The 71,651-nt window shown below is 44.7% G+C and overlaps 3 protein-coding genes, 1 long non-coding RNA gene and 1 other non-coding gene across 7 annotated transcripts; 3 read left to right on the top strand and 2 right to left on the bottom strand.

Annotated features, from left to right (window-relative positions):
* Positions 1-42,868: 42,868 nt before the first annotated feature.
* LOC109760230 (DNA-directed RNA polymerases II, IV and V subunit 9B) lies at positions 42,869-44,488 on the top strand. Its single transcript, XM_020319066.4, has 4 exons — positions 42,869-43,180; positions 43,275-43,350; positions 43,771-43,929; positions 44,167-44,488. The coding sequence occupies exons 1-4, from the start codon at positions 43,152-43,154 to the stop codon at positions 44,245-44,247; spliced, it is 345 nt and encodes a 114-aa protein (XP_020174655.1). The 5' UTR covers positions 42,869-43,151; the 3' UTR covers positions 44,248-44,488.
* A 741-nt stretch (positions 44,489-45,229) lies between these two features.
* Positions 45,230-51,325, bottom strand: LOC109760232 (RNA pseudouridine synthase 1). The gene is made up of 2 exons (XM_020319070.4): positions 50,968-51,325; positions 45,230-46,326 (listed from the first exon to the last, which is right to left on the bottom strand). Exons 1-2 carry the CDS (start codon positions 51,323-51,325, stop codon positions 45,644-45,646), a joined length of 1,041 nt encoding a protein of 346 aa, XP_020174659.1. The 3' UTR covers positions 45,230-45,643.
* Positions 51,326-51,338: 13 nt separating this feature from the next.
* On the top strand, positions 51,339-61,847 carry LOC109760231 (uncharacterized). Of its 3 annotated transcripts, none has more exons than XR_012184259.1 (4): positions 51,339-51,687; positions 52,239-52,354; positions 53,093-57,594; positions 61,389-61,847. XR_012184259.1 is itself a non-coding variant. In XM_020319068.3 (4 exons), exons 1-3 carry the CDS (start codon positions 51,577-51,579, stop codon positions 53,427-53,429), a joined length of 564 nt encoding a protein of 187 aa, XP_020174657.1. In that variant the 5' UTR covers positions 51,339-51,576; the 3' UTR covers positions 53,430-53,437; positions 61,389-61,847. The 3 variants fall into 3 exon arrangements, 1 of the variants encoding a protein (XP_020174657.1); XM_020319068.3 differs by having other exon boundaries at positions 53,093-53,437; XR_002232324.4 differs by lacking the exons at positions 51,339-51,687; positions 52,239-52,354 and having other exon boundaries at positions 53,426-57,594.
* Positions 61,848-62,532: 685 nt separating this feature from the next.
* On the bottom strand, positions 62,533-62,640 carry LOC120965603 (U6 spliceosomal RNA). The gene has a single exon (XR_005758648.1). It is a non-coding gene; the product is annotated as a U6 spliceosomal RNA (small nuclear RNA).
* Positions 62,641-63,899: 1,259 nt separating this feature from the next.
* Positions 63,900-65,467, top strand: LOC120963879 (uncharacterized). The gene is made up of 2 exons (XR_005755578.2): positions 63,900-64,233; positions 65,091-65,467. It is a non-coding gene; the product is annotated as an uncharacterized lncRNA (long non-coding RNA).
* Positions 65,468-71,651: the final 6,184 nt, after the last annotated feature.

The raw sequence follows: 71,651 nt of genomic DNA, 5'->3' as shown, positions 1-71,651 counted from the left end.
AGCTCGTGGCGGGTATCATTATTTTCTCACCTTCACAGATGATTTGAGTAGATATGGGTATATCTACTTAATGAAACATAAGTCTGAAACATTTGAAAAGTACAAAGAATTTCAGAGTGAAGTGGAAAATCATCGTAACAAGAAAATAAAGTTTCTATGATCTGATCGTGGAGGATAATATTTGAGTTACGAGTTTGGTCTACATTTGAAACAATGCCGAATAGTTTCGCAACTCACGGCACCCGGAACACCACAGTGAAATGGTGTGTCCGAACATCGTAATCGTACTTTACTAGATATGGTGCGATCTATGATGTCTCTTACTGATTTACCGCTATCGTTTTGGGGTTGTGCTTTAGAGATGGCTGCATTCACTTTAAATAGGGCACCATCAAAATCCATTGAGATGACGCCTTATGAACTGTGGTTTGGCAAGAAACCAAAGTTGTTGTTTCTTAAAGTTTGGGGCTGCGATGCTTATGTGAAAAAGCTTCAACCTGATAAGCTCGAACCCAAATCGGAGAAATGTATCTTCATAGGATACCCAAAGGAAACTATTGGGTACACCTTCTATCACAGATCCGAAGGCAAGACATTTGTTGCTAAGAATGGATCCTTTCTAGAGAAGGAGTTTCTCTCGAAAGAAGTGAGTGGGAGGAAAGTAGAACTTGATGAGGTAACTGTACCTGCTCCCTTATTGGAAAGTAGTTCATCACAAAAACCGGTTTCTGTGACACCTACACCAATTAGTGAGGAAGCTAATGATATTGATCATGAATCTTCAGATCAAGTTACTACCGAACCTCGTAGGTCAACCAGAGTAAGATCCGCACCAGAGTGGTACGGTAATCCTGTTCTGTAGGTCATGTTACTTGACCATGACGAACCTACGAACTATGAGGAAGCAATCATGAGCCCAGATTCCACAAAATGGCTTGAGGCCATGAAATCTGAGATGGGATCCATGTATGAGAACAAAGTGTGGACTTTGGTTGACTTGCTTGATGATCGGCAAGCCATCGAGAATAAATGGATCTTCAAGAAGAAGACTGACGCTGACGGTAATATAATTTTCTACAAAGTTCGACTTGTTGCGAAAGGTTTTCGACAAGTTCAAGGGGTTGACTACGATGAGACTTTCTCACCCGTAGCGATGCTTAAGTCTGTCCGAATCATGTTAGCAATTGCCGCATTTTATGATTATGAAATTTGGCAAATGGATGTCAAAACTGCATTCCTGAATGGATTTCTGGAAGAAGAGTTGTATATGATGCAACCAGAAGGTTTTGTCGATTCAAAGGGTGCTAACAAGGTGTGCAAGCTCCAGCAATCCATTTATGGACTGGTGCAAGCCTCTCGAAGTTGGAATAAACATTTTGATAGTGTGATCAAAGCATATGGTTTTATACAGACTTTTGGAGAAGCCTGTATTTACAAGAAAGTGAGTGGGAGCTCTGTAGCATTTCTAATATTATATGTGGATGACATATTGTTGATTGGAAATGATATAGAATTTCTGGATAGCATAAAAGGATACTTGAATAAGAGTTTTTAATGAAAGACCTCGGTGAAGCTGCTTACATATTGGGCATCAAGATTTATAGAGATAGATCAAGACGCTTAATTGGACTTTCACAAAGCACATACCTTGGTAAAGTTTTGAAAAAGTTCAAAATGGATCAAGCAAAGAAAGGGTTCTTGCCTGTGTTACAAGGTGTGATGTTGAGTAAGACTCAATGCCCGACCACTGCAGAAGATAGAGAGAAAATGAAAAGTGTTCCCTATGCTTCAGCCATAGGATCTATCATGTATACAATGTTGTGTACCAGTCCTGATGTGTGCCTTGCTATTAGTTTAGCAGGGAGGTACCAAAGTAATCCAGGAGTGGATCACTGGACAGCGGTCAAGAACATCCTGAAATACCTGAAAAGGACTAAGGATATGTTTCTCGTTTATAGAGGTGACAAAGAGCCCGTCGTAAATGGTTTTATCGATGCAAGCTTTGACACTGATCCGGACGATTCTAAATCGCAAACCGGATACGTGTTTATATTGAACGGTGGAGCTGTCAGTTGGAGCAGTTCTAAACAAAGTGTCGTGGCGGGATCTACGTGTGAAGCAGAGTACATAGCTGCTTCAGAAGCACCAAATGAAGGAGTCTGGATGAAGGAGTTCATATCTGATCTAGGTGTCATACCTAGTGCATCGGGTCCAATGAAAATCTTTTGTGACAATACTGGTGCAATTGCCTTCGCAAAGGAATCCAGATTTCACAAAAGAACCAAACACATCAAGAGATGCTTCAATTCCATCCGCGATCAAGTCCAGGTGGGAGACATAGATATTTGCAATATACATACGGATCTGAATGTTGCAGACCTGTTGACTAAGCCTCTCTCACAAGCAAAACATGATCAGCACCAAGGCTCCATGGGTGTTAGAATCATTACTGTGTAATCTAGATTATTGACTCTAGTGTAAGTGGGAGACTGAAGGAAATATGCCCTAGAGGCAATAATAAAGTTATTATTTGTTTCCTTATTTCACGATAAATGATTATTATTCATGCTATAATTGTATTAACCGAAAACATAATACATGTGTGAATACATAGACAAACAAAGTGTCACTAGTATGCCTCTACTAGACTAGCTCGTTGATCAAAGATGGTTATGTTTCCTATCCATAGACATGAGTTGTCATTTGATAAACGGGATCACATCATTAGGAGAATGATGTGATTGACTTGACCCATTCCGTTAGCTTAGCACTTGATCGTTTTAGTTTACTGCTATTGCTTTCCTCATGACTTATACATGTTCCTATAACTATGAGATTATGCAACTCCCGATTACTGGAGGAACACTTTGTGTGCTACCAAACGTCACAATGTAACTGGGTGATTATAAAGGTGATCTACAGGTGTCTTTGATGGTGTTCGTTGAGTTGGCATAGATCAAGAATAGGATTTGTCACTTCGATTGTCGGAGAGGTATCTCTGGGCCCTCTCGGTAATGCACATCACTATAAGCCATGCAAGCATTGTAACTAATGAGTTATTTGTGGGATGACGCATTACAGAACGAGTAAAGAGACTTGCCGGTAACGAGATTGAGCTAGGTATTGAGATACCGACGATCAAATCTCGGGCAAGTAACATACCGATGACAAAGGGAACAACGTATGTTGTTATGCGGTTTGACCGATAAAGATCTTCGTAGAATGTGTAGGAACCAATATGAGCATCCAGGTTCCGCTATTGGTTATTGACCGGAGACGTGTCTCGGTCATGTCTACATACTTCTCGAACCCGTAGGGTCCGCACGCTTAAAGTTCTGTGACGATCGGTATTATGAGTTTTGTGTTTTGATGTACCGAAGGTAGTTTGGAGTCCCGAATGTGACCACGGACATGACAAGGAGTCTCGAAATGGTCGAGACATAAAGATTGATGTATTGGACGACTATATTCGGATACCGGAAGTGTTCTGGGTGATTTCGAAGAAAACCGGAGTGCCGGAGGGTTACCGGAAACCCCCCGGGAGAAGTAATGGGCCACATGGGCCTTAGTGGAGAGAGAGAGAGGGCTGGCCAGGGCAGGCCGCGTGCCCCTCCCCCTCTGGTCCGAATTGGACTAGGGAAGGGGGCGGCGCCCCCCTTTCCTTCTCCCTCTCCTCCTTCCTTTCCCCCTCCTAGTAGGAGTAGGAAAGGGGAGTCCTACTCCTACTAGGAGGAGGACTCCTCCTCCTGGCGTGCCTTGCAAGGGCTGGCCGGCCTCCCCCTTGCTCCTTTATATACGGGGGCAGGGGGCACCCTAGAACACACAAGTTGATCATTGATCTCTCTTAGCCGTGTGCGGTGCCCCCCTCCACAATAATCCACCTCGGTCATATCATAGCGGTGCTTAGGCGAAGCCCTGCGTCGGTAGCTTCATCAACACCGTCACCACGACATCGTGCTGATGAAGCTCTTCCCCAAAGCTCTACTAGATCGTGAGTTCGCGGGACGTCACCGAGCTAAACGTGTGCTAAACACGGAGGTGCCGTACATTCGGTACTGAGGGTCGGCCGATCGTGAAGACGTACGACTATCAACCGCGTTGTCATAACGCTTCCACTTACTGTCTACAAGGGTACATAGATGACACTCTCCCCTCACGTTGCTATGCATCACCATGATCTTGCGTGTGCGTAGGAATTTTTTTGAAATTACTACGTTCCCCAACAATAGTAGTAGCGAGTTTTCTCATCATTAGTGAATAGGGTGGCTATATCATTTAATTTAGTAAGATGTGCCACAACAGTTTCAGATTCATAGCCATAGAAAGGATCAGATTCAACCAAAGTAATTATCTCAGGATCGACAGAGAAATCATAATCCTTATCGGAAATACAGATAGGTGAAGTAGCAAAAGTAGGGTCATATTTAATTCTAGCATTCAAAGATTTTTCTTTCAGCTTAGCTAATAATTTCTTAAGATCATATCTATCACTGCAAGCAAGAAAATCTCTAGCAGTTTCTTCATCCATAACATAACCCTCAGGCACAACAGGCAATTCATATCTAGGGGGAGAATCTTCATCATCACTTTCATCAATATTATCAGTTTCAATAATTTCATTCTCTCTAGCCCTAGCAAGTTGTTCATCAAGAAATTCACCTAGTGGCACAGTAGTATCAAGCATAGAAGTAGTTTCATCATAAGTATCATGCAAAGCAGAAGTAGCATCATCAATAACATGCGACATATCAGAATTAATAGCAGAAGCAGGTTTAGGTGTCGCAAGTTTACTCAAAACAGAAGGTGTATCAAGTGCAGAGCTAGATGGCAGTTCCTTACCTCCCCTCGTAGTTGAGGGAAAAATCTTAGTTCTTTCGTCTTTCAAGTTCCTCATAGTAATCAGCAGATATAAATCCCAAGTGACTCAAAGAATAGAGCTATGCTCCCCGGTAACGGCACCAGAAAATAGTCTTGATAACCCACAAGTATAGGCGATCGCAACAGTTTTCCAGGGTAGAGTATTCAACCCAAAGTTATTGATTCGACACAAGGGGAGCCAAAGAATATTCTCAAGTATTAGCAGTTGAGTTGTCAATTCAACCACACCTGGATAACTTAATATCTGCAGCAAAGTATTTAGTAGCAAAGTAGTATGGAAGTAACGGTAACGGTGATAAAAGTAATAGTAGTAGTTTTGTAGTAATTGTAATAGTGGCAACGGAAAAGTAACTAAGCAAAGATCAATATGTGAAAAGCTCGTAGGCATTGGATCGGTGATGGATAATTATGTCGGATGTGATTCCTCATGCAATAGTTCTAACATAGGGTGACACAGAACTAGCTCCAGTTCATCAATGTAATGTAGGCATGTATTTCGAATATAGTCATACGTGCTTATGGAAAAGAACTTGCATGACATCTTTTGTCCTACCCTCCCGTGGCAGCGGGGTCCTATTGGAAACTAAGGGATATTAACGCCTCCTTTTAATAGAGTACCGGACCAAAGCATTAACACTTAGTGAATACATGAACTCCTCAAACTATGGTCATCACTAGTAAGTATCCCGATTATTGTCACTTCGGGGTTAACGGATCATAACACATAATAGGCGACTATAGACTTGCAAGATAGGATCAAGAACTCACATATATTCATGAAAACATAATAGGTTCAGATCTGAAATCATGGCACTCGGGCCCTAGTGACAAGCATTAAGCATAGCAAAGTCATAGCAACATCAATCTCAGAACATAGTGGATACTAGGGATCAAACCCTAACAAATCTAACTCGGTTACATGGTAAATCTCATCCAACCCATCACCGTCCAGCAAGCCTACGATGGAATTACTCACGCACGGCGGTGAGCATCATGAAATTGGTGATGGAGGAAGGTTGATGATGACGACGGCGACGGATTCCCCTCCCCGGAGCCCCGAACAGACTCCAGATCAGCCCTCCCGAGAGAGATTAGGGCTTGGCGGCGGCTCCGTATCATAAAACGCGATGAATCCTTCTCTCTGTTTTTTTTCTCCCCGAACGTGAATATATAGAGTTTGAGTTGAGGTCGGTGGAGCTCCAGGGGGCCCACGAGGCAGGGGGCGCGCCCAGGGGGTAGGCGCTCCCCCCACCCTCGTGGACAGAGTGTGGGCCCCCTAGTCTTGATTCTTTCGCCAATATTTTTTATATATTCCAAAAATATTCTCCGTGAAGTTTTAGGTCATTCCGAGAACTTTTATTTCTGCACAAAAATAACACCATGGCAATTCTGCTGAAAACAGCGTCAGTCCGGGTTAGTTCCATTCAAATCATGCAAGTTAGAGTCCAAAACAACAGAAAAGTGTTTGGAAAAGTAGATACGATGGAGACGTATCACCAGCGACGACCCGGTTTCCCGCCTCGTCATTTAAGGCCCGTGCCCCCCCCCCCCCCCCCGCGTCCGCCGCCTACCATCTTCGAGGCATGGGGGACACGTGGCGAGCAAGCCGAAATCGAGGAGACAAGTGAGGCGACTGTTTTCCACCCCGTGATCATGGGGGACGGGCGCCTTGAAGGCCGCGACTCGAGTCCACTTAGTAAATGAGCCACGCCCCTGCGTTTTCCTCTTTTTATGGGGAAGGCGCGAGCCGCCTCTTTACTACGATGTGACGCATGAGGGAAGCAACCGCCCCACACATGACCCCCACGTCACGCACGGCCCCCACATCGTGCATTCAACACGGGTCGTGGGGAAGCGCGACGAGCGAGGGAGTTACTGCAGTAAAAACTCGGCCCCGCATGCCCGCGCACCATTTTGGGCCTAGCCCAACAACGCATCGCGCTTATGTGTGGCCCAGGCCCAGGGGCGCCTATTTTGTACCCCTTTACTTGTGCGCGGGCAGTTGGAGCCGCGCCCACGGCCACACTTAGCGGAGCAGAGGAAGGAAGCAAAGCCACGAGACAACTAGAGCAACGCAAAGCCAGAAACACGAAGAGCAGAAGGGCGAGGTGAGCACCCCCAGCAAGGCCTTTGCCGGGGCGGCCTCCACAGCCCCGGCAAAAACCTTGCCGGGGCAACTTGCCCAACACCAGCAGAGCTTCCACCCTTGAGCCCAAGAGTTCCAACTCCATCAACCACATAGGAACTGAGGCTCGGGAGGCGCATCCATGGTGGCATGCAGATCTTTGTGAAGACCAAAAGCATGCAAGATTAGATGAGAATCAGAAGACAACGATCCTTGCCGAGGATACCCACGAGACCCCCGGAAACATCCTTGCCGGGGGTGACCACGATGCCACAGCAAGACCCTTGCCGGGGCCTCGGCAAGACTCTTGCCGGAGACATCCGCGGGGCCGTAGCCAGGCCCACATTTGCCAAGACTCCACCACCATTCCCATGCAGTTGCCAGCCCACCAACTAGGCGAGCACCTGCGTGGCGACGTGCGGCCTCTAGGCCAACTCAGCAAGCACCTGCGTGGTGGCATGCAGATCTTCGTGAAGACTCTGCCACTACACCAACTCAGCAGCCAGCCAGCCAGCCAGCGTGGCGCTACACGCCTCGTCAGCTCGGACGCGCGTCGAAGCCAGGCGAGGCGGCGACAGCTGGGACGAGCTTCCTTGCTGTCCCCGATAAAGCAAGAAGGGCACGTCGGCAGCGCATTAAATGTGTTTGTCCTACGGTGCCAGGAGATAGACTCGACTACTGTACAACTTTCCACCTCCTGTGTGCCACTGTTACAGCCCCTTTTGACTATAAAAGGAGGCCCGCGGTGTACTGAGGAAGGATTCGGACTTTTTGGACCCTGCATGCTTTGTAGCTAGTCCAAGAACACCAGATAAACATAAACCAGCAGGAGTAGGGTATTACGCATCACTAGCGGCCCGAACTTGGATAATCCCCCTGCGTTGATCTCTCAATCCCACTCTTTCCACAGCCCCGCGCCCGCCAACCATAGCAAAAGGGATTCCTCGTGATCCCGTAGGTGTTGTTTCCCCCGACAAATAGTTTTGAGATATGATGATGTGATATGTGAGTCATGTTGATGAGTAATTATGCTTTAGTAAGAATATTGGTGTTAAGGTTTGTGATTCCCTATGCAAGCACAAAAGTCAATAGTTATGCAATGAAATTACATCCTACTTGTGGTGCATTATTCGGTGTTAATTATGCTTAATGCTCGCTTATGAGATTTTTCGTTTCTTTGTTGGTCGCTTCTCAATCTTTTGCTAGCCTTCATTTTGCACTAGGTATGATCACTACTTGTGCATCCAAAATCCTTTAAACCAGTTTTGCCACATGAGTCCACTATACCTACCTATATGCGGTATTCTTTTGACGTTCTAAGCAAATTTGCATGTGCCATCTCTAATTTTCAAAATAAACTTCTCTTTTGTGTGCTCGTACCACTCATGAACCGGTAGGGGGTGGCTAATATATTTCCATGCTAGATATGTTATTCTCACGATGAGTGTTTATTCACTTGTCATTGCACGAGAGTAAGGAAAAGGTATTAGGGATGCCCTGTCCCGAAATGAAAAATGAATTTACTTTATGTTGTCAAATAATAAATTCCTTGGAAAGTGTTGGTATGGAAGGCACCCATAGATACGGCTAGCCATGGAAAGTGAAAGTATGGTTGAAAAAGGAATAAATTTTAATTTCTGTTTGGGAACCGCCTATGATATATCTAGCATGGAAAGTATTGGGAACTACTCGATCATTCTCGTTGACATGAAAAGCATGCCTCCCAAAATGTTTGTATCTCTATCTTTTCCGCTTTGAGCTCTCGCACCTCTACAAATCCCTACTTCCCTTTGCGAAGGGCCTTTCTTTTACTTTATGCAATTTTTATTTTTATTTCAGTCTCCATCTTCTCTTATAAAGCACCAACTAAGGGGCACTATGATCATACTTGAGCATTGGGTGTAGCTAATATGCGAGTGTGTTTCATGAATGGATTAATGATTGAGCATAATGGGCTAGGGAGAACTTATTTTAGGTTGATATTTTGAAAGACATGGTTGCTTGTTGGTATGCTTGAGTATTAATGTCCTCATGTCAAAACTATATTATTGCTTTGAACCATATAAAAGTCCAAATGTCCATGCTACAAAGAAAAGAATATGAGATGAGCATGTTAGGCAGCATTCCACATCAAAATTTCTGTTTTTATCATTTACCTACTCGAGGACGAGCAGGAATTAAGCTTGGGGATGCTGATACGTCTGCAACGTATCTATAAATTTTTATTGTTCCATGTTGTTATATTATCATTCTTGGATGTTTTACAATCATTTTATATCATTTTTTGGTACTAACCTATTGACATAGTGCCAAGTGCCAGTTGTTGTTTTCTGCATGTTTTTTACATCGCAGGAAATCAATACCAAACAGAGTCCAAACGCAGCGAAACTTTTTGTGGATTTTTTTGGACCAGAAGACATCCAGTGGGCCAAATAAGTACCGAAGAGGGAGCCCGAGGTGAGCACAAGACACTAGGGAGCGCCTGGAGGCCTAGGCGCGCCCTGGTGGGTTGTGCCCACCTCGGTGGCCTCCCGAACCGCCTCTTTGCTCTATAAATACCCCAATATTCTAGAAACCCTAAAGGAGTCGACGGAAATCAATTCCAGCCGCCGCAAGTTCCAAACCACCAAATCCAATCTAGACACCATCACAAAGGGGTTCATCATGTCCATTGGTGCCTCCCCGATGATGCGTGAGTAGTTCTTTGTAGACCTATGGGTCCGTAGTTAGTAGATAGATGGCTTCCTCCCTCTCTCTTTTGATTCTCAATACAATGGTCTCTTCGAGATCCATATGGTGTAACTCTTTTTGTGGTGTGTTTGTTGGGATCCGATGAAGTTTGAGTTTATGATCAGATCTATCTTTTTATCCATGAAAGTTATTTGAGTCTTGTTTGATCTCTTATATGCATAATTGCTTATAGCCTCGTATTTCTTCTCTGATATTTGGGTTTTGTTTGGCCAACTTGATCTATTTATCTTGCAATGGGAAGAGGTGCTTTGTGATGGGTTCGATCTTACGGTGCTTGATCCCAGTGATAGAAGGGGAACCAACACGTATGTATCGTTGATATTAAGGATACCAAGATGGGGTCTATTTCTACATAAATAGATCTTGTCTACATCATGTCATCGTTCTTATTGCATTACTCCGTTTCTCCATGAACTTAATACACTAGATGCATGCTGGATAGCGGTCGATGTGTGGAGTAATAGTAGTAGATGTAGGCAGGAGTCGGTCTACTAATCTTGGACGTGATGCCTATATAATGATCATTGCCTGGATATCGTCATGATTATTTGAAGTTTTATCAATTGCCCAACAGTAATTCATTTACCCACCGTTTGCTATTTTTCGAGAGAGAAGCCACTTGTGAAATCTACGGCCCCCGAGTCTCTTCCTTATTATATTTGCCTTTGCGGTCTATTTTTATTTGCATTTATTTTCAAATCTATCAAACCAAAAACCCAAAAATACCTTGCTGAACTTTATTTTATTTGGTGATCTATTTATCAATTATTACAACTTTCTCACGTCCACTTGCCAATTTCTGGCGTCGTTGCCCGAAAGGGATTGACAACCCCTTTAACACGCCGGGTTAAGAGTATTTGCTATTTGTGTGCAGGTGCCGTTCACGTAGTGTTGCATGATTCTCCGACTGGTTCGATAACCTTGGTGTCATCACTGAGGGAAATACCTGCCGTTGCTGAGCTGCATCATCCCTTCCTCTTTGGGGAAATACCGACGTAGTTCTAGCAGACATCAGATTGCAAGTATTTGTTGTTTGTGTGAAGGTGTTGTTTACGTAGTGTTGCTTGGTTCTCCTACTGGATTGATAACCCTGGTTTCATAACTGAGGGTAATAGTTATCTCTACTATACTGCATCATCCTCTCCTCTTCAGGGAAATCCCAACGCAACTCACAAGTAGCAGAGCGCACCGAGCCTGTAAGGCATAATGGCACGTGTCATACTGCGTTGTCAATGTCACCGCGGGCCATCTCAATCATCGTTAGGTAATCACTTAGCAAGTGGTTAGGCTTAGTGTCGCCGGAGTACTTCTCGACACCACGAACAATGAACGGTCGAGGGAACTGATGTGTGATCATTGCATACCGAAAGCATGGGGTTACTATGCCCGATGTGAGCCATGGCACTAGAGCCTTGTAGTCATGACCATAACGCTCCATTGCCCAAGCTAGCAGATGGCCCCAAAGGTTGGGTCCATGACCTAGACAGTACGTGACCGTCAAGCCCTTCGTCGCGGGCTGTGCTCGGTGTTGCACCATTATGGCCAACATGGGTTGGCGAAGATTCTCGGCTCATCAGTTGTGGCGATCTCTAGCTCCTACATGGAGCCCTGTCATTGATTGCGAGCTGGCTATACTGCTGCTGAGAGGACGCTGTGGGTGCCAGCTAATCTGGTTTGTGATTCAGCAGTGTTTTCCTAGAGCTCAACTATTCAATGGATGACTTGTGTTAGATTTTTCAGGAGGTATGGGTTTCCTGGTATGGCTTGCAGTCTGTCGACCAGTATTGCAGTTGTATGGAGGCCACGGGCCAGTGTTGTTGGATGTGCAGAATCCTTTTCACTCGATGAAGGTCACACTGAGCTCCTGCTCGCGGGGTGCAACGCCCTTGGCGGTGACTTGTGGCTAGCGACAGGGTCGGGGCTGGCGTTCATGCTCTGCGGTGTCCTGCTGGCGTGCGAAGGCCTCCAAAGTTTGTTGTAGGAGTCACACCTATGTGTTCAGCGTGGACACACGCTGGACTTATTGCTCGGGTCACCGGATCGTCACTCGGTATAGGTGTTGTGAGGATGCAGATGACTCTTGTGGTCATTATTAGAGGCCTTGTTGTTACGACGGCAAAGCATGACGCACCTGCTTGATACATCTTCAATGTATGTACAATTTTTTATTGTTCCATACTATTATATTATCAATATTTGATGCTTTATATGCATTTATATGCTATTTTATATTATTTTTTAAGACTAACCTATTAACCTACACTATAAAAAAACACTTTCGTGACGATACGTGTTTGTCACAGTAGGTCACGTTTTCTGTCATGCATGTACATCCGTGACAATTTATGACAGAATCAAGATAGTTGTGCCTGTGCTGTCGTAGAAGTGTTCCATGACAATACTCAAATTATCATCACAAAGGTGTCCACTTCCATGACGATAAATGATGTGTCATGGAAGTGCTTTTGTCAAGGGTAACCGACACGTGGCATCCACCATAGCGGGTCGACGTTAAGTTGTCGGGTTCCGGTTTGGATTCGATAACCTGTTAACAACCCGGACCAATGGGGATTTTCCACGCGTAAAATTGTCATTGGCCAGAGGAACCACATGTTAGCTCGACGTTGCAACAGATGTCATTCATCCCATGGACGAGACAGGCATCCCTATGATGCCACTTGCTGCCAAGGCGTCGATCCCGACCCCCGCTCATCCGGGCATGGGGTGTGTGCCGGAGGTGAGCAGGGTATGGCAGAAGGTGTTGCCCCGGCGTGGTCCGCATCGCCCGATGACACCAGCCCCAACAATGGCTCCTCGTCGCATCCCTACTTGGATGCACGGTAGATGCTGCAGATGCCTCACACCTGGGCATCGTGCGGCTAGCTGCAGAGATCTGCTTTGGTACTCCCATTTCTTGGAGAACGGTCATCTCGTGCACGAATGCCGCAAACCGTGGCGTCCTCTAAGATCTTTGACATGCCTTCTCATCCCGCCAATCCTCGGTATTGTTCATCGTCCTGCTCCATCTTCATGTGAAGGTCCGATATAATTTTCGCTCCCATCCAAGGCACTTTGCCATGGGTCTTGGGTGTCTGTCGTGTCTGCTACCGTTGGCTCGGCAACTTCGTCCAATGTGATTTTGTAGTCCTCTCTGGCTGATCAAAAAACCCTGCTGCAGGGTTGGCTGGCAAGGGTTCGGAGTTTTCTGGAGCGGGCGGAGGCTACTGTGAGCAGTCTCTCCCTTGCGTCGGCTATCTCGCAGACCACTCTGGCATCACGCCCTCCTAGTGTGGCCGATGTTAGCTCCACAAAGGAAGAGGGGAAATAGCTATATGGATGTTTCTCCCCTCGTGTTGGGGACAACCCATCATCATCATCAACGATGTCTCATGTGTTGCCTGCCACTGAGGGGGGGTCCATCGTCATGCTCAAGGCTCTAGTGCTGCAGGTCATGCCAGAGTTACGGGAGCTTTGTCTGAACCCTGCTTCACCTTTGTTTGTGGAGCATTTGGAGGTGAATGCACCGGTGACCTCATGTGAGGGACATGTTTCGCCTATGTCATGTGCGCACCTGAAGGTGTCTGAGTCCATCGGGTCGGTGGTTCATGTGGTCGATGATGTTGTGTCGGTGGTTCCCATGGTTGATGACGTCGTGTCGGTGGTTCCCCTAGTTGTGGATGTTGATGAAGCCTCTTGGTTGACGACGTCCACTCTTTGACATCAATTGGTGTCTGCTCAGAGTTAGTGCACGGCTTTTGTCGTTTGAGAGCAACCCACCTCCAAAGCCTTTGAGAGAGAGAGAGAGATCCTTGCGAGGACAAAGCCCAAAACACCCAGAGCCAAAGAGTGTTAGGCATCACTGAAGTCTTTCTGTCCGCGTGACCTGGAGACTTGTTACACTTGAGGACTGTGCATCCTCCAGCCGGTTAGGCGTCACGTTCTGAGCATCCAAGAGTCATTGTTGATCGCCAGTGAACGGAGTCTGTGAAGGTTTGGAAGTCTACCTTGAATACTTACCAGAGTGATTGGGCGAGGACTGGGTGTCCTTAGCTCAAGGGGAATAAGGTGAAGACACAGTCTTCTGAGTTCAATCTCAGCCTCCCTAATGAGACGTACAGTTGTCACAGCAACTGCAACTGGTCTACCAAACCCTTGTCTTCACCAAGCTACTGGTTCTATCCCCTACCTTCTTTACATTTCAGTTTGTCTTCGTGAAGTCATTGCTTGTTTGTCTGATCTGTTTGACTTCACTGTGCGAAGACTATTACCTGTTTGGCTTCATATTGTCTTCCATTTCGATCCGTACTACCTAGCTGCTATTAGTCTTCGTGCTTTCACCATATTTCTTACTTTACTATGGCTTGTCTAGTGTAGTTCATCTTCCGCCACATATCACATAGGTTCAATTACTTGTTTGTTTTCAAAGACCTCGTGCTTTGAAGACTTTCATAAAAATCGCCTATTCACGCCCTCTAGTCGATAACTAGCACTTTCAATTGGTATCAGATCAAGGTGCTCCCTTGTTCTGTGTGATTCGGTTTAACCACCTGGAGTTTTAGCTATGTCGACTGCAGGGATAATCAAGGTCTCTGCTGCGTGCCCAGTCTTCGATGGCACTGATTACCTCTACTGGAAGAATAAGATGCGTATGCATCTTGAAGCCATTAACATCGACCTCTGGTATGTCGTCAGGACAGGTGTTCCCAAGATCGGTGAAGGTGTCACTTCTGCTGATGTCAAGAGGTACATCATCTGTGGTCATATGACCAAAGGACAGTATGGCCGTGTGAGTGCTCTAGAAACTGCGAAGCTAGTCTGGGACTGGCTGTCCAAGGTCAACGAAGGCATATCAACTCAGAGAGACTCAAGGATTGATGTTCTTTGCAATCTCTTCAACCGCTTCAAGAGAAACGACAATGAGAATGTCCAGCTCACGTTTGATCGCCTAACAGATATCACCAATAAGCTTCGCACACTTGGCGCCACTGAGATCACCAAGCATGAAATCATGAAGAAGCTACTGAGATCACTTGACAACTCATTTGACACTTTGGCCCTAATGATTCAAGAACGCCCTGACTTCAAAGATCTTGATCCGTCTGACATACTTGAGAGGCTCAACACACATGAGTTCCAGCTATCTAAGAAGAGAGATATCTACGGCCCCAACTATGGTCGATCCCGTGCCTTGAAGGCAAAAGTTGTTTCCTCATCTGAAGAAGAATCTGACTGTAGTTCTGGTGATCCTGAAGACATTGGCAAAGAGCTATCAATGCTTGTGAGAAAGTTACAAAAGTTCTCCAAGAAGAATCGCTTCGGAAAGTCTTCAAGATCCAGCTCAAGAAATGATGAGGCTTCCTCTCGTGACTACAAGAAGAGAACATGCCACAAATGCAAGAAGCTAGACCACTACATATCTGAGTGTCCTCAATGGGGCAAGGAATATGATTCTGATGACAAGAAGAAGAAGAAATCTTCAAAGTCTTCTTCAAATTCTTTATCAAAATCTTTGTCTCATAAGAAGAGCTCATCTAGCAAGGCTCGTGCATTCATTGGCAAGGAGATGGATTCAGAGGAGGAGTCTACTTCTGTCACGCCCAATATGCGATACTATCCTAAAGAGACTCGAAGGTCCCACCAAGGATAGAACCGCATATTGACACGCTTTTGCAAGGTGGATATCATTACATCAACATTACATAATAGATGGGGATACATACAAGGCATACACATGCCGCAAGAATACATCAATACATCATACATAAGATCAACACCCGACTAGGGATGAAACACAAACAGAAGCTCAAACGACATCCACCCTGCTAGCCCAGGCTGCCGACCTGGAACCTATCCCCTGATAGAAGAAGAAGCAGAAGAAGAACTCCAAAACAAGAAACATCGCTCTCGCATCATGATCATCGCAAAACCTGTACCTGCAACTATTGTTGTAGTAAACTATGAGCCACGAGGACTCAGCAATCCCATTACCATGGGTGTCAAGACTAGCAAAGCTTAATGGGTAAGGAATGGGTAAAGTGGTGAGGTTGCAGCAGCGACTAAGCATGTATGGTGGCTAACATACGCAAAATAAGAGCGAGAAGAGAAGCAACGGAACGGTCGTCAACTAGTAATGATCAAGAAGTGATCCTAATCTCCTACTTACGTCAAACATACCCCAGAAACCGTGTTCACTTCCCGGACTCCACCGAGAAGAGACCATCACGGCTACACACGCGGTTGATGCATTTTACTTAAGTCAAGTGTCAAGTTCTCTACAACCGGACATTAACAAATTCCCATCTGCCACATAACCGCGGGCAGGGCTCTCGAAAGTTTATACCCTGCAGGGGTGTCCCAACTTAGCCCATTATAAGCTCTCACGGTCAACGAAGGATATTCCTTCTCCCGGGAAGACCCGATCAGTCTCGGAATCCCGGTTACAAGACATTTCGACAATGGTAAAACAAGACCAGCAAGACCGCCCGATGTGCCGACAATCCCGATTGGAGCTGCACATATCTCGTTCTCAGGGCAACACCGGATGAGATAGGCTACGAGTAAAACCAGACTTCGAGTTTCCCCGAGGTGGCCCCGCAGGCGGCTCGGTTCGTACCAACACTTAGAGAAGCACTGGCCCGGGGGGGCTAAATAAAGATGACCCTCGGGAGCGTGACTCCCTAGGGAAAAGAAATAGGTGGTAGGAAAATGGTAAGACCAAGGTTGGGACTTGCTGGAGGAGTTTTATTCAAAGCGAACTGTCAAGGGGGTCCCATAAATCACCCAACCGCGTAAGGGACGCAAAATCAAGGAACATAACATCGGTATGACGGAAACTAGGGCGGCAAGAGTGGAACAAAACACCAGGCATAAGGCCGAGCCTTCCACCCTTTACCAAGTATATAGATGCATTAATTAAATAAGAGATATTGTGATATCCCAACATAAACATAATCCAACAAGGAGCAATCTTCATCTTCACCTGCAACTAGCAACGCTATAAGAGGGGCTGAGCAAAGCGGTAACATAGCCAAACAACGGTTTGCTAGGAAGGGTGACAAAGGTTAGAGGTTCATGGCAATTTGGGAGGCTTGAAGAGCAAGTGATAGGTAGCGCAGCAAAGCGATAGAACGAAGCAGCTAGCATAGCAATGATAGTAGTGAGATCCAAGGTGACGGTCATCTTGCCTGAAATCCCGCTAGGAAGAAGACCGAGTCCATGAAGAATATGAAGCCACGAAGACGAACGAATCCTCACGATCGCAACGACACGGGAACTATCGAGAAGAAGCACACAACATGGTAAACACACCACACATGAACAAGGCATGATGCTCAACCAATTATGATGCATGACAAGGCTACATGAAGCTACTCATGTCCAGAGATGGTGCATACAAGAGCAACACATCAAAGCAAGTTTAAATGAGGCCGGAAACAACCTATAACAATTCTGGTAAGTCCTCATATGCAAATTTTAAAATCGGTCCAGATCTGAATAAACCTTATGTTCAAGTTGTTAAACAGCAATTTAAGATGCACCAAAACAATCTACACGAAATTCTAGTCAAGTTACATATAAAGTTCATTAGATTCGGAGCTACCGCCTAGAAGATATGAGCAAAACAAGTTAAACATGGCATTGATGCAAAATGCATACAAACATCAAGCAAACACCTCAAATCAAGGATGCAACAAGATAATATGGAACTACATGCAATTCTAAGCAAGTTACCTATAGAACATGCTCAAAACGGAGCAACGGTGCAACACATACACTCCAAACAAGACATAGCAACAATCTGTCCAAAACAGCAACTAGGCATATTGCAAGCATCATAAAAATATGCTACAGCATCTCAACATGAAAACAAAAGGCATGGACATGATTTACAGGTAAAGCATGACAAAACACGAACACTGAGCTATCTCCAGAAATCACAAGAACATGCTCAAAAGGACATGGCAAGATTGCAAATAATAACAGATTCACGGACTTGGCAGAATTCCAGGACATGACAGAAATAACATCAGGTTGCAATATTAGAGCTATCCAACCACATTCTACAGGAACAGATCGTAGCAAACAAAGGCATGGCATGAATCTACTAATTGCATAGAACAAAAGACCCTTACTGATCATGAGCCAAAAAGGCACAGAAGATATGATGGCACCCATGTAAACATAGCAAGTTTCATAAACAGATTCAGACTTAGAAGAAAAACAGAGCATGGCACAGAAGATATGGAGGCTACTTTGCATGCTTGTGCTATTCACCACATAAATCACAAAAATACAAGACAAGCACCACTGTAAAGATGGAATGATTTAGTTCAAAACACATGTAGATCTAATGCCCATAGGATGTACACACAAAATGCAATGAAAAAGACAAATCACCAAGTTATATCAAGTTTCAGCAGATAACATCATATAGCACTCTTGCAACGATGATTAGGGCATCAAGATGAACTCAAACAATCATGGCACAATGGAATGAAATGAAGAGCATCTCACAGTGAACATTTTGATATACTATATGCACAAATCGGAGCAACATGCATAGAGTTATGGCATGGCAAAGATGCCCACATAATATGAGGATTCAGGGACGACCATTTCCAGAAAAAAAACATATGAGCGTCATATAGTTAAAGTACGCACGGGCGAGATTTAGGAGGGGGGTGGCTCACCATCGGCTTCAGCCCACGTGAAGAGGAGGCCAGGCAAGCCGGATGGGGCGCTGGGCCGGACGGGATGCTAGGCCGGGGCGCCTGGGCTGGCCCTTGGCAGGGCCCACGCGCGCGAGCGGCTTGCGGGCGTCGCTCGGGCACCGGGGTGCCGGCGAGGAGACGGGGCGGCGGCGGCCATGAGCTTGGGCGGCAGAGGCCGGGGCAGAGACGAGCTCGATGGCGATCTCCGCAGGCGGCGGCGGAGGCGCGGACGGACGAGGCGGCGCGGGACGCGGGCAGCGGGGAGCCGCGCGGGGCGGCTCGGATCCGGCGCGGGCGGGCCGGCCGCGGGCCTCGCGGGCCGTGGCAGGGCGCGGGGATCCGGCGGGGTGAGGTGGCGCGTCGCTATTGGTTGGGGAGGCGGCGGTGATGACGTGGCGCGCCCTGATTCGTCGGGGTGACGCGTCCGGCGCGGGCGGACATGTCCGGCGGTGGAGTGGGAAGTTTGCTAGGGTTAGGGGTGGATTCAGAGCTCTCCGATCGCAATCGAACGGTTCCGGTCGGAGGGGGGTTTAGTGGGCTGGACTTGGGCTGTGTAGAAGGCCTCGGGCAATGGGGGAGAAGAGAAGGGTAGCCCGGCGACAGTTTCGGAGACCGAAACGTCCGACGATTAAACCGGCAACGGTGCCGCTACGGATGACGGTTGGGCTATCAAACGGACTCCGAATGCGATGAAATTTGGCAGGCGGCCTACCTACACTATAATAAGACCGCACGCCAATTTTCAACCCATTCCGAGAACATATAAATGCCACTCACGAAACGAGGTCTGAGAGGTGCAACGGGTGCGTGCGAGAGTGTCGGATCGCGAAACGGACAATGGGGAAAAGGACCAAATGCAAGTTTTGAAAAAAACATGATGATGCAATGTATATGATGACATGGCAAGATGCAACACGCAAGCAAATGATATGGCAACAACGACGAATAACTGGCAAACACCTGGCGCATCGGATCCGGGGCGTTACAGCTTCCGAGGAGGTGGAGGTGGAGTCTGAGGAGGAGTCTGATTCAAGCGTGGCAAGCCTAGCTCTAGCTTCGGCATTCGTCGCCAAGTCCATCTTCAACACTGAAGACAATGGTCACGTCACCGATGCTGAAGCCAATGATGAGGATGACTCTGCTCTGACCTACTGCTTCATGGCACAAGGTGCCAACGTAAACTCATGCGATGGTTACTTTCAAACCTCCAGTGAAGATGACTCTAAGTGTGAATCCAAACCTAGCTATTAAACTCTTGCTAAAATTGCAACTGAACAACAAACTGCTATGGAACACATTCAAAAGTTGCTAGACAAAAGCGATAACCTGTTGGACGCGGAAATGAATCGAACTCAGTCCTTAATCAAAGACATCAAAAATCTTTGTGTTAAGTACGAGGAACTTGAAAGTCATCATGAAACCCTCTCAGCCAATCATGAGAAGCTTTCCTACGATTATCTTCAAAGGAAGCAAGATCTTGAGAAACTGAGAGCATCTCATGAAGATCTTCAAAAGGAGAACGATTCACTACTCGCTCAACAGATCAGTTCCGCTCAGGAAGACTTTGTGCCACCATGTTTAAAATGTCGTGAGCCTGATAATGCTGCCTCTATTGCTGAATGTTCTACTACCTCTGATATTGCAATATCTTCAACTGCTGATGTGGTAACTAACCCCTCCACTGAGGATACCACTACTATTGCTAATGAGAATGCTAGGTTGAAGACATTGCTTGAAACAGGCATGTACAAAAGCCTCAAAGGGCATCAGACACTATGTGATGTCCTCAAGAAACAGATTCTGAACCAAAACCCTAGGAAAGAGGGTGTTCGGTTCGAGAGGAAAATGAATGTTGATGGTTCTTACCGAAAGCCTGAGCAGTACCCCAAAACCACATGGGTTGCTGCAAAGGGCCCTTTAGTGGACCTATCCACCTTATCTGGCTTCACTTGTGCTAACCCCATTATCATTAATGAATCCTTTGATGCTAATTATAAGCTCTTTAAGAATTATAATGGTGAAGTGTTTGCCAGGTTTATTGGTACTAACGGCAGGAATGGGCCCTTTGAAGAAGATCTGGGTGCCCAAAAGTTGTCTTGAGAAGCATCCCATGAATATCGTCATGAAACCACATGGGAAGAAGACAAACCCCAGACCAAAGGCTTCATATGGCCCAAAGGCTTCATATAGACAGAGGACCTCACAAGGTCACCCTAACGCCAACGTTTTGCCTCCTGCTATGTTCACAAATCAAAGAACTTTTCTGCATATTCTTATGAGTATTATTCACCTCCTGCAAAACTATTTGCTAGGGCTCCAAAGCCAAAGTTCTCAGATGCTGCACTTATACTAATTGCTTCTAAGCCACCCCTGAAGATCTGGGTGGTTAAGAAGAGTTAACTTCTCTTGCAGGGAAAGGTCTCCAGCTGGAAATCAAGGACTTCTAACGCCAATGCTGGGGACCTAAAACATCTTGTGGGACGCAAGATAAAGTTCTAGAATGGTCTTACCATTTACTCCGTCCTAGGGTTTCTTGACGAGCATCCTATCTTACCAAACAAGAATCTTAACTTCGATAGCATGCTTGTTCGCTATATGTTTGTGCTTCACAATACTCTTGGTGAAGCCTATCCCGCTAACTGCACTGTAGGGTACGACTCTGAAAGCTGCTGAGTGGATAATAGACAATGGATGCACTAACCACATGACTGGTGATCGAAGTCTTCTCATGGATTCAACCCTACATCCATATACTAAAAGCCACATCACATTCGCTGACACTGGTAAAAGCAAGGTATTGGGCCTAGGTAGAGTTGCTATCTCAAAGGATCAACACATGGATAAAGTGATGCTTGTTGAATCCCTTGGTTACAACTTAATGTCTGTCTCAATGCTTTGCGATCGGAACATGATTGTGATATTTGGAAAATATCGTTGCCTTGTGCTTATGGAAACTGACAAATCTCTAGTCTTTGAAGGTTATCGAAGAGGTGATCTGTATATGGTAGATTTCTCCGCGGGACCACAGCTTGTCATATGTCTTCTAGCAAAAGCCTCAGAGTGTTGGCTCTGGCATCGAAGGCTAGGACATGCGGGCATGATGAACTTGCACACTCTCATGAAGAAGAAGCATATCATTGGCATCGAGGGCATCAAATTCAAGAAAGATCATCTATGTCGTGCTTGTGAAGCCAGGAAGACGACTAGGGCCAAGCATCCCTCGAAGACAATCATGACTAAATCTCGCCCCTTCGAGCTGCTTCACATGGACTTATTTGGTCCCACTCACTACTCTACCCTTACTACCACTACACATCTCTATGGCTTTGTTATTGTTGATGATTATTCAAGATACACCTGGGTGCACATAATTCTCTATAAGACTGAAGTGCAGGATGTCTTCAGACGCTTCGCAAATCGTGCCATGACCAATTATGGCATCAAGATCAAGAACATCAGGAGTGACAATGGCACATAATTCAAGAACACTGGCCTCGACACTTATCTTAATACATTGGGCATCACACATGAGTTCTCTACTCCATACACACCTCAGCAGAATGGCATCATGGAGCGCAAGAACAGAACCCTCATTGAGATGGCACGCACAATGCTTGATGAGTACAAGACTCCAAGAAAGTTCTGGCCTGAAGCCATTGATATTGCTTGCCACATCATCAACAGAGTTTATCTTCATAAGTTCTTCAAGAAGCCATCCTATGAACTACTGACTGGTAAGAAGCCAAACATTAGCTATTTCAAAGTCTTTGGTGCCAGGTGTTGGATCAAGGATCCACATCACACGTCAAAATTTGCAACGAAAGCACATGAAGGTTTTATGCTTGGTTACGGAAAGGATTCACACACCTACAGAGTCTTCAACCGCTTTCACTATAAAGTGGTTGAAACTGTAGATGTGTGGTTTGATGAGACAAATGGCTCGCAAAGAGAGCACCTGCCAAATGTGCTAGATGAAGCTTCTCCTAGTGAATCTATCAAGCATATGGGTACTGGAGAAATCATACCCACTGAGGAACAGGCAGAAGAAGAAATCATCATTTCGGCACCTAATCAACATGAATACAATGCTCAGTCTGAAGACAAGGCTGAAGCTGAAGATGACAATAAACAAGAGCAAAGTCTTTGCCCAGCCCATCCTCAAATGGCCAATGAAGTACAAATTGAGAAGATCATCAATAGTATCAATGCACCTGGTCCTCTCACTCGTTCAAGAGCAACACAGCTAGCAAACTTCTGTGGGCATTTTGCATTTGTCTCTATATCTGAACCCAAGAAAGTTGATGAAGCCTTCATGGGACCTAAATGGATTCAATCTATGCAAGAAGAGCTTCAATAATTTGAGCTGAATAATGTCTGGGAGCTAGTCAAACGTCCTGATCCTTGCAAGCACAATATTATTGGCACCAAATGGATCTATCGCAACAAGCAAGATGAGCATGGTCAAGTTGTCAGAAACAAGGCTCGTCTCATTGCTCAAGGTTACACACAAGTGGAAGGAATTGACTTTGATGAAACCTTTGCTCCTGTGGCTAGACTTGAAGCCATTTGTATACCGCTATCCTATGCTAACCACAACAACATTCTTATGTACCAAATGGATGTGAAGAGTGCCTTCCTCAACGACAAAATTGAAGAAGAAGTATATGTTGCCCAACCTCCTGGTTTTGAAGATCCAAAGCGTCCTGATATGGTCTACAAACTCAACAAGGCACTGTATGGCCTCAAACAAGTACCTCGCGCTTGGTATGACACACTAAGACTTCCTGAAGAGCAAAGGCTTCAAACCTGGTTCGCTAGATCCCACTCTCTTCACGAAGACATATGATGGAGAACTGTTTGTTTGCCAAATCTATGTGATGACATTATCTTCGGCTGCACAAATAAAAGATACAGTGATGAGTTTGGGCATTAGATGCAAGAGCAATATCAGATGTCCATGATGGGAGAGCTAAAATTCTTTCTTGGTCTCCAAATCCGTCAACAAAGGAATGACATCTTCATATCACAAGAAAAATACCTCAAAGATTGCCTGAAGAAGTTTGGAATGCAAGACTGCAAAGGATACACGATGTCAATGCCAACCAAAGGCCAATTGGGCCCCGACGACAATGGTAAAGAGTTCGATCAAAAGGTATACCGCTCCATGATTGGTTCTTTATTGTACTTATGTGCATCTAGGCCAGATATAATGCTTAGCGTTTGCATGTGTGCCCGATTCCAAGTGGCACCAAAGGAATCGCATCACCTTGCGGTGAAGCGAATACTTTGATATTTGGCTCACACCCCAACGCCAGGATTATGGTATCCAAAGGGCTCAGAGTTTGATCTAGTCGGATTCTCAGATGTTGATTATGCTGGTGACAAGGTTCATCGCAAGTCCACATCGGTGACATGTCACTTTCTTGGACAATCTCTGGCCTGTTGGTCTTCAAAGAAGTAGAACTGTGTATCACTCTCTGCTGAATATGAATACATTGCTGCTGGATCTTGCTGCGCTCAGTTTCTCTGGATGAAGCCTCTCAAGGATTATGGCATCAACATGAAGCATGTGCCACTCTACTGCGACAATGAAAGTGCCATCAAGATTGCTAACAATCCAGTTCAGCACTCGAAGACAAAGCACATTCAGATCGGTCATCACTTTCTCAGAGATCATGTTCTGAAGGAAGACATTGGTATCATTCACGTCAACACTGAAGAGCAATTGGAAGATATCTTCACGAAGCCATTGGATGAGAAAAGGTTTTGCAAGCTGTGGTGTGAGCTAAATATCTTAGAATCCTCGAATGTCCTGTGAATGGACACACATTCTAACGCTTATGCATATTGATGACTTAGGTGCGCAACACACGTATATCTTCAATTCATGAAAACTTACCCTCTGAGTCTGAATACATTAATGTGGAATTTTACTTCAGAGCACCACGATAATTGTGCGTCGTGTCTGGGTCTAATATTTCCTATACGGTGGGTAATGCCACCACCAACCTTTCTTGAAGATTTCTCTTTGGCGTCATGATTGCATTATCTTCTTAATTGGTTTGTCTTCAACATTGGTTTGACTTCAAAGTTTATCTTCGCAATGTTGATTTGGTCTTCACACACACACACACACACACACACACACACACACACACACACACACACACATATATATATATATCTGTGTGTGTGTGTGTGTGTGTTCTGTCCTCTACAGCATTCACTTATAGCTATGTCTTCAAGTTGTCGTTTTTCTGCACTAAGTGAATGTGATCGGACCCTAACCCCTTCTGTGCTTATCTCTCAAATTCTCCTTGTCTCTTCATATGCATTCTGTTGACACATGTCGAATGTCTTCACTATGTCCTTGTCAGCTGAAGATACAGAGACACACATTTAAAATTGGTTTTAATGTTCTTATCCTTTTTGCCTGAATACCGGAGAAGTTGGAACGACCACCCAACAAACTAGGCGCACGTGGGGACATGGCTCAACCTTCAATAAGTTGCATGCCTGCCACATGTCCTTCAGATGTGAACCGCCAGGGGCACCTGCATAATTGCACTACGCCGCCCTCCTCCTTATAAATACTTCTCCCCTCGTGGTCATTATCTCTTCTCCCCCTCGCCGTCTCGCTCAAACCCTAGCACCACCGCTAGCATTAGTCGACGCTGGAGACGAAGTGCTTCGCTGCCGCAACCTCTCCGACGTTGTCTTCATGCCGGCCGCGGACATCGTCTTCTCCACCGCTGCCGTAGGTGTCTTCTGCCGCCAAGTTAGGGCGCGGGAGATTGGACTGCGCAGCCTCCTTCCGCCTCGTCTAGCGGTTCATTGAAGGAAATATGCCCTAGAGGCAATAATAAAGTTATTATTTATTTCCTTATTTCATGATAAATGTTTATTGTTCATGCTAGAATTGTATTAACCGGAAAATTGATACATGTGTGAATACATAGACAAACATAGTGTCACTAGTATGCCTCTACTTGACTAGCTCGTTAATCAAAGATGGTTGAGTTTTCTAGCCATTGACATGAGTTGTCATTTGATTAACGGGATCACATCATTAGGAGAATGATGTGATTGACTTGACTCATTCCGTTAGCTTAGCACACGATCGTTTAGTATGTTGCTAATGCTTGCTTCATGACTTATACATGTTCTATGACTATAAGATTATGCAACTCCTGTTTACCGGAGGAACACTTTGTGTACTACCAAACGTCACAACGTAACTGGGTGATTATAAAGATGCTCTACAGGTGTCTCCGAAGGTACTTGTTGGGTTGGCGTATTTCGAGATTAGGACTTGTCACTCCGATTGTCGGAGAGGTATCTCAGCGCCCACTTGGTAATGCACATCACTTAAAGCCTTGCAAGCATTGCAACTAATGAGTTAGTTGCGGGATGATGTATTACGGAACGAGTAAAGAGACTTGCCGGTAACGAGATTGAACTAGGTATTGAGATACCGACGATCGAATCTCGGGCAAGTAACATACCGATGACAAAGGGAACAACGTATGTTGTTATGCGGTTTGACCGATAAAGATCTTCGTAGAATATGTGGGAGCCAATATGAGCATCCAGGTTCCGCTATTGGTTATTGACCGGAGACGTGTCTCGGTCATGTCTACATAGTTCTCGAATCCGTAGGGTCCGCACGCTTAAAGTTAGATGACGGTTATATTATGAGTTTATGTGTTTTTATGTACGAAAGGAGTTCGGAGTCCCGGATGAGATCAAGTACATGACGAGGAGTCTCGAAATGGTCGAGACATAAAGATCGATATATTGGACGACTATATTCGGACATCGGAAAGGTTCCGAGTGATTCGGGTATTTTTCGGAGTACCGGAGAGTTACGGGAATTCGTATTGGGCCTTAATGGGCCATACGGGAAAGGATAGAAAGGCCCCAAAGGGTGGCCGCACCCCTCCCCATGGACTAGTCCGAATTGGACTAGGGAAGGGGGCTTCCCCTTCCGTCCTTCTCCTTCTCCCTTCCCTTCTCCTACTCCAACAAGGAAAGGAGGAGTCCTACTCCCGGTGGGAGTAGGACTCCCCCCTTGGCGCGCCTCTCCCTGGCCGGCCGCCTCCTCCCCTTGCTCCTTTATATACGGGGGCAGGGGGCACCCCATAGACACAACAATTGATCTCTTGATCTCTTAGCCGTGTGCGGTGCCCCCCTCCATCATAATCCACCTCGATAATATCGTAGCGGTGCTTAGGCGAAGCCCTGCGTCGGTAGAACATCATCATCGTCACCACGCCGTCGTGCTGACGGAACTCTCCCTCAAAGCTCGGCTGGATCGGAGTTCGAGGGACGTCATCGAGCTGAACGTGTGCTGAACTCAGAGGTGTCGTACGTTCGGTACTTGGATCGGTCGGATCGTGAAGACGTACGACTACATCAACCGCGTTGTGCTAAGGATTCCGCTTTCGGTCTACGAGGGTACGTGGACAACACTCTCCCCTCTCGTTGCTACACATCACCATGATCCTGTGTGTGCGTAGGAATTTTTTTGAAATTACTACGTTCCCCAACAGTGGCATCCGAGCCTGGTTTTATGCGTTGATGTTATATGCACGAGTAGAACACAAGTGAGTTGTGGGCGATATAAGTCATACTGTTTACCAGCATGTCATACTTTGGTTCGGCGGTATTGTTGGATGAAGCGGCCCGGACCGACATTACGCGTACGCTTACGCGAGACTGGTTCTACCGACATGTTTTGCACACAGGTGGCTGGCGGTTGTCAGTTTCGCCAACTTTAGTTGAACCGAGTGTGGCTACGCCCGGTCCTTGCGAAGGTTAAAACAGCACCAACTTGGCAAACTATCGTTGTGGTTTTGATGCGTATGTAAGAACGGTTCTTGCTCAGCCCATAGCAGCCACGTAAAACTTGCAACAACAAAGTAGAGGACTTCTAACTTGTTTTTGCAGGGCATGTTGTGATGTGATATGGTCAAGATATGATGCTAAATTTTATTGTATGAGATGATCATGTTTTGTAACCGAGTTATCAGCAACTGGCAGGAGCCATATGGTTGTCGCTTTATTGTATGCAATGCAATCGCCCTGTAATTGCTTTACTTTATCACTAAGCGGTAGCGATAGTCGTAGAAGCAATAGTTGGCGAGACGACAACGATACTACGATGGAGATCAAGGTGTCGCGCTGGTGACGATGGTGATCATGACGGTGCTTCGGAGATGGAGATCACAAGCACAAGATGATGATGGCCATATCATATCACTTATATTGATTGCATGTGATGTTTATCTTTTATGCATCTTATCTTGCTTTGATTGACGGTAGCATTATAAGATGATCCCTCACTAAATTATCAAAGTATAAGTGTTCTCCCTGAGTATGCACCGTTGCGAAAGTTCTTCGTGCTGAGACACCACGTGATGATCGGGTGTGATAGGCTCTACGTTCAAATACAACGGGTGCAAAACAGTTGCACACGCGGAATACTCAGGTTAAGCTTGACGAGCCTAGCATATAACAGATATGGCCTCGGAATACGGAGACCGAAAGGTCGAGCGTGAATCATATAGTAGATATGATCAACATAGTGATGTTCACCGTTGAAACTACTCCATCTCACGTGATGATCGGACATGGTTTAGTTGATCTGGATCACGTGATCACTTAGAGGATTAGAGGGATGTCTATCTAAGTGGGAGTTCTTAAGTAATATGATTAATTGAAATTAAATTTATCATGAACTTAGTCCTGATAGTATTTTGCAAATTATGTTGTAGATCAATAGCTCGCGGTGTTGCTTCCCTGTGTTTATTTTTTATATGTTCCTAGAGAAAAATTATGTTGAAAGATGTTAGTAGCAAAGATGTGGATTGGATCCGTGATCTGAGGATTATCCTCATTGTTGCACAGAAGAATTATGTCCTTGATGCACCGCTAGGTGACAGACCTATTGCAGGAGCAGATGCAGACGTTATGAACGTTTGGCTAGCTCAATATGATGACTACTTGATAGTTTAGTGCACCATGCTTAACGTCTTAGAATCGGGACTTCAAAGACGTTTTGAACGTCATGGACCATATGAGATGTTCCAGGAGTTGAAGTAAATATTTCAAGCAAATACCCGAGTGGAGAGATATGAAGTCTCCAACAAGTTCTATAGCTAAAAGATGGAGGAGAATAGCTCAAGCAGTGAGCATGTGCTCAGATTGTCTGGGTACTACAATCGCTTGAATCAAGTCGGAGTTAATCTTCCAGATAAAATAGTGATTGACAGAATTCTTAGTCACCATCACCAAGTTAGTAGAACTTCGTGATGAACTATAGTATGCAAGGGATGACGAAAGTAATTCCCGAGCTCTTCGCGATGCTGAAATCGACGAAGGTAGAAATCAAGAAAGAGCATCAAGTGTTGATGGTTAACAAGACCACTAGTTTCAAGAAAAGGGCAAAGGGATAGAAGGGGAACTTCAAGAAGAATGGCAAGCAAGTTCCTGCTCAAGTGAAGAAGCCCAAGTCTGGACCTAAGCCTGAGACTAAGTGCTTCTACTGCAAAGAGACTGGTCACTGGAAGCGGAACTGCCCCAAGTATTTGGTGGATAAGAAGGATGGCAAAAGTGAACAAAGGTATATTTGATATACAGATTATTGATGTGTATTTTACTAGTGTTCGTAGCAACCCCTCGGTATTTGATACTGGTTCAGTTGCTAAAGAGTAGTAACTCGAAACGGGAGTTGCATAATGAACAGAAACTAGTTAAGTGACGATGTTATTGGAAGTGGTTCCAAGATTGATATGATCATCATCGCACACTCCCTATACTTTCAGGATTAGTGTTGAACCTAAATAAGTGTTATTTGGTGTTTGCGTTGAGCATGAATATGATTTGATCATGTTTATTGCAATACGGTTATTCATTTAAGTTAGAGAATAATTGTTGTTCTGTTTACATGAATAAAACCTTATATGGTTACACACCCAATGAAAATGGTTCGTTGGATCTCGATCATAGTGATACACATATTCATAATATTGAAGCCAAAAGATGCAAAGTTAATAATGATAGTGCAACTTATTTGTGGCACTGCCATTTAGGTCATATTGGTGTAAAGCGCATGAAGAAACTCCATGCTGATGGGCTTTTGGAATCACTTGATTATGAATCACTTGATGCTTGCGAACCATGCCTTATGGGAAAGATGACTAAGACTCCGTTCTCCGGAACAATGGAGCGAGCAACTGACTTATTCGGAAATAATACATACTGATGTATGCGGTCCAATGAGTGTTAAGGCTCACGGCAAGTATCGTTATTTTCTGACCTTCACAGATGATTTGAGCAGATATGGGTATATCTACTTGATGAAACATAAGTCTAAAACATTTGAAAAGTTCAAAGAATTTCAGAGTGAAGTGGAGAATCATCGTAACAAGAAAATAAAAGTTTCTACGATATGATCACAGAGGTATAATATTTGAGTTACGAGTTTGGCCTTCAGTTAAAACAATGTGAAATAGTTTCACTACTCACGCCACCTGGAACACCACAGTGTAATGGTGTGTCCGAACGTCATAACCATACTGTATTAGATATGGTGCGATCTATGATGTCTCTTCCCGATCTACCACTATCGTTTTGGGGTTATGCATTAGGGACAGCTGCATTCACGTTAAACAGGGCACCATCTAAATCCGTAGAGACGACACCGTATGAACTATGGTTTGGCAAGAAACCAAAGTTGTCGTTTCTTAAAGTTTGGGATTGCAATGCTTATAAGAAAAAGTTTCATCCTGATAAGCTCAAACCCAAATCGGAGAAATGTGTCTTCATAGGACACCCAAAGGAGACGGTTGGGTACACCTTCTATCACAGATCCGAAGGCAAGATATTCGTTGCTAAATTTGGATCCTTTCTAGAGAAGGAGTTTCTCTCGAAAGAAGTGAGTGGGAGGAAAGTAGAACTTGATGAGGTAACTGTACCTGCTCCCTTATTGGAAAGTAGTTCATCACAGAAACCGGTTCCTGTGACTCCTACACCAATTAGTGAGGAAGCTAATGATGATGATCATGTAACTTCAGATCAAGTTACTACCGAACCTCGTAGGTCAACCAGAGTGAGATCCACACCAGAGTGGTACGGTAATCCAATTCTGGAGGTCATGTTACTTGACCATGACGAACCTACGAACTATGAGGAAGCGATGATGAGCCCAGATTCCGCGAAATGGTTTGAGGCCATGAAATCTGAGATGGGATCCATGTATGAGAACAAAGTATGGACTTTGATTGACTTGCCCAAATGATCAGCGAGCCATTGAGATTAAATGGATCTTCAAGAGGAAGACGGATGCTGATAGTAGTGTTACTATCTACAAAGCTAGAATTGTTGCAAAAGGTTTTCGACAAGTTCAAGGTGTTGACTACGATGAGAGTTTCTCACTCGTATCTATGCTTAAGTCTGTCCGAATCATGTTAGCAATTGCCGCATTTTATGAAATCTAGCAAATGGATAAACAAAACTGCATTCCTTCGTGGATTTATTAAAGAAGAGTTGTATATGATGCAACCAGAAGGTTTTGTCGATCCTAAAGGTGTTAACAAAATGTGCAAGCTCCATCGATCCATCTATGGACTGGTGCAAGCATCTCGGAGTTGGAATATACGCTTTGATGAGTTGATCAAAGCATATAGTTTTATACAGACTTGCGGTGAAGCCTATATTTACAAGAAAGTGAGTGGGAGCACTACAACATTTCTGATAAGTATATGTGAATGACATATTGTTGATCAGAGATAATGTAGAATTATTCTGCAAAGCATAAAGGAGTGTTTGAAAGGAGTTTTTTCAAAGAAAGACCTCGGTGAAGCTGCTTACATATTGGGCATCAAGATCTATAGAGATAGATCAAAACGCTTGATAAGGTTTTTCAATGAGTACATACCTTGACAAGATTTTGAAGTAGTTCAAAATGGAATAGTCAAAGAAAGAGTTCTTGCCTGTGTTACAAGGTGTGAAATTGAGTAAGACTCAAAGCCCGACCACGACAGAAGAAAGAAAGAGAATGAAAGTCATTTCCTATGCCTCAGCCATAGGTTCTATAAAGTATGTCATGTTGTGTACCAGATCTATTGTATAACCTACACTGTGATTTTCCAGGGAGTACAATAGTGATCTAGGAGTAGATCACTGGACAGCGGTTAACATTATCCTTAGTGGAATAAGGATATGTTTCTCGATTATGTAGGTGACAAAAGGTTTGTTGTAAAGGTTACGTCGATGCAAGTTTTGACACTGATCCAGATGACTCTAAGTCTCAATCTGGATAGATATTGAAAGTGGGAGCAATTAGCTAGAGTAGCTCCGTGCAGAGTATTGTAGACATAGAATATTTGCAAAATACATACGGCTCTGAATGTGGCAGACCCGTTGACTAAACTTTTCTCACAAGAAAAACATGATCACACCTTAGTACTCTTTGGGTGTTAATCACATAGCAATGTGAACTAGATTATTGACTCTAGTAAACCCTTTGGGTGTTGGTCACATGACGATGTGAACTATGGGTGTTAATCACATGGTGATGTGAACTATTGGTGTTAAATCACATGGCGATGTGAACTAGATTATTGACTCTAGTGCAAGTGGGAGACTGAAGGAAATATGCTCTAGAGGCAATAATAAAGTTATTATTTATTTCCTTATTTCATGATAAATGTTTATTGTTCATGCTAGAATTGTATTAACCGGAAACTTGATACATGTGTGAATACATAGATAGTGTCACTAGTATGCCTCTACTTGACTAGCTCGTTAATCAAAGATGGTTGAGTTTCCTAGCCATTGACATGAGTTGTCATTTGATTAACGGGATCACATCATTAGGAGAATGATGTGATTGACTTGACCCATTCCGTTAGCTTAGCACACGATCGTTTAGTATGTTGCTAATGCTTTCTTCATGACTTATACATGTTCTATGACTATGAGATTATGCAACTCCCGTTTACCGGAGGAACACTTTGTGTGCTACCAAACGTGACAACATAACTGGGTGATTATAAAGGTGCTCTACAGGTGTCTCCGAAGGTACTTGTTGGGTTGGCGTATTTCGAGATTAGGATTTGTCACTCCGATTGTCGGAGAGGTATCTCAGGGCCCACTTGGTAATGCACATCACTTAAAGCCTTGCAAGCATTGCAACTAATGAGTTAGTTGCGGGATGATGTATTACGGAACGAGTAAAGAGACTTGCCGGTAATGAGATTGAACTAGGTATTGAGATACCGACGATCGAATCTCGGGCAAGTAACATACCGATGACAAAGGGAACAACGTATGTTGTTATGCGGTTTGACCGATAAAGATCTTCGTAGAATATGTGGGAGCCAATATGAGCATCCAGGTTCCGCTATTGGTTATTGACCAGACACGTGTCTCGGTCATGTCTACATAGTTCTCGAACCCGTAGGGTCCGCACGCTTAAAGTTAGATGACGGTTATATTATAAGTTTATGTGTTTTGATGTACCGAAGGAGTTCGGAGTCCCGGATGAGATCAGGGACATGACGAGGAGTCTCGAAATGGTCGAGACATAAAGATCGATATATTGGACGACTATATTCGGACATCGGAAAGGTTCCGAGTGATTCAGGTATTTTTTGGAGTACCGGAGAGTTACGGGAATTCGTATTGGGCCTTAATGGGCCATACGGGAAAGGAGAGAAAGGCCCCAAAGGGTCGCCGCACCCCTCCCCATGGACTAGTCCGAATTGGACTAGGGAAGGGGGCGCCCCCTTCCTTCCTTCTCCTTCTCCCTTCCCTTCTCCTACTCCAACAAGGAAAGGAGGAGTCCTACTCCCGGTGGGAGTAGGACTCCCCCCTTGGCGCGCCTCTCCCTGGCCGGCCGCCTCCTCCCCTTGCTCCTTTATATACGGGGGCAGGGGGCACCCCATAGACACAACAATTGATCTCTTGATCTCTTAGCCGTGTGCGGTGCCCCCCTCCACCATAATCCACCTCGATAATATCGTAGCGGTGCTTAGGCGAAGCCCTGCGTCGGTAGAACACCATCATCGTCACCACGCCGTCGTGCTGACGGAACTCTCCCTCAAAGCTCGGCTGGATCGGAGTTCGAGGGACGTCATCGAGCTGAACGTGTGCTGAACTCAGAGGTGCCGTACGTTCGGTACATGGATCGGTCGGATCGTGAAGACGTACGACTACATCAACCGCGTTGTGCTAACGCTTCCGCTTTCGGTCTACGAGGGTACGTGGACAACACTCTCCCCTCTCGTTGCTATGCATCACCATGATCCTGTGTGTGCATAGGAATTTTTTTGAAATTACTACGTTCCCCAACATTCATCTTGCGGTAAATAAGACTCGCTTTTTACCGCTTATTTGATCCATTGATACTGTCCACATCTTCCAAAAGTTGTTTCTACACTTCCAAATCTATATCTTTCTATTTCTGCATCTCATAACTTGCAAGTATGTTCACTTATGTATCACAACTAGTTAGATTCCTCACTTGTACATATTCATGGATTCGTACAAATCTGGAACCAACTCACATCGATAAGTGAATGTCTTCGCACTATGAGGTCAATGTCTTCAAAACTGATTTATCTTCAAAATCTTCTGAGAATGCATATGACCTCTTCCCCTTCCCTCGCATCTCTAATGCTGTCACATGTACATGTCCGTGGGAGAATCCCTTGGTTCTCATAGTCTGCATTCATTTGTAGAGTTCTTACAGCATCACATTGAATCTCCTGAAGCCAGCTCTTGTCTGACAAGCAGATTGAAGCCAAACACTGTTGTGAAGCCTTTCAGTTTGAATCCAATGGCAACAAGCAAATCTACAAAGAAGGGTGGCAAACAGCGCCGTGACAATACTGCTTTGGACCTGCCCCCTGATCTCTATAAGCAATACAAGTCTGATCCAGATGAATCTTACACTCAGCAAAAATCTAGGGTCCAATGGATTCGCAGACACTGGGCAGAGGAATGGTTCAAATACTACTTTGTTACTCCTGAGTATGCTAAGAAAAACGATGTGAGGCCACCTTGGGCCGATATTGTATACAGGAAGCTTAGCCCTAAGATGAGGGCTGAAGCCATTGCACAGGGCTTCTATCCTTGCGTGGTCAGAGGACCACAGCCTGAGAATGCGACCCATCCAGTCTCTGATGGTGTCTGATACGTCTCCAACGTATCTATAATTTTTGATTGTTCCATGTTGTTATATTATCAATCTTAAATGTTTTATAATAATTTTATAGTCATTTTATATTATTTTTGGTACTAACCTATTGACATAGTGCCAAGTACCAGTTGTTATTTTCTGCATGTTTTTTACATCGCAGGAAATCAATATTAGACGGAGTCCAAACGCAACGAAACTCCACAGCGATTTTTTTGGACCAGAAGGAACATAATGGGCCCTGGCTGCGCCTGGCAGGTGCACCGAGGAGAGCACAACCCACCAGGGCGCTCCAGGAGGCCCAGGCGTGCCCTGGTGGGTTGTGCCCACCTCGGGTCCCCCCCGGACTGCCTCTTTGCTCTATAAATACCCCCCAAAACCCTAGGGAAGTCGACAAAATATTCATCCAGCTGCCGCAGAGTCTAGAACCACCAGATCCAATCTAGACACCATCTTGGATGGGGTTCACCACCTCCATTGGTGCCTCTCGGATGATGCGTGAGTAGTTCTTTGTAGACCTTCGGGTCCGTAGTTAGTAGATAGATGGCTTCCTCCCTCTCTCTTTTGATTCTCAATACAATGGTCTCTTCGAGATCCATATGTTGTAACTCTTTTTGTGGTGTGTTTGTTGGGATCCGATGAACTCTGAGTTTATGATCAGATCTATCTTTTTATCCATGAAAGTTATTTGAGTCTTCTTTGATCTCTTATATGTATGATTGCTTATAGCCTCGTATTTCTTCTCCGATATTTGGGTTTTGTTTTGCCAACTTGATCTATTTATCTTGCAATGGGAAGAGGTGCTTTGTGATGGGTTCGATCTTACGGTGCTTGATCCCAATGATAGAAGGGGAACCGACACGTATGTATCGTTGATGTTAAGGATAACAAGATGGGGTCTATTTCTACATAAATAGATCTTGTCTACATCATGTCATTGTTCTTATTGCATTACTCCGTTTCTCCATGAACTTAATACACTAGATGCATGCTGGATAGCGGTCGATGTGTGGAGTAATAGTAGTAGATGCAGGCAGGAGTCGGTATACTAATCTTGGACGTGATGCCTATGTAATGATCATTGCCTAGATATCCTCATGATTATTTGAAGTTCTATCGATTTCCTAATAGTAATTTGTTCACCCACCATTTGCTATTTTTCTCGAGAGAAGCCACTAGTGAAACCTACGGCCCTCGGGTCTCTTTCTCATATATTTGCCTTTGCGATCTACTTTTCCTTTGCATTTATTTTCAAATCTATTAAACCAAAAATACAAAAATACCTTGCTGTGTTTTATTTCTATTTATTTTATTTGGCGTTCAATCTATCAATCTACTACAAATTTATCTCACGTCTGTTTGCCAACTTGAGGCGCCGTACACGGAAGGGATTGACAACCCCTTTAACACGTCGGGTTGCGAGGATTTGTTATGTGTGTGCAGGTGCTGTTTACATTGTGTTGCTTGGTTCTCCTACTGGTTCGATAACCTTGGTTTCATATCTGAGGGAAATACCTACCGCCGCTGTGCTGCATCATCCCTTCCTCTTTGGGGAAATACCGACATAGCTTCAAGCGACATCAGTGTCGTGAAGATGAATTGTTTGAAGAAAATCTTCAGTTTGCAAGAGCTTCTGCACTGCAGAACAAGAAGGGCCTGGGGATTGACTTCAACCATGGTCCAACAGCTCCAAGGCCAGATGGCAATCGTGAAGCCAATCAGAATATCATTGGCCCCTTCAATAGCTTCGATGGGCTTCTCTCCCACATTGCTGCAAAAAGGGCCAGTATTGAAGAGGCTGCTGGCGAAGAGGAACATGAGGATGATCCTGAGCCTCCGAAGCCAAAGAAGAAGTCTAAGGCTTCAAAATCTTCTGCAGCTCCAAAAGCTTCAAGAGTGAAGCCATTGCAATCTGCACCTCCTGAATCTAGTGTGCAGTCTGAGGATCAATCCCGCATCTCCAAGAAGCCCAAGAAGCCCAAGAAGATTTCTAGACATGACCTCACTCTAGCTAGCATCTTGTGAAATGAAGAGAATACTATAGATCTCTCCAGTTATGAAGATCTTGTTGATGATGCTCTGGATATGCTTATCAAGAGCAAGCAAGAGGTCGAAATCTTCAAGGATTTGCCTCTCTTTGATGCAGATGTTCTCAACAATTTCATCGATGAATGGTTTGAAGATCCCACTCTCACCATTGATGATCTGCAGCTACCCATAGACATCAGTGTCACATTTCAGGGCTGCATAGCCAAGGAACTTGCCATAGCTCAGAAGATTGTTGAGCTGAAAAACAAAATTGACTATGAGAAGGCCCAGTTCAAGAAGCATATGGCAAAACTTAGTGTCGTTGATGTTCAGAACTTCAAACAAATGATGATTGACCTCAAGGCACAGTTCAAAATGAAACACAAGGAAGCCAAAGGCTCTCATTAGCGCATGAAGTACTATGCCGAGAAATGCGTCCAAGCTCGCAATGAGACTGTGAAGTGAAAGGCTCTTGGGTGTCCAGGCATTGACCCCAAGCTAGCTGCCAAGAAGAAGAAGAAGAAGAAGCCTGCTGAAGCTAAACCCAAAGCCCCAAGGCAGGAAAGACCAAGCATTATCTTCCCTACCAGTATGACTGGCTCGAAGCCAAAGGTCCCTGCAGTAGCTTCTAAGCAGAATAAGACTAAGCTGGCTGAGGCCGAAGCCAAAAAGAGGAAGCACCATGATACTTCTGATGCTGCTCCCTCCAAGACGAAGCTGAAGACAAAGTCTTCAAAGTCTTCTCACAAAGAACATGCTGCTCCCCAAGAACCATTGCTCGTTGAGCCTATCTCTGTTGCACTGCTAGCTTCCACCAACCGCGAGCGTCGTCTTGTTGTGCATGAGCCTGCTTCCACAGAGGCTCATGAGTCTGAAGATATTCCAGCTGTTGGCTCCACCGCAGGTGAAGACATTGGTCATGATGACAATGTTGAAGCTGATGAAGACATCGCCTACTCCTACAAGCAGTGAACTAATAAGCATTGGCGGTCCCACGACACCAATCACACAAGATGTATCCTGGGAAGAGCAACACCCCAACTCCCCGTTGCATGAAGTCATTACTCGCAGTCGACCTTCTCATGTCACCACTCCGGTGCTTGAGACCCCGCAAGCTACACCAGAAGACATGGAGAAGACCACTCCTTCACCACAGGCGTCGCCCTCTTTCCGAAGGCTTCGCAGAGGCCCTAGGCCCATGGTCTCCATGTCCAACATTCCTGAAGAGGATGTGCAAAACACAAGCTCAGTAGCACGTCAAGTGTTTCCTGAAGCCATCCCTTCAGTGACTGCTCAAGAATCTGATGCCAAAAGCGGCTGAAGATATTCCGGCTGCATCAGCCGATGAAGAAAAAGAAGAAGACCATGAAGTTATTCCCCTACCATCAATTCCGTTGTTCAAGAAGAAGAAGTGATTGTGCAAGACCCCCCAGTCCATGAAGCCACTGAAGTTGAGGCACATGCGGCTGCCACCACCACCACTGATGAAGCCAATGACGTTGTCATGGTTGAAAATAATGTGCAGCCCAAAGTCAATGATGTCACAGAAGACAATGCGCAGCCATCCACCTTGGATGTGGTTGTTCCTCCCCTGTGCCTCACACCATCGAACGTGCGTTCTATCGTGGTGAGCTTGTTACTGTTAAGTGGCCAATCTTGACACCTCCAACTGCTCCAGGTCCCCAATATGGCTATCATGTGGAGAAAAGGCCTCAAATGCAGAAGCCAAAGCCCAGGTTTCCAAGTGCTGTCACAACACAAGTCTCCTTCAGTGTGCTAAACTTCGGAGAGCACAACACTTTCTTCGACAAGGCCAAGAACCCCTTCAGGAAGCCAAAGATTTCACCTGACAGGTTCTGGAGCCACTAGCAAAGGAGCTACTATTCTTGCATTCTCTACAATCAAGACATGATTTTTCCTCACAAGCGTCTTGACTGTGATGCCATTGCTAGGCTGACATGCCTTGAAGAAGCCCTAGACTGCTTCCGTGAAGTTGGGTTGCTCCCATTTGTCACTAACAAGGAGCATTGGAATGAAGAGCTTCTTCTGTAGTTCTATGCCACTCTACACATATCAGGCTACAACAGGGATCCGAAGACATGGTTCCTTAAGTGGATGGCAGGCGATATCCATCATGAAGCCAAAGCTCAGATATCATCGAGCTAACTTCCCTGCCCACTCCTGGTGATCTGTATGAGCCAGGTTGTCAGCGTTATGAGCAAGAACTGTAGTGTATCTTTCACAAGTCTGAGCCCAACATGAGTCAAATGCTCAGTATGATGAAGCCTTTGCCCATTGATGCTGAATATCCGAAGGAGTTCTATGTCAAGGACCTCGAGTACCTGCCACACACTATTTATCACATTCTGAGGCGTACTCTGTGGCCTATCAAGGGACATTCTCCTGACGCTAAGCTTGAAGGCACCATGAAGATATTGGTCTTCTACATCATCAATGGCATCAGGTTCAACACTCAAGATTTTTTCATTCGACAGTTGACAGCTTTTGGCATTGATCTTTTTGGCCTCAAGTTTTATGCTCCATGGGTCATGCGGCTGATAAAGCTTCACTCAACCATCAACTATCAAGCGTCAGCACGCAACCATGTTTGTATTCTTGCCTGAAGTGGACATGTCTCATGAAGCTATTTATCCTGTGCTTGCCAAGGAGCCAATACGCGAAGACAATGCCGCCTTTCAAAGCTTCACTCAGCCTATTGAAGGTGTTCATGTGCCAAATCCTCCTGCTCCTGCTGGTCCTCTTGCTGGTCAAATTCGTCTGCCGCATCATGCAAACACTGATGCAACAGCCAGCACGGTAGCTCAAAGGTCTCAAAAGCATGCTCGCGTCCTGAATGACAGAGAGCTTCTTGTATCACTTCACCAGAAGCAGGATAGGCATCATGACTGGCTGAAGCGCCAGATGCAGAGTTTGCTCATAGACATCAATCGTATTCGCAACCTTGCAGCCAAGAATTCTCTTGTTGCACATGAAGCCTGTCGGCGGTCCTGGAAGAGCCTCACACTGCTCTGTTCTGAAGATGATTTTCAAGCAGATGGCTTCACCGAGCGCTTCAAGTTTGACTCCAGGCCTTCCCAATTAGCAAGTTGGAGTCCAACTCCTTCCCTTGAAGATTCTAGTATTCATCTTCGACTCCAACTGTGGTTGCTCGAGTCATAGATGAAGAGGACGACGCCACTTCACCAGCGACGACTTCACTGCATTACGATTCTGCATCAGGCCCCTCTGCACCGCCCAACTCCAACGTCGACCCTGTTGCCCCAACATCTTCACCGACTGGGAACGAGTAGACACTCTATGTCTTCAAACCTTTTTGGTCCTTACTGACAAAAGGGGGAGAAGCATATGAGTTGATAGTCTTCAAGCGAGTCCATATGGGTCGGGTGCTTATTTTTGCTAAGTTCTTACAACTCTCATTCTTGAAACTGTTGGCTTTTGAGTTGTAACACTTAAACTTGATGGTCGTCTGCTACTTTTTCTGATACCTTGTGATGCGATGATAAATCGTGCATGAAGTCATTCTACAGACGCCCATTTCTCATTATGCATTTCATTATCTTCATTACTTTTATGTATGCATAATGAATTGTTTTCATGTGTTGAAGAAGATCTCCACAAAGCAAAACATGCCATGTGCATTTGCATTCAATGGCAAACTACTTATATGCACATCTTTAGGGGAAGCCTCTTGCAACCTATGAAGACAATGCCCATGTACTTTAACTTTCACATATTTTTATCCCCGTTGAAAACTTCAACCATCTTGTCATCAATCACCAAAAAAGGGGGGAGATTGTAAGTGCATCTAGTGCCACCTGTAGTTGGTTTTGGAGTATTGATGACAAACATGGTTAAGGGACTAATGTGTTTGTGAGAATTGCAGGATAACACATGTAGTAGTCCCTCATTGATTCGGTTTACCTACCAGAGATGACCCCTAAAAAATATATGAAGACATTGAAGACAATGGTGGTTCGTGAAGACATTCACATTGAAGATAATGACGATGAAGACATTCACTTGAAGACTATGGAGTGCGAAGACATAGTTTCTTTCGTAGTTTCCTTTTCTTCTTTCTTGAGTCATAGGAACCACCGTACTGTTAAGTGGGGTCCAAGTGAACAAAGTCAGATGACTGAAGTGACGCTCAACCAAAATCCTATGTCTTCGAGCGAAGACAATGAGAGCAAATCTTATCCAGAGTTGGATGAGTCAGCTTTGCTTGTAGCCCAAGCCAAGCTGCCGCATGTGTTTGAAATCCAACCGTTGGACATGTGTTGGTTCCTTAGTGACCCAGGGTCATTTCGGACATATCATGTCGGGTTGCCTCCTGGCTATAAATAGCCCACCCCCTACATCATAAATTGGCGGCTGCTCAGAGTTAGTGCACGACTTTTGTTGTTTGAGAGCAACCCACCTCTGAAGCCTTTGAGAGAGATCCTTGCGAGGACAAAGCCCAAAACACCCAGAGCCAAAGAGTGTTAAGCACCACTGAAGTCTTTCTGTCTGCGTGACCTGAAGACTTGTTACACTTGAGGACTGTGCATCCTCCAGCCGGTTAGGCGTCACGTTCTGAGCATCCAAGAGTCATTGTGGATCGCTAGTGAACGGAGTCTGTGAAGGTTTTGAAGTCTACCTTGAAGACTTACCAGAGTGATTGGGCGAGGACTAGGTGTCCTTGGCTCAAGGGGGATAAGGTGAAGACACAGTCTTCTGAGTTCAATCTCAGCCTCCCTAACCTGACGTACAGTTGTCACAGCAACTGGAACTGGTCTACCAAATCCTTGTCTTCACCAAGCTACTGGTTCTATCCCCTACCTTCTTTACATTTCAGTTTGTCTTCGTGAAGTCATCGCTTGTTTGTCTGATCTGTTTGACTTCACTAGGCGAAGACTATTACCTGTTTGGCTTCATACTGTCTTCCATTCCGATCCGTACTACCTAGCTGCTATTAGTCTTCATGCTTTCACCATATTGCTTACTTGACTACGGCTTGTCTAGTGTAGTTCATCTTCCGCTGCATATCATATAGGTTCAATTACTTGTTTGTTTTCAAAGACCTCATGCTTTGAAGACTTTCATAAAAATCGCCTATTCACCCCCCTCTAGTCGATAACTAGCCCTTTCAGGAACAAAAGTGAAAAGAGTGGCAACATACGAAAGGTGTCCATGATTTCATGATCGAGGGTACCCAGTTTTTGCAGTTGTTTGGTGTGCTCGTCAGGAATTTCATTGCGTTGTGCAAATGTCGCGCGTTGCGGTTGTTGTTTTGTTTGAAGGGCCGTTTGAGTGGTGTTGATGTTTTGTAATTGTGAGTAGTCCGCGTGAGTTATCTGTAACGGTTTTCGTCCGATTTTCTGTAAATTAACTAGGCAACTTATTTCTTTTTAATTAATTGCCTCTGTTTCAATACATTTTAATAAGTAAATAACATTATGTATGGCCCCGTTCATGCACGGGCAACCACAGCCATCTCGTAAAAAGGAGAAGACTTTTCTTGAGGCGGTTGGTTAACTTGTTTCTGAAATTTCTAGAGGATTGACAAATCTTTGAGGAGCCGCCGTAGAAAGGTATCCACACCACCACACGCTTTGGTTTCAAACCTTGTGGATCCTTCCATTCCGTGTGCACGCAGGCGCACTGCCTCTCCTGGGCAGCCCGGACCCTTCCAGCTTGCTGGAAACGGAAATTCTTCTCCGTTTCCTCCAGGACCAGCTGGTACAGCTCTGGAAAGACCGAGCAAAGTTTTGGTTTCTTCACCTTTAGCCAGCTGCAGCAGGTGAACAAACCCAGCTAGGAGCCGTGCATTAAACCATCAAAATTCAGCCACGCATACAAAGTAGTGTGGTTTGTTGGAAAGTAGTGTGATCTTGGTAGCAAGCGACCAGCCAGGATCGCAAGGCATACTACATACATGTCCTAATCTGAAAATCCGACCACAAGAATAGCATCAAGAAGATCTCGCAGCACCGCATTATTCACATCAAAATAATGCACTCGAATAAGCACAAAGTTTCCAAAAACAAAACAAATTGGCCAGGAAGCGTACCGTTGGCTTTCTCTATCATCATGAAATCTCTGCCTCTCTACGTGTTGTGTGTGGTGTCCCCACAGACAGGCGGCATCGCAAAAGCATGAGAAACAAACGGCATCGGAAAAGGACATTCTCCCCCGGCACGCTGTGTTTGACTTCACTCCAGCTCCACCCCAGCCAGTCCCCGAAGAGTGAAAGGCGTCTTCGTCTCGACTTGCTTCCCCTCCGAGAGACCGACCTACCCATCCAATCCATACACTTTCCTGCAAAGGGTAGGGGATAGACAGGGATTCTAAGGCTCCGCTCCACACCAAGAGTAGCGAAGATCTCTGATTTGAGAGAGGGAAGCATCGAATCAGCCGACAGGAGGAGGTCTCAGTCACCAACCCAGCAGCAGCCATGAGTGCCATGAAGTTTTGCCGTGAATGGTAAGCCCAGGCTGCTTTCCTCGTTGTTCCCTTGTTTGGGCCATGGATTTGACCGGCAGATCCGTTCCATGCTCTCTTTTTTTGGGGGGCGCAGCAACAACATCTTGTATCCCAAGGAGGACCGGGACCAGAAGGTGCTCCTCTTCGCCTGCAGGAACTGCGACCACCAGGTTACAAACTTTTCTTCCCCACTCTGCCCATCCAAAGATTTCTTCACCTCATACCACCTCGTCCCTCAAAGTTACTGTACTGTACAAGATGAGAGGATCAGCAAAACTAGGTAAAGCTGAAAAAGAGAGAACAAACCTTTGAATTTTTTAACACCAAGGATGACCATTCCAGTAGGAAAAAAAAGGAAAGACTGAATTAATGTGGCATGTCAAAAAATAAGAAATTGTACGGTCTGTTGGTAGATTATAAGGACTGCTGTGCTGTTCTCAGTCTGAGGAAGAACTGAGCTTGAGCACACTGAGCTGAAAGACAAGTGTGCAGTGTAGGCTGTCAACTTGCGACAGAAGTAGAGCTTGTTCAGTGCATTGCCAATTGCTGCCAGGTTCTTGTTTTGACCTTGAAACGCTCTGAAACTGCAGGAGGTTGCAGACAACAACTGTGTCTACCGCAACGTGGTGCACCACAGCGCTGGAGAGTTCACCCAGGTGCTCCAGGACGTCGCCGGCGACCCAACACTTCCCCGCACCAAGGAAGTCCGGTGCGCCGTCTGTGGTCACGGCGAAGCTGTCTTCTTCCAGGTAAAATAGATTCAAGCCCAACACAAACAGTTGACATTATTCAGAGGTTTAGCTACAATCTTCCTTAACGAGAACCTCACCTTGATTCGGTTGTGTTCTATAAACACTTGACATTATTGCTACAATCTTCCTGAACAAGAACCTCACATTGATTCGGTTGTGTTCTATAAACAATTGACATTATTGTCACAATCTTCCTGAACAAGAACCTCACCTTGATTCTGTTGTGTTCTATAGGCCACCGCGAGAGGTGAGGAGGGGATGACGCTCTTCTTCGTCTGCTGCAACCCGAGCTGCGGTCATCGGTGGAGAGAATGATGTGTCCATCACCCAACCGATGACGGATTTCACCGATGCAACAGTCTGAGAGAGTTGTTTTTTCTTTCTTCCCAAGAGATATTTTCCCCAGTAGCATGAATTGGCTGTATGTTTCAGATGTATTGAGGCGGCATATCATTTTCATAACTCCATGAGGAAAAAACAACCGCGTCTACCGGGGTAAAAATATCCCTGTGGTCCATTGCATTAATCAAAGGATGCTACGAGGACATTTTTCTCTTGGTGGTTTGTTCCCTTGTGCACTTCTGTCGCAGTAGCTTGAGCAGTAAATTTCAAGAGAACATGTTTCTTTTTTTCAAATAAAAAAACGAAGAACGAACATGTTCTGAATATTTGCATTCATTCATGCCAGCAAACGATGAACTGAGGAACTTCAAATATATTTTATTTACACCAGCTGTTGTGTTTTAGTTCATCATGGCACTCTTATGTAAATAGTTTTCCAGTGATGACTGAATCAGCTATGTACTAGAACCAATGTTACACAACTATTATGAACAGACAGGAAGTGCAGATATCCACCAGAAAGGTGTTTGTGGAGCTGCAATCCACCAGAAAGGTTTTAACATCTCCAGGAAGAAAACAATTGAGTACACAAGAGTGAATATCCCTGTGTTCCACTACGTTTATCAGAGAGCGGGATGTGGACATTTGAACGGGTGACATGTTTCTTTCAGCAGTTTATCTACGAATGTATTTTCAGTAAAAAGACAAAAAATTCCCATGTATAGAAAAAATTGTTTGGATGGATCGTAGGTCATACTGTATTCTCTTCACCATGGATACATTTCTGAAACTTCACACGGGAGTAGATTGGGCACCCAAATTTGATCTCTCAAGATTCCAGATTTCTTAATATTCATATAGGGGGGTGGAGCACCCTGGAGCTCCTGTGTATTTCCCTCTACCCTAGTTCCTTTTCTACTATCTCCAGATCTGGATCCTAAAAGTTTGGTGTAAGTTACTCAGAATAGACTCTGTATATATTGTTCAAGAACTGAATATCCCATGGTACAATGTGCATGGTTACAACTGCAGTACTGAAAATACTGCTACAACAACCATCTTGATGCTACACAGCAAAAAGTTAAATTCATGGATACAGTTGCCATACCCCCAAAGTCAAAATCTGTGCTACAACAGTAATCCAGTACTTGTGATAACCTATTCAACAAGTACATATGTCCAAGATTCTTCACTAAGCCATTGTCGAGCTGCAAACAATTGTTAGAATTCTTCTTTTCATGGTTACCGACGAATGCTGCTCTCCTTGAGGACTTCCAAGAGGTGCTTCTGGCAGTTCAATGCTGGTCTTGCTTGAAAATTTCAGCAAAACCAACTGGAGGGCATGCATCACAATAAGGTCAAGGGAATTTCATCCCATTGTTGAAATAGTTTCATTTGCCCATGAAGGGAGAGGTGCTCGGAATGTGACAAGCAATCCAGTTACCGGATGCACAAATGATAAGCTCTCTGCATGCAACGCATGACCATCACAGTCCACACCGTTCCACTCGATCACTCCTCCGTACTTCACATCACCTCTGATAGGGAACCCAAGATATTGACAGTGCAGACGAATCTGGTGTGTTCGTCCACTTTGAGGATAGGCTCTAACAAAAATCATGTGGTTCTTCACATCAACATTTGAAATTTGGTCAGCTGCTTTCTCTTGTACTGTAATCGACTCTATATCATCAATGTCAACATTAGATGGTTCTCTGTACTGTCCTTCACCATCTGTCCCTAGCACTTCGAATTTTGTGCTCATGTCCCTTACAGAGGAACCCCCTGGTAGTGTTCGGCCAACGTCAGACATAGCGTACACACGCCAAGCGCCGTGTTTCGATCGCCCATGACCAGAACATATCTTAATCTTTTCCCACGCTGGTGGGTAACCTATGCAAAGAGCTAGATATGTTTTCTTCACTTTGTGCTCAGTAAAGGCCTTCACAAGCTTCGCTGCAACTTTGTTGCATTTGGTGATGACCATGAGACCACTGGTATCACGATCTAGCCTGTTCGCGAGGTGAAGGTTAGGTTTACTTGAAGGATCCCCTGCAGGTCATAGAAAGAATTTTCTTCAGTTACAAATAGGGGATAGCAAGTCAGTAATAATAGGAACTTTTTTTGAGCGAAAAACTGTAGGGGAGGCCCCAACAGTAACATTTTATCGAGACCAGAAGTATTTACAAGACGATATGTGCGTATGGTATATAAGGAGGAAGGCAGTAAAAATGGGGAGGGGCATAGCCCAGATCGTCAAGCCAGCATTTAAGGGGGGATTCACACACTCCTTCATTCTGTACAAAAGAAGGAAATGTCTTGAATATGCAAGACCAAACACCTAAACTATGATTACATCTTCAAAGATTTTAGAGTTTATCTGCTTCCAAATGTTCCAGGCAGTTACAACAAAGACCTCCATGAAGAAAGGCTTGTTGAAGGATGAACTGGCCATAATGAGCATGATTTCCACCGCAAGTTCCAGAAATCTCTGTTGAAGCAACAGTTCAATAAGAAGCGATCCGTGGTCTCAAGCTGGCCATTATTGCAGAGAATCCAGTTTACTTTGTTGTTAATCTGGATATTTCGTCTTTGAAGCATCTCTTTAGTATCGAGTCTACCATTCAGAAGTAGCCAAGCAAATGCTTTCAGATTAGAAGAACACTTAGAATTCCAGATCAAGTTTGAGGAAACTGGGACCTGAATATGGTCAAAGGAAAGCTTATATATTTAGGAAGCATTATTCATTGAAAGCTCCATGTTGGCTCCTGTATTATTTGGATGGTGAACTCAATACTCAGGTCACGATCTTAAATTGTGATTTGTGAAGGCTATTTTAACAGCACTGTAATATTATAAATTCTAACAATATATCAGAATTAAAATATAGAATGTTTGCTTGAAGTCAAAATATACACATCACAATAAGTAATGTCCATGTTACTCCTAACCTGGCTTAAGTTGCTATCAGAAGCTTGCTCAAAAGAAATATTGCTGTCAGGACTTGCTAACTTGTGGGGGGACAAATTCGATCATCTCACAATAATTTTTTGAAGATACCATGGTGTGACTACTATTTCGCAAGAATATTAGAAGGCGCAGTTACACATAAACTTTACAAAACATGGGAAAATGTGGTCCATCTATCCAGTGGCGGAGGCAGGGGGGTGCTGGCAGGGGCCAAGGCCCCCCCCCCCCCCCCCCCCTATGCTCTCAGAAATACAACTATATGTGCTCTTAATCCTCCATTTGTCAAACAAAATTAGTAAGATTTAGATGATTTGGCCCTGTCTAACATTATATAACATGTTTGGCCCCCTCTATATTGAGTTTCTGGCTCCGCCACTGCATCTATCCAATGTACATTTGGTAGAAAAATGGTAAATTTAATCCTACACATATTAGATTGTGCTGACTTTCTTACTTCACAATAGTTTATCGTCACATCCATAGTGCATTTCAGTCTCTGAAAGTAAAATGAGACATCAATTCCTACTTCCAAACTAAGTCCATCTGGGAATATCATGAGAAAAGACACTAACCAACAAAGTCCACTTACAGATAAGTTTACTCATCGGTATCCCGTATCTCTACAAATGTGATGAACCAGATCCTAATATCCGGAGATATGCTCTTAGGGTCGATAATTAAAGCAGACTTTCCGCTCTCACACTGTGAATTTCTAATCATGTTTGCTCCAATATCTGAACTAAATCACTTATGGCGTTTTTGGTAGCTTGCATTAGGTCCAACCAGGCCCGCACGATGCAGTTTTGGCCCGTTTGGTTGCCTGCCTTGCACCTAATCTCGGCCCGCACGTTGTTTAAAGCACCTCCGGGCCTGGCTGAGTAGGAACGCTCGAATCGGTCGTTTTTTCATGGCCATGCCCGAGCAACGCAACTCGAGGCACGTGGGCGTCGGAGGCTGCACACAAGAAGCCACGTTCAAGACGTCGCGTTGTTTCCTGATGCACCACCATAACTACCCTCATCCTTCTCTCACCACTCACTCTCCACTCTAACACAGGCGGCGGCGAGCGCAAGATCTGGACAGCGAGCAGCGGAGTGAAGAACTGGATGACGAGCACCGGCGTTGATCACCAGCTTCACGACCTCACTGGCAGACGCTCGGAAATGGCGGTAAGCCCTTTGTCCTTGATGTAATCGATCTATACCATGCCCGCATTCAATTTACGCATCGCGCACTAGGCATCCAATCTACCTATCGGGTTCGATTTGGTACTCGACCGAGGCATATCTGACTAAGGATTTGAGCAGTTCGAACGGGATTGAGTACGATTTTCACCAGAGAGGGGGGGGGGGGGGGGGGAGGTACGTTGAACTTACATCCTTTTGAAACCATCACAACAAGAAGTACATCCTACCCGCGGCGAGCCTGGGGGCGCTTGGAGTGCCAGTAGCCTCGAGGCTTGTAATCATCCACCTCCATGAGTAGTGTACGGTTGCCTGGCTCTGGCGCCCTGGCCAGGACCTCCACCGCTCCGTCATTGTCAGCGTCCTCAGGCTCGACCGTAGCATCCACCATTTTCTCCTCCTTGTCGTCCTCCAGAACGAGATGGTCGCCGATACAACCGCGACGACCGATTGGTCATGAGGAGCCCTGACAAGCTTGTACTTGGCCCATCTGGCTCTCTGACCATGAATTTGGCCTCATCCATCACCTACCACAGTATGTCCACTGACATAGCGCCTTTGGCTGGGCCAGGTATTAGCGTCTTCAACTCCTCCTTCGTCGCCTTGAACAACACAGTGTCTACCTCTTTATGCATGTCATCAATGCTCTTTAACTGAGAGCACACCTACATGGTCTTCATGAATTTGGTGCGTTCACCGAGCGAGAACCCAACGAGGAATGCCCTCCATGACTCCATCCAATGACGTTGGGGATGGGGTTCATGGTGGTAAAGTGGTGGTGGCGCGCGCGCACACACATACACACACACACACACGGAGAGAGAGAGAGAGAGAGAGAGAGAGAGAGAGAGATGTGGAAGAGGAGACATTAGAAGACAACGAGAGAGAGAGATGGTTGGAAGAGGTAGTGGAATGTGGTGGTAGATAAATACAGGCTTTGGAGTAGGTAGGTGGGATGAATGAGTGTTGATCTTTGGTCAGCAACTATGGTAATTGTGGTCAAACATTTCTGCATACCTCCATTGATCTTGCTCATGTGTGTGTTGCATTTTGCCCCTCCATTGACCTCCATTCATCATGTTCATAATGCAGATCGACCAGGCTGCTTCGGGGAACTCCAAGGGCAAGGAGGTGGTTGTGGCCGACAAGAAGGCCAAGGCGGTGGTGGAGCTCGACAGCGCCCCCAAGCGGTCGAAGAACTACGGCCATTTCCATGCGAATGTTAGCCCAACCCACTTCTACAAGGTCATCCTTGCACCCAAGCTGGAGTGTCTGCCGATGCCACCAGGGTTCACCAAGCACTTCACCGCCGTCCCAGAGGAATTCAAGCTGAAGACGAGCACCGGCTGCGCCTGGAGGGTGACAATCCGGATGATCAACGGCAGGCTCACCCTTGATAAGGATTGGCGCCCTTTGTTCACCAGATCAGGTTTGGGTACCTCGTCACCTTCAAGCTGGCGACTCCCAACACCCTAAAGGTGATCGTCTGCAACGACGACGGTGTCAAGGTGATTATCAAGTGCAAGAAGCTCGAGGAGGCCTTTGCCATGGATGCATAGAAGTTATCTCTGCACCTAAGACTTCTGCGTCGGATGTTTCAGACTATGCTGCGAGTGTTTATTAGCGGTTAACTGTGTGTTTAAGACTCGGGTTTAAGGGTATATGGTATGCCTATTTATCTATGTCACGCTTGTGAGTGTGCTGGTGACCTCACCACGAAAGAAGGTTACCAGACAACATGTGTTGCATCTAACCAAACACCACAAACTCTGCATCTGCCCAGAACAAACCTGCAACCAAACACCGAGCGTGTGTATCTTCGCAGCCAGGCTGGGGAGGATGCACGCTACCAACGATGTGCATAACATGGTTCTTGGCCTATATTCACTCGGCCAGACACAACTCGGTCACATATGCAAGGGGGCAAAAACCAAACACACCGTTAAAGAAGCAATCATTTGGCATTAATACTAAATATCTCAGACTGCCCATAGTGGGAGTAACTTCAGCAGTAACATAAGGTCCAACTCAGCAAATTTTCTTATGTGGCAAAGATTTAATAAGGAGAGAGATGATTTGAGTAACATAGCTATAGCTAGTTACTCACATTACAAGTAACATCTTACATACCAAGACAAGATGAGTCTACAAGTTAATAAATGAAGTGTTGCGTGACACCACACATATGTTATTCCCCACTATAGAGGTACTCCATCCGTTCACTTTTGTAAGTCGTTTCAGACAAGTGAAATTGAGCTGTTTTGCACAATGTCTGAAACATCTACAAAGCCTTATAAAAGTGAAACAGAGGGAGTACTAGTAACATAGACTAGTAACATGCATTACTAGTCTAAGTTAATCCCCGTTATGGGTAGTCTCATGGGTACAAAGCTGCAGTGGTACACAAAGCAGAAAGCAACCAAACCTGCGTTTCATCAGCATGAACAGCTCTTGAAATTACTAGGCCGCGAGCATCTGAGTATTTTGCTGTGTCCTTGCGAACTAATGGCGCGATCTGTCTAGAGCCTTTTCGAAGTACCTGAGGAGGCGGTGGAGCAAGGGAGGGCGGAGAGGAGGGCCTCGCAGTAGACGCCGGCGGGCTTGTCCACCACGGCGAGCCACTCGTCCTCGAACACGACGGCGGCGGAGGAGTAGGCACCGGAGCGGGCGGAGGCCGTCAAGGCGCGCCGTAGCTCCACGTCCTTGGAGACGGCCGGGTAGGGCGGGGACACCGGGCACGGGTACTCCCCGGTCGCGGCCGCCGACATCACTGCGTCCTGGACGCTTGCTCTCGCAGCGGCGACGGCGAGGCGGCGCGCGGGTGGCGGTGTGAGGGCTGGCGGCGGGGAGGCGGCGCGAGGCGAGAGCAGAGGGAGGAGGAGGGGCAGTCTCGTCATTTGGGTCCGCAGAGGAGACCGATTCCAATTAAAGACCCGATACTTGCCTTCTTCGCTTCCCCTCTGGCCCTCTCCCCCGCGGAAGAAACCCAACCCTAGCCTCCGAGGTCGCGTCTCCGGCGACCCTTCAGCAGCACCGCCGGGCGGCCTCGCGAGCTCTCCTGGAGCGGTTCCGCTGCAAATCTGAAGCGCGAGCGTTGAGGGGAAGGAGGTCGTGGTGGGTGATTTACTGATTTGGGGGGCGGAGGAGGATGGGGTCGTCGTCGAAGGTGGTGCGGCCGGAGGAGGTGCTGGAGTCGCTGAAGAACGACGGCACCGTCGACGCGCTCCGCATGAAGATCATCGCCCAGCTCAAGGCCGACGTATGCATCCAGCTCGCTTCTCCCCCACATCCTTCCTCTTTCCAATCCTCTTCTCCCTCCTGCTTGTGACTTTGCTCTCAGCGGCGAGGTCCCCTGTAGTTTGGTTGCTGATGGGAAAGTGACGGCTGGAGCAGAGAACAATAGAGTCGTCACCATGGCCATGGCTATGGATTATTTTTTCGTCTGAGCATTTTGTACTGCTGGTGTGCGTGAAAATAAAAGGAACAGAAGCTTTAGGTGTTAATTCTGCATTTTGCCACTGGCCACTGCCTAGCGCCTATCTTGCCATAGCGCGCTTTCTTTTCATTTGAAAAAATAAATAATCATTTCTCACTCGGAAGCATATAGATGGTTGCAATGTCTTTTTTCCCTGATCATTAGGGAATTTTACCGTGGCAGGATAAATTCTGAACAATGGAATTTTAGCTATGTTATAGACATGTGTTTCTCATCACAGTTTCTTTGCATTGCTTTTACCTAGATTGGCTTGATCAATGGAATGGTTTAGTTGGCTTATTGGGACTAAACCTTCTTATATCGGATTTCTATAGGAGGACATGAAGAAAAATACTATGATGATGGTGGAACAAAGCAAAGTTCTGAAGACTCCTGGAGCTGAGAAAAAGACCAAGAGGGAGCTGTTTGATGCTCTTAGACAAGAATTGGAGTAAGTACTATTGTTTTGTATATAATTTACTGACGCAATGTAGCATAGAGCAAACATGATATGCTCAATAATAAATTTACAACATATTGTTTGGTTTGAATTTGTTTTTTAGCATATACACAGCTTTCTATGTACAGTATTCCTTCTGGATGCTAAGTAGAAAGAAAGAGAGAACTATATGTGAATTTGACTTTGACTTTTTGAGCGCACACAATACTCCATGACGACACATTTCCTTATCATATTTTTGCTAACCACTGTTTGTTCTGAAAGTACTGCGGTCATCTAGCTCCCGATAATATGATGTAATAGTAGTGAAATAAGGTTCAGAAAGTGCTCGGTGTAAATTCCTAGTTTTATCATTGCCTAGTGCCTATATTGCCTATGCGTGCTGCCTACTTAATTGAGCGCATAGGGTCAAGGCTCCCAGTTCTGTCATCGCCTAGCACGTAGGCACACTTAAGCACACACTTGGTTTTCTTAACCTTGGGAATATACGGGTTAATATTTGGTATTCTGGCACTGCTGGAAGTTTAACTTGCACGTTGTGCATTTGGTTTGGACACAGTTGTAACTTTGCATCTCAGACGATTCGTGCCTTTGGTACTTTACTGCACTTTACCAGCGTTTTGAGTTTTTTTTAGAACTTGGATAGTTTTGTTTTATATCGTCGCCTGAAGCAGAAGAAATAATATATCTAACCTGTAAAGCAGTGCTAACTCATTTGTTCGAATGCAGAACTCCGGTTCTTGAGAAAGCCTCAAAGGCAGTTTGGGAGCTGATACTCGACAATGGTGGACTAGGGAAAGAGATCACCGAGACAGTTGAGAAAGTCTTCTGCCGGCTCAGCGGAATTGATGTGATGCCACCTCCAGCTTCAACATCCGGTGCTCCTCAAGAGAAACAGACAAACATGGCTGTAGAGGAGGGTCAGAAGGATATGGAAATGGATGCCTCTGAACCATCGTCTTCCTCAAGGAAGAGGCCTTTCAGTGACATCAGTGTGAAAGGAGCAGGTGCTATACCAAACGGTGGCGCTACATACCAGCATGACGATCATGAGGACGGGAACTAGGAGATCTGGTATCGTTCTTCCTTTGTTGTGTTTTTCAGTTATTGCAGGGTAAATTAGCTGTTGTGTTTTCATGGCCAAAAAAGTGTTGAGGTATTGGATATTGATATAGTTCCACAATCTAGGATTGTATGATTTATGCCCGTGGCTTCTTTGTTTATACTACTAGTGAAAAGTTATGTAAGTGGCTGCTATAGGGTGTTCCCACTTTAGAGCCTTAGAGGGGATCTAACTGTGTGTCCTGAATGTAGAACAAATTGGTTGACTACTTGAGAATAAACTTACTCTTGGGTACTTGACACTAAAATATTTGAATTTCATTCTTTGCTTCTTTTGAATTTCTAAGGCGACAGTAAAATATTAAATTGCTATTTACAATTTTGTGAGACCATTGAATTGCTATTAAGTACTCCGATCTAAATGCTCTTATATTTCTTTACGGTGGGAGTACAATTTTGTGAGACTGCTAAGAGCGGAGCCAGGGCTAGGCTGAGCGCCTATGATGGCCTTTCCTCAGAAAATAGTTGTTTTTCTTGTTTAATCTACATCTCTATACAAATATAGAAGTTCGAATTGTGATGAGATACTCTAGATCTAAACGATTTAGTTTCGTAACTTGGTCTCTTTGTTACTGCCTCTAGATAGAATTCCTGAGTTCATTTTGTATACCTTAAAGTTGTAGGTTTTCTTGCTTAAATAATCTGTAGACTTTACTATGTGTTTGTTCTTGGTGAAATAAAATCGTTCAGGTCATGACATGCATGTTATTTATTATCTGAAATGGTCAAACGATGTTATGAAGTTTCAAACAAGATTCAGTGATCTACGTACGGACTTGCAGATTCTTTGTGTTGCAATATGTTTGATTTACTAAATGGAGTACTGAAGTTCTTTAATAATAGCTTTTCCTTCCTAATTCACATGTCTACTACCAAGACAAATTAAGCGGAGAGTTGTTTCAAAGTAGAAAAAAAATACGCTTTAGCAAATAGAATTCTTGTATCATTTATTTCGGTTTTTTTTTTCGAGAAAACTTCCAATCTATTCATCTTCAATCATGGCAGTACAATGAACACCAGAAATAATAAAAATTAAATCCAAATCCGGAGATCACCTAGGGACGATTACAAGCACTGAAGCGAGCCGAAGGCGCGCCACCGTCATTGCCCCTTTGTCCCGGAGCCGGGCAAAACTTGTATAGTAGACAGTCGGGAAGTCATCGTGCTATACGCAACAGAACAGTAACCGCTGCCGATGAAGAGTAGCGTAGATCTTAAGGATCCAACCTGCAAACACATGAACATAGATGAACTATGACCAAATCCGAGCAAATCCATCAAGGATAGATCCATCGAAGACACACCTCTACATGCTCATCGATGATGCTAGACACACCATCGAGACGGGGCGCTAGACGGGGAGAATTATTGCATCTTCAGGGAGCCGCCGCCGTCTCGTCTTCCCGAGCAAGATACAAATCCTAACAAAACGCGAAGAAACAACTGAAAACAGAGCCCTCCCGCCGGCAAAGGTTGAGATCCACCGTGCCGCCATGACCTTAAGGCCACCGGAGGCGAGGTGGACTGACAGCGGCGCCGAGGGGAGGCAGGAAAACCCTAGACTTTTCTTTTTCGTGATCTATTTGTTTCGGTTGTTTCATCTTCATTATTGCCTGCAATGTGTCCCGAAACATGCTGGTCTTATCCTGTCAACGGTGGCTCTCGTCCTAGTGGCACGCTCAACTTTACAAGTCTGGGTGTATCCTCTAAGGGCACGTACAATGGTGTTATATTAGGAGTGCCATGTAGAATAAATGCTGAGGTGGGGACGAGAGAAATCATCAGAAAAAGCTTTCTTATTTAAGAGATGATCTTTTAGCATAATATGTCTCATCATATTTTTAAGAATAGTACGGAGTAGTTATTGAAGATAAGGCTAAGAGATAACCCTATTATAGACAATTTTTTTTGTCATCTCTAAATTACATGCAAGGCTTAAGATAAGATTGTCTTATCAACCATTGTACATGCCCTAACTCCGTCTAAATCGCGTGAAGAAAATCTCAACTTTGAAAGTCCGGGTGTATCCTCTAACTCAATGCAAATCACGTGAAGAAAATCAAATCTACTGTTCATGGATGAATAGGATAAAATGTGTGGTGCCTAGCTACACTAGAACAGAACCTACATTTCACATGGATATTTGGAGTGGTGATGTAGGAATTAGTCTAAATAAAGGTTGAGCTCGGATAGTCAACGTATATTATGAAAGGTACAGTAGGTGGTTGGTATCAAACACATTTGCGAAAGGTTTTATTGGGGATTCCAACCTACAACTTTTGATGGCATGAGAGTATAAGGAATGCACATGTATACACCTGACCAAAGGAAGCTTAACCACTCCATTAAGTTAGTCATGTCCAAGCACCTTAAACTTTCCAAAATATATAAGAAAAATAAATCACACACAAAGAATTATACTGTGCGGTGGCCGTCAGTAGGGGAGCGCGGGGGGGGGGGGGGGGGGGCGTCCACCTTCTGCAGCAAGTGGGAGGACTGCTCCCCAGCCTACTGCGCCGCGTCAAGCCCCTGCCGCCTGCAGCCATGCCTCCACCGACCACTCCGCCTGCTCCACCTGCGCCACCCACCCAGATCCTCGACGAGAGATACAAAGACATGGTATGTTTCACATGTGGGGGGCCTAGACATTATGTTGGTAACTGCATAGAGAAGAAAATCTGCTTTATTTGTGGTCTAGAGGGGCACAATGTCAACAACTGTTCAGCTTGGGCGCAGCCACACCCTGTTGCAACCTTTTTTGGCAGTTCTGCTCTTGGTTTAGGATTATATCATATTGATGCACCTGTGGGCCGTGAAGCGAATTGGCGGACTTTCAGGAACTGTGGTGAGGTCCATGTGTTTAAAGGAGAGATCAAGCAGGTAGATCTGATTAAAAATCTTTCTGAGATCTTCTGCAAGCTTAGACAGTGGCCATGGCAAGTCAGCACATTCTCAGAGAAAAAGTTCTTGGTTAGATTCCCTCCTTGGAAGAAGGTTGAAGAACTAACTGAATTCCCTGCCTTTGATCTGCCAATTACTGGTGTTTCAGTCTCTGTTGAGAAATGGACTGGTGCAATAGACCCTTTATCCGAGAAATGGACTGGTGCAATAGACCCTTCGATCTGCCAATTACTTGCTTGGGTTGTTGTTGAAGGCCTGTCGTCAAAATGGTGCATGTGGAAGGTATTCTCTCAGATTGCCTCATGCTTTGGGATCCTGGTAGATGTGGACTGGAATGGGCTGATGAAGAGCTTTTATGAGAAAGTCGGAATCAAGATTGCGTGTAGGAGTCTTGAGAAAATTCCTTTTGAACGGATTATGGAAATGAGGAAAAAGCTATACATTCTATCTTTCACTGTTGAAGGTTTTGAACAAGTGGGTGCTGATGATCCTAATGATGATAATGGACCTACTGATATAGATGTGGATGGCTTGGAAAATGATCTTGATGTGGGTGATACTGACAAGGATCGCTTGGAAGATGGTGAGGATGGTTTTGATGAACTGGATCTAGCTAATAGAGCTAGCACCTCTGAAAACCCACCTGCTAGTAAAGGTAAGGAGTGCACCACCTTTCATCCTCCTGCATTGGTGGAAGCTTGCTATACTCCTTGCAAAAAACCTGAGGACAATGTGGAGAAAGAAAGCTGTCAGACTGCTGTCATCCTCCCCTTTGCTGAAGTTATCAAACTTCTAGATGGGCCTGAGATGAACACACCTGATCCTCAAGCTGAAGCTGATTTTGCTGACACTATTGGCAGCCTTGTAGTTTCTGCCCAGAAAACATACTTCTCTGACCTACTGAGAGATTTTGATAGCTCTGGTTCGGATACTGCCACTGAAGCTGGAGATACTGATAGTGAAATGGAGACCTTAATTGAGCCAGTCGTGAACTGTCTGAAGATGCTGGAGTTCAGGAACAAGGTGAGAAATGATACTGCTGGTAACAATATCCCTCCCCCCTCCCTCCAAGAAGAACATCTCTGGTAAATGGGGCCCAATTCTCTCTCAAAGGCCTTCAACCCGAGTGCAGAGGAACCAGAATATAATGGAAACAACTGAAGCATACAAGATGAGGAAGAACCTGGAAATCCCTGCTACTTTCAAAAGTAAGTCCTTTAATAATGCTTCTGTTGATAATTTAGAGCCTTATGCCTCTACTGTTTGGTCACTCTGATCTAGAAAGGAAAAATATTATAAGTAACCTGGTGAAAGATGAAACTGCAAATGCCTTGAGTTTGCTTCTCAAAACCCTGAAATATCATTGCATGATGAGTTAAGTGATATTTGGTGTGAGGGGAGTGGAGTTTCTACTCCTGAAAAAGGCAGACCTGACTCCAACAACCCAGGGGGCACTGCTGGCTCTGTTGGTAGTCTGGTAACTGCTCCTAGACATGGGCTTTTTAGCCTTTCACACCCATTTAAAATTCCACGATAGGTCTCTTTTGGAACATTAGGGGTATGGGGCAAAAAGGAAAATTACAGTGCCTGTCTGATATAGTTAATAAATACAATCCGGACTTTGTTGGTTTCCAAGAAACTAAAAGAGAGAATATTTCTGAATCCTTCTTAAAGATACTAGCTGGGTCTACTGACTATATTTGGCATTCTTTGCCTGCTGCTGGTTCTGCCGGTGGGATCCTTGTAGGGGTCAACTCCTGCTCCTTTGAGTGTATTGGTGTTATGTACAAAAATATTGCTTGATTCTTACCTTGAAAAATAAGACTGATGGGTTTTGTTGGCATCTAGTAGTAGTATATGGTATAGCTTATGTTGTGGACAAGGTAGATTTTATATCTGAACTACATGAAGTATGTGATGGGTTGTCCTATCATGTCTTACTGGGGAGTGATTTTAACTTGGTCAGAGAAGCCAAGGAGAAATCATCTGGTAATATTAATAACTCTTGGGCCTTCCTGTTTAATGACTGGATTAATAAATGGGGTCTCATGGAAATCAAGCTGGCCAATAGGGTTTATACCTGGGGTAATAATCAAGACAATCCTATTTTTGCTACCATTGACAGAGTGTTTTCCTCTACTGAGTGGGATGGTCACTTCCCATTAACCACTCTTTGTGCCCTTCCTAGAGTGGGTAGTGACCATGCCCCCCTCCTTTGAGACACTGGAACTGGGGGAGTAAAATGAACAAACCTTTCAAATTTGAAAAATGGTGGCTGGGACAACCTGGGTTTTCTGACTTAGTCAAACAAGTTTGGGCTACTCATAAAACTGCCATTGAGACATGGCAATTTAAAACCAAACTGTTCAGACAAAAAGCTAAAGGGTGGAGCATTAACTTGGAGGCTGCTATGAAGAGAAAAAAAGAAAAACCTCCTGCAAGAATTTGATATCCTTGATGTTTTTGCTAATCAAAACGGAGTCTCTACTGAGGATATCCTCAGAATGAATGATATTAAAAAAGAGTTGGAGGAAATTTGGAAAAAAAGAAGAGACTGCTATGTGTCAGAGATCCAGAGACCGGAAAATACTAGAAGGTGCTAGAAACACTGCCTATTTTCATGCAGTGGCTAACCAGCGTAGACGGAAAAACCACTTGTCTGTACTAGAGGGCCCTGATGGCCCGGTCCACTCCACAAAAGATATGTTAGAGGTTGCTACTAACTTTTATAAGGATCTCTTTGGTTTTGAACCAAAACCTAATATCCACCTGGGTGATCATTTTTGGTCTGCAGAAGAACTTGTTACAGATGCTGAGAATGACATTCTTGAAAAACCCTTTACAGAGGATGAAATTAAAGAAGCTATTATGGGTTCCTATACCAATGGTGCCCCTGGCCCTGATGGCTTGTTCTTTCTTTTTTATCAAACCTTCTGGGAGGTGATAAAAAATGATTTCATGGCCCTGGTTAGGGATTTTGAATGTGGTACATTAGATATACAAAGACTTAATTACTCTACTGTTACTCTTATCCCAAAAGAACCAGATGCTAGACATATGAAAAAAAATTAGACCCATTTGCTTGAGCAATTGCTCGATCAAGATCTTCAGTAAAGCTTTGTGTAATAGAGTATCCCATAGGGGATAGACTACTATCTCTGTGTCAATCTGCTTTTGTTAGGAGCAGATTTATTTTGGAAAGTGTTGTTACTGCTCATGAGGCCATCCATGAACTTCATAGGTCAGATAAATCTGGGGTGGTCCTCAAGTTAGATTATGAGAAAGCGTACGATAGGGTAAATTGGGACTTTTTGATTGAGATGCTAACATCCAGGTGGTTTAGTCCTAAATGGATAAAATGGATTCTATCCATTACCCAGAATAGTTCTTTCTCTATTAAGATTAATGATGTGATTGGCCCATATTTTGTGGGTGGTAAAGGTTTGAAACAGGGAGATCCTAGCTCCCCCATACTCTTCATTTAGTTGCAAATGTCTTCTCCATAATTTTAGCCAAGGCTGTTAGGGGAGAAATTATCTCGAGGATTGTTCCCCACATTATTACCAATAGCTTGATTAGTTTACAATGCGCAGATGCCACTATTCTTTTTCTAGATCCTGACATTGATCATGCTAAAAACCTCAAATGGTTACTAGCTTGCTTTGAGAACCTTTCTGGGTTGAAAATTAATTATGACAAATGTGAGCTGGTTCCCATTAATGTTGATGAAGCTAGTGCAAAAATACTCTCACAAATCTTCTGTTGCAAAATTGGGACTTTCCCTCTTAAATACCTAGGGTTCCCATTACACTATCTAAAATTGAGAAGAGAGGACCTCCAACGCATTATTGACAAGATTATTAAAAGAATTGTGGGTGGAGAGGTAGACTGCTTAGCTATGAGGATAAGTTGGTGCTGTTACAAACTTGCATTGCTAGTCTTCCAATGTACCTTTATGTCTGTTATTAAATTCCCTAAATGGGCTATTAAGGCAATTACTTCACAAATGGCTCACTTCTTTTGGGGGAATGTGGGTGATGATCATAAATATCATCTAGCAAATTGGGGATTTGTATCCTAGAAAAAAGCCTTTGGTGGCTTAGGTGTGGTAAACCTACAAGAGTTCAATATGGCCTTGTTAGCCTCCTGGTCTAAACGATTCTTCTTGGGTGGTGACAAAGATTGGAAAACACTAGTTAAACATAAGTACAACACTAACAAGCCCAACCTGCTCTGGTCTAATTCTAATACTTGCTCCCCCTTCTGGAAAGGAATCACAAGGGCCCTGGCTGGAGGTAGACCTTTCTCTAAATGGAAACTTGGAAATGGCCAACGTATTAGCTTTTGGCATGATACTTGGGCTGGTGACTTGAGTCTGAAAACCCAATTTTGGGATCTATATAGTATCTGCCAACAATAAGAGAGTATTGTAGCTCAGATGTGGGATGGTGTGGTTCTCAAACTTACTTTTAAGTGATGTGTTGATGAACAGGTGGCATGAATTGCTTCAACTCCTATCTACTAATAAGCCTAGTGATGGAGAGGATCATCATGTCTGGATACTAGAAGCGTCTAGGATTTACTCTGTTAAATCCTTTTATAATATGATCAATTGGGGGGGGGGGGGGGGGGGGGGGGTTCTACCCCCATTTGGAAGAATTTTTGGAGAATTTTAGTACCAGATAGATACTTGGTCTTCATATGGCTAGCCTACCATAACAAGATTATTACTAGAGATAACCTAGCCAAGAGACGTCGTGTAGATGATAAAACCTGCTTGTTTTGCTGTGAAAACGAGTCTGTGAACCATTTGTTTTTCGAGTGTGTAGTTGCAAAAGAAACCTGGAAAAATGTTGCTGAATCCTTTAACTTCAAATATCCGCATTGCATGAAAACCCTGTCTGATCTGTGGGATGCTAATAACAAGAAGACTGTTGTTAACATTGCTTGTGTTGCTACCATTTGGAGCATTTGGACTATGCGTAACGATATGTGTTTTCAGGGCGTGTCGTGGACAGGCATTCGGGTGATCCTGGGGAGAGCGTGTGTTCTGTTGCATTAGTGAAAAATCTTATGCGTCTGGGATCAATCGGTGCTACTGCGGCGTTGTCTCCTCCTGCTGGACCGACGAAGAAGCGAGCTGCTGCGCATTGCATGGGAGGAGGGACCAAGGCTGGTGCAAATAAGGGACTAGATGGACTCATGCTCAAGGCGCACACTGGATGATCTGTCCCTCCTGCGTGAGGATGTCATTCTGTAATAGGATAGACCTTACTTAGATCCCTTGTTGCGCGCCGGATGTGTTGCCGAACCAATTGCTCTTAGTAGTTGTAGTTTGCATATAGTCTGGCCTGCTACTTTGGTGAGGCTCGAGTGCTACCATTATGTTTCGGTTTGCTGTTACCCCTTTTGTTCCAAAAAAATTATACAATGACAATCAATCGGATAGCATTCACAGATATTTGCACACCATGTGATTTGTGGAAATGTAAAAGAGAAGTTTTACTGAAAATATAAAATACAAAATATAGAATGCACATTTAAAAAGAGAAGATTGTACAATGTAAAAATGGATATAAGTCATTGCACAATAAAAAATGTTGAAACGGTTTAGTAAAAAGCAAGGTTAAGCGTCCCCCAACATAGATGGCCAAGGACTTGATTGGAAGAGAAGAGGTAGTGAAAGAATCTGTTTGTAAAGGTACAATTGCACAAAAGAAAAGCCTAGGGCATATCCGCAAGATACCAGGGAGCAGCCCACAATATATATATATATATCAAAAAATGGACGTCAAGAAAAAAGAACTAGTCGAAGGACCTACTTGTAAAGAAAAGCAACAATGAAAAAGCACAGCTGCCCAACATAGATGGCCAAGGACTTGATTGGAAGAGAAGAGGTAGTGAAAGAATCTGTTTCTAAAGGTACAACTGCACAAAAAAAAGCCTAGGGCACATCCGCAAGATACCAGGGAGCAGTCCACAATATATATCAAAAAATGGACTCCAGGGACTTGATTACAAGAAAAAAGAACTAGTCGAAAGACCTACTTGTAAAGAAAAGCAACAATGGAAAAGCACGGCGCTGCCCAAGTGGGAGGCGCCCGGGGCCTATCTGCAAGAAACCAGGGACCAGCGTGCAAAATCTCAAAAAATCAGACCATTTCTTGATTTATGCATGTCATCCTTGCGCAGGGGCCATGCTAATCTTCTTTATATCGTTCCAATTTTATCACTTGTGACAGCAATGTTGGAACGCTGAACCTTATAAACCGGTCGAAACGTCTCTCGCTAGGCGAGGTGGTACTAAACAAGGGGTGCTGTGCTGCGTTCCACATGCGCCAGGAACCGTGGAGTCGCACCAAACGGTAAGTGGGCCGCTGCGTGAAAGCTGGATCTTCAGCTTGTCAGCCCAATATCTTTTTTGCGAGGAGTCAGCCCAACTATACAAAGCGAGCTAGAAAGATACATACGGCAAGATCTAAAAAAAAAAGATAAATACGGCATGCTCCTGTACTTTTTTCTTTTCGATTCGAGGGTAATCTACTATCCTACTTTTTCTCCTAAAAAAATACTATCCTACTTTTTTTTGCGGGAACACTATCTTATTTATGTTCTTTTTTTCCTGGGAATCCTACATTTATGTTCCATGTCCACCCGAAAGAAAAAGGAACCGTTCCATGCAGACTGTTACTTTCTGATCCAGCATCATAAGAGTATCTTCAACAGACGACGTAAAATAGCCGACGTACCTAATAAAAACATCATTTAGGTCATTTAAGCAAAAAAAGGTCTTTGAGAGATGCTCTACGGTGCCAAAATAAATAAATAAATCACATCCAAAAGTTTACTATAAATGTTGTATGTTTACAACACCTTTAGTGGTTACCGCAAAAGAAAACATTGTCCGCATGAGTCCAACCGCTCCACTGAAACTTCTCCGCAGTCGCGGTCGTCGACACCAGACACCGTTTCCGGCCGATTTTCACCGCTGCGACTCCACTGGCCGCCCCCGGCCCAAGTGCCACCTCAATGCTCGTTCCCGCTGCTCGCGGCTTCGCCATGACCCCCACGACCGTCGATTCTCCCCGCGAGCTCTCGGCACTCGGTTGTCACGACACCGTAGGATTTGGCCATATCCCCGGCTCCCCTCCATCCCTGGAAGATCCATACGCCATTCCTTGCTGTCCGGCGATCGTCTCGGTCCCGGCAACCTCTGCCAACTAAAATCGAGCTCGGCGCCCAACAACTATCAGATTGCCGCCCTGTCTCTCCACCGTCGAATCATATGTTTCAATTGCTTTCCAAATTTGAAGGCACGATTTTTAGGGCATCTGGAAAAGTGAACACTTACTTGTGCCCCCAAAACCTTCAGTCTCCTTACCTAAATTAGTTTGGACGCGTCTAGGGAGCGGCCGGCTGCTCCCTACCGTTCCCGAGCGGCCTCCAGAAAAAGGAAAGATTCTATCCCCCCTTCCCAGAAAAAGGAAAGCCCTCCCCGGTAGCAACAAAGGCGCATCAACCCAACAAACCACGCATTGGACGTGGTCCCCAGGCCATCACATGCCCTTCCCTCCCCTCCTGAAGCTCTCACGCCCCTCTTGCCACCAACTTCTTTGTCCCCACGCCCCTACCTGCCCCCACCTTCTTACCCATGAAACAAAGGGGTTCCCAGGTCTGGATCTCCATTGCCAGAGCTGCCATGGCAGACGAATCGAAGTTAAATAACAGTGGATCTCGAACAACTTGGTGCAAGAAAAGAAGAGAGAGGGATGATAGATCAGAACGTACCAGGCAGCAAGCACCAGCAAGGGTGAAAAACGAGGTGATCCTTTTGTCCTCCTATTCAGGTCCTTCCTCCTTGCCTTTCCCTTTCCCCGTCACCAAATTTCTCTTTCCAAAAATAGCTTCTTCATAGTTGTTGAATATAGCATAAACAGAGGTCAAACGGGGAAATCTGGTACTTGTGATTTTTAACTAATTTTCGTGCAACAACATCATGGGACAAGCCAACTTTTATAGCATGTGTGCAACAAAACGCAGAAAATGTGCAAATATAGGAGAGAGCACATAGAGAGTCTTATTCACACATAATGCAGAAAGAACAGATGTCCATGTAGCAAAAGAAAGTGTTGTAGCTACTATGAAAAGATAACTACCTACTAGACAAGAATCTAGTTTGCAAGTGTTTTTTTCCTTTGAACTTTTCACACAGTAGTATATGTGATTTCGTAGCTAAGAATTGTGTGCACAAATCTACAACTCCTCCACACCCGTAACCTGTAAAACCTACACATGATGCAAAAATGAAGCCTTAGCAAAAATGAACCAGCTCTGGGTTGTATCTATGCAACTTAACCAACACAAGTGTGCAACTGACAACACTGTCATATCCATCTACTTGTGGGGTTTCAATTTCAGTAGTTGGCATCTTCAACTCATATAAAAGTTGAAGATGCCAACACATATAATTTCAGATTCATTTTGGTTTGGCTAAAATTCTGTATGCAAAATTCCAATAAAAAAAGCTCATACTGGCTGTTGTGCAACTACATCATCTATTTTGTGTGACTGCAAGTACTCCTGCATGATTGCATGTTTGTTCAACTATGTAATGAATTTTGAACTGATGAATTTAGCATGTCTAAACACAAGAAATGTAAAAAAATAGTCAATTCTAAAATATTACAATCTTCCAAATATGTAGTGCAACTACATTCAAGTGCATCTGCAAACCTACAAAATCAGATGCATGTGAATACATGAGGATGCCAACTACTGAATGGTTCTTGTGGAAGTAAACAAGTTGAAGATGCCTCCCTCAAAAAAAGTTGAAGATGCCAACTCATGTGGCATTATTGTGCAACTATTAAGAAAAGTTGGAGATGACATCTCCTATTTGGTTCTTGTGCAACTAAAATAGTTAAGGATGCCAACTCCGTGATATTATTGTGGGACTATTTAAAAAGCTGAGACTGCCAACTCCCAAATGGTTATGGTCAAACTACGAAAGTTGAGGATGCCAACTCGTATGATACCGTTGCGCAACTATTTGAAAAGTTGAGGATACCAACTCTTAATTAATTCTTGTGCAACTGTAAAAGTTCGGGATGCCAACACCTAGCTGGTTCTTGTGCAACTGTGTAAAACAATCACATCCCAGGCTTCTTTGTGTAGGAAAAAAGAAAAGAAAAATGACTAATGCCATTTCATGTTACCTCAACAGCTGCTGCAAACGTTGTGCCATCTTCATATACAACTCCCACCTGCGCAGTCGCCTTCCATTTCCACTGTTTCACAATGCGAAATTGGTCGCCAACCTAAAGGATGCATGGAAAAAGTTACTTGTGTGTGTATGCAAGAAAGGGGAATGCACCCACACTTCTTCCTCGATACCTACCTCGTCCTCCTCTTCATCCCCGTTGATATCAACACGACAAGGCTCCCGACCGGTGGGCCGTTTCAACTTCTGCCAAGAAGAAGGGTTTGCAAACCCCTGCATAGAACAAACAAAATTTAGAACATGGCCGGAAAACCCCAAAAAATAGTTATTATAATTGAAAACAAAACTGCTACAAGGATAAATGAAAACCGACCAAAAAGCGAACATGCCTCTCCTTTACTAGTAGCCGCATCTCCTTTTACAACCAATTTTGGTCTGTTAAAAAGAAAGCGAACAAACAAATTAGTAGCAACAACCAAATGTATAAAAGAAAAAAAGAGCAATAACAATTGATATAAAAAAAGTGCCATGAGGTAAGCAACTCGTGCTGATTTTCAAAGCACAAATACAAAACAAAACAAAAATGTGTGCAACTGGATGCACTGTATGGCCAACTCGGCACACATTAATGTGCAACAAAAAAATCAGCATACACACTGCTTGAAGATGATGTAGGCACTCGAGCCAAAACTAAACTAGATGTCAACCATGCAACTAGGTAGCCCTTCCGTGTGAAACTACATAAGTGTGGCAAAGCCAACTAGCATATGAACTGCTTAGATCTGCAAACTCCTCACGCATACCCTTGGAAACAGGGCACACATGGGTGTGCAACCAAAAAACCACACATGCAAACTGCTTGAACATGGTTTACGCAGTGTATCCATCTGAATATCATCGAATGTGCAACTGGTTAGCCCTCACTGTGCAACTTCGTAAGTTGGCTAGCCAACTAACATACGCATATGTGTGATCCAACTACATTTGCATTCATGTGCAACTGTTACAACAAACTAGCCAACTGGTTACTTATATGAACACAACTTAAGAGAAAACAGAGAAACCACACGGATGCATTTTGAGAGGGGTTGAGCAAAAGCATCTAAACTATCCTCTCAGTACTCTTAAGTACTTCCTTATATTCCAACTCAAATCGTTGCAAAAAGAAATCAATAAATCGCCACGCTGGGATCAGACAGTTTGTCCGCGGAGCACCACGCCGGAATCCCTCGCCGAATCTGCGTGATACCGAGGTGACTCGCTAATACGTCTCCGTCGTATCTATAATTTTTTATTGTTCCATGCCAATATTATACAACTTTCATATACTTTTGGCAACTTTTTATACCTTTTTTGGGACTAACATATTGATCCAGTGCCCAGTGCCAGTTCCTGTTTGTTGCATGTTTTATGTTTCCCAGAAACCCCATATCAAACGGAATCCAAACGGAATAAAAACGGATGGAGAATATTTTTGGAATATTTGGGAAATATGGGAGGAGGAATCAACGCGAGACGGTGCCCGAGGTGGCCACGAGGCAGGGGGCGCGCCCCTAAACCTCGTGGGCCCCTCGTAAGGCGGTTGCTGCTCTTCTTTGGCCGCAAGAAAGCTAATTTTCAGAAAAAAAAATCTTGGTGAAGGTTTCAATCCAATCGGAGTTACTGATCTCCGGATATATAAGAAACGGCGAAAGGGCAGAATACCAGAACGCAGAAACAGAGAGAGACAGAGAGACAGATCCAATCTCGGAGGGGCTCTCGCCCCTCCCATGCCATGGAGGCCAAGGACAAGAGGGGAAACCCTTCTCCCATCTAGGGAGGATGTCAAGGAAGAAGAAGAAGAAGGGGGCCCCTCTCCCTCTCTCTTCCGGTGGCGCTGGAACGCTGCCGTGGCCACCATCATCATCACTGCGATCTTCACCAACACCTCCGCCATCTTCACCAACATCTCCATCACCTTCCCCCCTCTATCTATAGCGGTCCACTCTCTCGCAACCTGCTGTACCCTCTACTTGAACATGGTGCTTTATGCTTCATATTATTATCCATGTTGGTAATCGTAGCATAATTTAAATTTTTCCTACGCTCACCAAGATGCATCTATGGAGTGTACTAGCAACGAGGGGAAGAGAGTGCATCTACATACCCTTGTAGATCGCGAGCGGAAGCGTTCCAATGAACGTGGATGACGGAGTCGTACTCGCCGTGATCCAAATCACCGATGACCGAGTGCCGAACGGACGGCACCTCCGCGTTCAACACACGTACGGTGCAGCGACGTCTCCTCCTTGATCCAGCAAGGGGGAAGGAGAGGTTGATGGAGATCCAACAGCACGACGGCGTGGTGGTGGATGTAGCGGGTCTCCGGCAGGGCTTCGCCGAGCTTCTGCGAGAGAGAGAGAGGTGTTGCAGGGGAGGAGGGAGGCGCCCAAGGCTGTAGGTTGCTGCCCTCCCTCCCCCCCTTTATATAGGCCCCCTGGGGGGGCGCCGGCCCTGGAGATGAGATCCAAAGGGGGGGGCGGCGGCCAAGTGGGGGGGAAGGGGTGCCTTGCCCCCCAAGGCAAGGGGGAAGCTCCCCCCTAGGGTTCCCAACCCTAGGCGCATGGGGGGAGGCCCAAGGGGGGCGCCCCAGCCCACTAAGGGCTGGTTCCCTTCCACTTTCAGCCCACGGGGTCCTCCGGGACAGGTGGCCCCACCCGATGGACCCCCGGGACCCTTCCGGTGGTCCCGGTACAATACCGGTAACCCCCAAAACTTTCCCGGTGGCCGAAACTTGACTTCCTATATATAATTCTTCACCTCCGGACCATTCCGGAACCTCTCGTGACATCCGGGATCTCATCCGGGACTCCGAACAACTTTCGGGTTTCCGCATACATATATCTCTACAACCCTAGCGTCACCGAACCTTAAGTGTGTAGACCCTACGGGTTCGGGAGACATGCAGACATGACCGAGACGCCTCTCCGGTCAATAACCAACAGCGGGATCTGGATACCCATGTTGGCTCCCACATGTTCCACGATGATCTCATCGGATGAACCACGGTGTCGAGGATTCAATCAATCCCGTATGCAATTCCCTTTGTCAATCGGTATGTTACTTGCCCGAGATTCGATCGTCGGTATCCCAATACCTAGTTCAATCTCGTTACCGGCAAGTCTCTTTACTCGTACCGCAATGCATGATCCCGTGACAAACCCCTTAGTCACATTGAGCTCATTATGATGATGCATTACCTAGTGGGCCCAGAGATACCTCTCCGTCACACGGAGTGACAAATCCCAGTCTCGATCCGTGCCAACCCAACAGACACTTTCGGAGATACCCGTAGTGCACCTTTATAGTTACCCAGTTACGTTGTGACGTTTGGCACACCCAAAGCACTCCTACGGTATCCGGGAGTTGCACGATCTCATGGTCTAAGGAAAAGATACTTGACATTGGAAAAGCTCTAGCAAACGAAACTACACGATCTTTTATGCTATGCTTAGGATTGGGTCTTGTCCATCACATCATTCTCCTAATGATGTGATCCCGTTATCAATGACATCCAATGTCCATAGTCAGGAAACCATGACTATCTGTTGATCAACGAGCTAGTCAACTAGAGGCTTACTAGGGACACGTTGTGGTCTATGCATTCACACATGTATTACGATTTCCGGACAATACAATTATAGCATGAATAATAGACGATTATCATGAACAAAGAAATATAATAATAACCATTTATTATTGCCTCTAGGGCATATTTCCAACAATCCAATGATGTGTTGCCATCCTATGATGTCTGAGTAGATTTTCGTTGTCCTATCGGTGGTTGATGAATTGCTATGATTGATTTAATTTGCTTGTGGTTATGTTGTTGTCCTTTGGTGCCCATCATATGAGCGCGCGCGTGGATCACACCATAGGGTTAGTTGTATGTTGATAGGACTATGTATTGGAGGGCAAGAGTGACAGAAGCTTCTACCTAGCATAGAAATTGATGCATACGGGGTTGAAGGGGGACCAATATATCTTAATGCTATGGTTGGGTTTTACCTTAATGAACGTTAGTAGTTGCGGACGCTTGCTAATAGTTCCAATCATAAGTGCATAGAATTCCAAGTCAGGGATGACATGCTAGCAGTGGCCTCTCCCACATAAAACTTGCTATCGGTCTAGTAAAGTAGTCAATTGCTTAGGGACAATTTCGCAATTCCTACCACCACTTTTCCACACTCGCTATACTAACTTTATTGTGTCTTTATCTAAACAGCCCCTACTTTTTATTTACGCGCTCTTTATTATCTTGCAAACCTATCCAACAACACCTACAAAGTACTTCTAGTTTCATACTTGTTCTAGGTAAAGCGAACGTTAAGCGTGCGTAGAGTTGTATTTTTGGTCAATAGAACTTGAGGGAATATTTGTTCTACCTTTAGCTCCTCGTTGGGTTCTACACTCTTACTTATCGAAAGAGGCTACAATTGATCCCTTATACTTGTGGGTTATCAAGACCTTTTTCTGGCGCCGTTGCCTGGGAGCAATAGCGTGGGGTGAATATTCTCGTGTGTCCTTGTTTGCTTTATCTCTAAGTACTTTTTATTTGCTGTTCTTAGTTGTTCTCTATCTTTAGCTATGGATATGGAACACGAAATACCAAAAAAATTAGGTGTACTTGCTACTCATGGAGATGGGGAACCTCCTAAAACCCTCGATGCTCGTTATGTGACAGATATTATGTACTACTTTGATAATCCTGAGAAAACCCCATTCAATCTAGTAATGGGAGACACATTGGATCAACATGAATACTTTAGGGATTATCGCTTGACTCAAAAAGGGAAACTATTATGGGATCAAATTTATATATTGAAGTGGTATGCTAGGCAACTATGCTTGAGATATGATTATACTTGTTGCTCTAGGATGAAGGCTCCACACCTTCCCTTTTCATGCAAATTTAATGATAATGTAACCTTGGCTTCTTATGCTAGAGGTATATATGATTACTATGATGTGAAATGAATAGAAGAATTTGTTGCTTTTAAGGGTGCATGTGAAATTGAATCTTTGTTTAAAGAGTTTGAAGATTTTGATGATTCAGTTTATAGACCTGGAAATTGAGCTATTCTTAAATATTGCTATGAGAATTATGAATACAATGTCGATATTGATGCGTTTATTGAGAAAGTCTCCGCTGTCCAAGAAGAGACTAATATTTTGCAGGAGCCTATGGAAGAAGAGATTAATGAAATTGTGAGCTCATTGGATGAAAAAATGAGGAGGAGAGCGAAGAACAAAAGGAGGAAGAGCGGATTGATCACCCGTGCCCACCTTCTACTGAGAGTAACTCTTCAACTCATACATTGTTTAATTTCCCTTCGTGCTTACCGAAGTATGAATGCTATGATAATTGTTATGATCCCGTTGATTCTTTTGAAATATCCCTTTTTGATGATGCTTGCTATGCTTGTGGCCAAGATGCCAATATGAATTATGCTTATAGAGATGAACTTGCTATAGTTCCTTATGTTAAACATGAAATTGTTGCTATTGCACCCACGCATGATAGTCCTATTATCTTTTTGAATTCTCCCGACTACACTATATCGGAGAAGTTTGCCCTTATCACTACAAAAAAATACACTTACGTGATGATACGTGTTTGTCACAGTAGGTCGCGTTTTTTGTCATGCATGTACATCCATGACGATTTTATGACAGAATCAAGATAGTCATACCTGTGCTGTCATAGAAGTGTTCCATGACATTACCAAAATTATCATCACGGAAGGTTCCACTTCCATGACGATAAATCGTGCGTCACAGAAGTGCTTTCGTCAAGGGTGACCGACACGTGGCATCCACCGTAACGGAACGCCGTTAAGCTATCGGGTCGGGTTTTGGATCCGATAACCCGTTAACAGCCCCGACCAATGGGAAATTTCCACGTGTAAAATTCTTATTGGCCGGACGAACCACGTGTCAGCTCGTCAGTGGGTCAGATAGGCGCCTATGATATGTCGACACGTGCCACGGCCCACCACTGGCCCA

This window comes from Aegilops tauschii, chromosome 5 (genome assembly GCF_002575655.3).
Source record: "Aegilops tauschii subsp. strangulata cultivar AL8/78 chromosome 5, Aet v6.0, whole genome shotgun sequence".
NCBI classification, from domain to species: Eukaryota; Viridiplantae; Streptophyta; class Magnoliopsida; order Poales; family Poaceae; genus Aegilops; species Aegilops tauschii.
The sequence above is the reverse complement of the archived record's forward strand: the minus strand, read 5'-3'. Positions and strand labels throughout refer to the sequence as shown.

What these genes read in the sequence shown, in the direction of transcription:
- LOC109760230 (XM_020319066.4), top strand. Translation starts at nt 43,152, where the DNA reads ATGAGTGCCATGAAGTTTTGCCGTGAATG. An exon ending in GCAGGAACTGCGACCACCAG is followed by an intron (nt 43,351 to 43,770) that starts GTTACAAACTTT and finishes CTGAAACTGCAG; the next exon opens with GAGGTTGCAGACAACAACTG. An exon ending in GCGAAGCTGTCTTCTTCCAG is followed by an intron (nt 43,930 to 44,166) that starts GTAAAATAGATT and finishes TGTGTTCTATAG; the next exon opens with GCCACCGCGAGAGGTGAGGA.
- LOC109760232 (XM_020319070.4), bottom strand. Translation starts at nt 51,325, where the DNA reads ATGACGAGACTGCCCCTCCTCCTCCCTCTGCTCTCGCCTCGCGCCGCC. An exon ending in TTGCTCCACCGCCTCCTCAG is followed by an intron (nt 46,327 to 50,967) that starts GTACTTCGAAAA and finishes TATGACCTGCAG; the next exon opens with GGGATCCTTCAAGTAAACCT.
- LOC109760231 (XM_020319068.3), top strand. Translation starts at nt 51,577, where the DNA reads ATGGGGTCGTCGTCGAAGGTGGTGCGGCCGGAGGAGGTGCTGGAGTCG. An exon ending in TCGCCCAGCTCAAGGCCGAC is followed by an intron (nt 51,688 to 52,238) that starts GTATGCATCCAG and finishes GGATTTCTATAG; the next exon opens with GAGGACATGAAGAAAAATAC. An exon ending in GCTCTTAGACAAGAATTGGA is followed by an intron (nt 52,355 to 53,092) that starts GTAAGTACTATT and finishes GTTCGAATGCAG; the next exon opens with AACTCCGGTTCTTGAGAAAG.